The 72089-nt window shown below is 39.9% G+C and overlaps 1 pseudogene; it reads right to left on the reverse strand.

Annotated features, from left to right (window-relative positions):
• Positions 1-36371: 36371 nt before the first annotated feature.
• LOC103016415 (39S ribosomal protein L45, mitochondrial-like) lies at positions 36372-59880 on the reverse strand (annotated as a pseudogene).
• Between the last annotated feature and the right edge of the window lie 12209 nt (positions 59881-72089).

Consider the following 72089-nt stretch of genomic DNA (forward strand, 5'->3'; position numbering starts at 1 on the left):
AAATATCTACCTCATCAACTTCGGCCCCCAAATAAGTCATTGCTTATGGTCATTAAAAGCATCACACAAAACTAGATAAATTTATTAACTTAGATTAAATCACAACCATTTGTTTTGTTGATTTTTATCAATAAATTCAGTTTTGGAAGGCTTAGTTCTACTCAGTAGGATACAGTTTTAATTGGAGAGGGACACATGGCTAAGAAGTAGCTGACCGAAATTGGTAATTCTTGATTTAACAGAACTGTGCATTATTGTGATTTATCATCCTCAGAAGGCTGTTCATAATAGGGAAGTCCTTATGCAGGAAAATTTACCTTTAACATCGACTCATTTTCTTCCCGAAATGAGGTTGAGAGTTGAGAAAGACAAGCGGATATACTATCGTTATGTCATTGCCTGCCAAGTTTTTCCATTATTGAGAAAATTAGTCCTGTGAGTGGCCCCGAAGCCAGGTCTAATAACAAGAACTATGGACTCAAAATCAGCCAGCTAATTCTGTGCCTCTGTGTGGGTTGGGCTGCCTGTCAGACTGCTCTTCCCTTGGGACAAAGCACAGTCAGGTTCTGCCAAGTTGCCCACTGGTATCCCAGGACCGTTCTACTAAAACAGCTAGGCTTCGTTTTCTACTTCAAAGCCTCACACGTGGCATGGTACACTGGGCATCTGGGGCTGCAGTAGCTTTGTTAATTATCCCAGAGTCAACCTCTCAGCATGGAGGAATCAGAGTTAATAGGACAAGGAAAACCAGCACGTGGTGCAGAGCCCCATCAGGTCACACGGAATGGTCAGAGCACCTTGACAATTCCTCTTGCTTCCATGGGACTTGATTACCTCAGCCAGAAGCAAATTCTTAACCTCGGGAGGAAAAAGACCCTTTTTTGTCAATAAGAATTCTTAGGGTTTACTCTCTTAACAACTTCCAATATCAATTGATACACTCTTTCGGAGCTAGGATTTTAGCCTCCAATTAAGGACTGTTCTATTTTTGTTGTTTTTGTTGGGGTTTTTTTAACATCTTTATTGGAGTATAATTGCTCTACAATGGTGTATCAGCTTCTGCCCTACAACAAAGCGAATCAGCTACACATACACACACGTCCCCACACCTCTTCCCTCTTGCGTCCCCCCCACCATCCCACCCCTCCAGGTGGTCACAAAGTACCGAGCTGACCTCCCTGTGCTACGCGGCCGCCTCCCACCAGCTGCCCATCCTACGTCCGGTAGTGTATATATGTTAAGGACTGTTTTTAAAACTACTGGCCCATTCTTGGTGGGGAGCTGAAATTGTTTCCTGCATAAACCAAGGAGCCAAAAAAGAATCATCCCTCCCCAGACTGGAACTAAAGCAACCTGTTCACTGGTTCAAGGTCTTAACTTAGAAGTGGAGCTTCCTGAGATTTTGATGAAAAGTCAATCTTAAGACAACAGAACACTAAATTTGCCCTGTGTGCAGGTGCGGAGCCCAAATTCTCACCACCTCTTCACTGCCTACAATGTATGAAAACCCAGGTGGAGAAACTAATGTAAAAATTATCTCTATCATCCAAAGTACCCTTTAGACTCTCACAAAAGAAAATTCCCACTGAAGATGAGCCCATAAACAAAATTAAAAAGAGCAGGAGGAAACCCACCAGCACAAAAGACAGCCAACCATACAATAAACGAGAGAATTCACACCTAATGTGGTGAATACAGAACAATCCCAAGAAGCGAAGGAACATATCCAAAAGTTAAAAGCATGACATTATGAAAAGAAAAAAAAAAAAAAAAAAGTGGATTTGGTGGGAGGGGGAAAGAAATTCTAGAAATGGAAAAAGAGTCATTGAATGTTTTTCTAAGTTAATATAATCATTAAATAGTGGGCTAGACAGTTTTTAAGAGAGAACGAATGCTTGTGGAAGATAGCACCAAAGTAACTATCCAGAAAGCCACACAGAGAATGGAGCAGCAATATAGGGATAGAGTGGGGATGTTTCAAGTCTAAATATTGTTGGTAAAATGTAGGGCAATCTAACCTTAATGAATATCGTGACACTAAGAGACAGGCTGGCTGCTTTATAATAAACTGTTCATCCAAACAGCCTGAAGAGGAAGCAATGCTAAGTGCAAACTGGTCCCTGGGGGCTCCACCTCAAGTTGAACTTGGTGATGTCACTGTAAAAAAATTAATAAAACAGAAACCTCAATTAACTAGAGTAGGGGAAGCTCTCACATCCTACAGCGATAGCAGAACCCAACAAGAAGACTCCTTTCTTGACAAGGACGCAGCCAATGAACAGCCATGGACTCTGTCTGCTACAGACCTCCCAACATCCCTTTCCTCTCTATACAAGTGTCCTCCTTTCCTTGTCATGTGGGAACTTGCACATGGTTCTCCAAGGTTTGCAGACTCCACATTGTCATTTTCTGCTCATCCCGAATAAACCCATCTTTGCTAGAGAAATATCTGGCTGTCTATTTATTTCAGGTCGACATCACCAACCTGCCTCATTCTCCAAGCTTCAGAAACCTCTCCCAACTCCTTCCCCTTTTCTCTTCTTGGCTGTGCTATTAGTTCTTATCGTGCTACTTCTTTTTAATGTTTTAGATTTCAAATCCATGGGCTTGAATGCCAACCTCAGAGCCATAACTTAACCTCCCATTAAATTTGCTTAAAAAGGTAGACTTCCCCTAAATGTGTCCATGAACACTGGGTCTCAGGGCTGGATTCGATGGAACGCGGGTTTTGGTCCACTGTAGCAGTTCTCAGTTTGATCTAACATAAAGAGACTTTTAATGTCTTACTTAAAATGGGAACCAGCTACCACAGTTTCTATCTTTCTCACATTTTTACTCTATTCAGTGAGACTCAAATTTTCCATCTATGTTCACTTCTTTCAGAAAGAAGTTCTGTGCCCAAGACCCCTATTTAAGAAGTCTCTGCTTTTTCGCAAGACTGGCACAATATAAATAAAGTTTCCCAAAACTTTAGACTCACACAGTCACATAAGGAAGGACAGGGCCATATAACTTGAAAATCAATGAGGCATCATCTAGCAACCATCAGTCTGCTTGCCAGGAGGAGGCAAGGAGCCCACAAAGATGCTGTTATACAGGATGCTCTACATTAGGACCAAGAAGACTAAATTCTTCTGCTTTGGAGCCACTCAGAAGATGTTAGAACGGCACTGGGGTACTTAGAGTGCCTATGTGGCCCTGAAATCTCCTTACACATAAACGCATGACCTGAGCCACTCTCTGTAAAATAACAATAAAAAGTTACAGCAAGGACTAAATGATATCTTTCCTGTGAAAGGATTTTGAAAACCAAAAAAGATTACTTAACACCAATAAAATTTGTGTTTATTCATTTGGAATCAGAGTATGTACATTTTATCAGTTACTTGGATTTATGGTAGAAAGCGAGGTGGATTTAATTCAAGGGAGGGAAACAACAAATTAGAAGAACTTAGACTTAAACATTTTTTATTCCGACATCTTTTTTTTTTCCATTAAAAAGAGCCAAACACCCTCATGTCATTATCAAAAAGAAGATCATTTTCAGGAGGATTCAGAGGCTCTCTCTCCAGATGCCTGAGTTCAACTGCGACCTCTCAGAGGTCCCTCCACCCAGGATTCCCCTACCTCAAAACCATGTTACAGAACAACCTAGAAAGTGCCTGTTCCCTGGCTTCTGAAACGCTCAATTCCAAGGGAGCCCCTTTAAAAGATATCAAGGCAGATATTAAGTCATCACGGTCTCCTTTTAATGGTGGGGGAAAAAAGGTTTAGGGGCATGGTTTCTACACAGTTAGCAGCTCTTGGTTAGAAAGAACCTCTCTCTTGTGAGGCCAAGATGAAACAAGAAATGTCCCCTAACTCTTAAGAAAGTAGGGACTTTGTATATACATACAGTCAACAGCTGCAGCCTTGGAATCAGCAGCCAGTCATGCAGAGCGATGAGTCAAGAAACTGACTTCATTTATTTTATGTGCTCTGCCCTTCTGAACAGAAGACAGGCAAGTGAAAAATAAATAGGTCATCAGATGTTACTCTCTTATGTAACAGATTGCATATATGTGTTGGTGTTCATTGTTTTAGAATTTAAGCTCTAAAGAGTGGTTTGTTTGTTTCCAAAATAATCTCTAGCTTTTTTCATAAACATATAAACATAAAATATGTCTTATTTATATATAGTAGCTTTTTGAAAACAAGGATTGTTTTGTACTTTCTTTTACAAATTATGTATGGAAGAGGTCTTCAGAGTGCAACTAAAGTAAGCAATTGTGTCGGTCAAAATCCTAACAATCATCAGCATGACGGCTGCCATTTGTCTACCAGGCAGGCCCTCTGTCTGTGCATTACAGGCCTCATCACATTTAATCCCTACAAAATGTCTATGAGGTTGGTACTATTATTATACCCATTGTGCTGAACAAGACAGACTTAACATCCCCTCAGACTGAGTAAACCTGAGACAGGCTTGACCTGACCTCTTTTCTTAAAGCATTTATTTTAGAAAACTTGTCATTATAAAGTCTTTCTCTACCCTCTGAGATGTAAATTGTCTCTCAAGAACCTGGGAGCCATCCCTCTGAAATGTAATCTTAGCACCCTTATCTCCCAGTCTCTGTGGGAGGGTAGGAGCCTAACTTTTATAAGCCCCAATTAGCAAACACAAATGAGATGGCCTGGTCACCTTGACCGACCTCCCCTTAACATCCCCCAGTCCTTTTCCACTGGCTCATCCTGCACTTTGTCTCAGCAGAGTTGAGTTCTCCCCTATTGCCAGAGCCTCAAACCAAGTCTTTCTGGCCTGTTTAACTCTGTTCGGTGTGTTTTTTCTTGACAGTTCAGATGAAGAGACTGAGCTGTATAAAGCTTCCTTAACTTGCCTGATATCACCCCTTTAGCTGTGGGGCTAGAAACCAATCCTTATTCAATAGGGTTAAAGGGGATGCCCAGAGGGAGCTTTCTGAGCCCTCCATCCTCCACAAGAGAAACTGATGAAAACGAAGGAAATGCTGCAAGGGAAAGCTCAGACTCGGTTTCTATCCCGATTCCCCAGAATGGTCTTTGAGGCATGATGAATAACTGCGGTTTCCTCTGTCCCTCTGACCGCCAGCTGTGTCATGTGCAGACCCAGGGAGAACATAGGCCAGGACACATTCTTGTATGTAGCGTCCTTGCTGGGTCTTCCCGGAGCCTTCAAGGTGGCAGCCTCCTCCTATGACTCTGCTCCCAGAGCATCAGTCCCAGGAGAGGCCCAAAGTGACCCTTCAAGAACAAGCTACCCCCTCAAAGCTAAAAACACGTAAGGGGGTAGCCCTTCCCGCAGAGCTGGACCAGCTCTCCACTCTTATTCCTGCTACCCCTGGAGTCATGAGGAAACCTCTCCTTCTCTCTCTCTCTCTCTCTCTCTCTCTCTCTCTCTTTTTCACACACACACACACACACACACACACACACACACACACACACACACAATTTAACTCCCAAAACCTCAAGGGGAAAAGCTGGCTTCCTCCACCCTTAATATATTTTCACCCACATACCTGCAACCTTCTGACCATCTGCCTCTAGTATCTGAATTCTTAGTTAAAGATCTCTTGTCCTCAGCCTCAACAGAGAGAATAAGATATTTTGTAAATATGATGAACTTAAATAAAACTTTTCAGACTCTTCTCCCAAATGCCAAAGCCTCTACCCAGACACCCCTCAGCTGTGCACACAGCCCCTACATGGAGCCTGAGCCCCCAGATGCTTCTCCCACCCCACCCACCCCTGACTCCCCAAACCCCCCAACTTCCCCCAATGTAATTCTACATTCTTAAACAGCAGAAATTTCAGTGTTTCTCTTAGAGAATCCAGAACGTTTCCAGTTTATTTTTTCTAAGCTATACGTTGTCCCCCTAAAAAATATATGTTTAAAAATTTTACTGAAATTCAGTCTTCTCAGTCAGCTTTAGTTCAGGCTCCATAAAGGTTTCAGTGTAAATGACTGCAAAATCTGTGCCCCATTAAAAAAAAAATTACAAAAAAAAAAAAAAAAGACAGGCCAGACAAAACCTTGCATGGTCCCAGAGTGCCATCTAGGGTCTAAAAGTTGAAACAACAGCCTCCAGATCTCCCACTGACGTTTTTTCTGCAAAAAGCTAGGCAGGACGCCGGGACACACTTGTTCATTCTCTTCCCAAAGTGGTGGAATCAGCTGTTCACAACATCCACATGTTGAACTAAGAGGGATAGGAAGCCCTTAGGAGTTTTAGGATAAAATAATAAAATGATTTAACTGCATATTAAAAGGATCTCTCTGGAGACTGTGGAAAACAACCCTAACGAAACAAAACAAAAGGGAAGATGGGAGAGCAGTTGAGAAGATATTGGAACAATTCAAGCAAGAGCCAACCATGGCTTGCAGTAAATTAGAGGTGGTGAGATTCTGGATATATTTTGAAGAAAACCTAACAGAATTTACTAAGGGCTTGACATAAGGTGAGAGAAAGAGGGGGGGGCAAGGACAACTCCAAAGTTTTTAACCTGAACAATTTAAAGAATTGTATTGTCAGTTACTAAGTTGGGACAACCTGGGTGAATATCAGTCTAATGAAAGCCTGTAACTGTATAAATAAATTCTATTCCCATAGGCTTGGATTGCACCATTAACCTAAGGCACCTCTCACTACAATAAGGGCTGATGGTTGTGGGGGAAACAGGTCAGACTGTGCAGATGGATCCATGGCAACCCATCAGTACCATCAAATATGCTCAAGAGCTTAGAAGATTTTTCTACAGCAACAATAGTCCACTGCTGAGAAAAACATACATGAGCCCTTTTACAGAGGAGTGCCCAGAAAAATCAGCCTAGACCACAGCCCGATAGGTTAGCCCCAGTTCTCTAGACTGTAAAGGATTAAAAGAAAACTCAATTCAACAAACATGCAAATCCCGATAATCTAACTTTCCACAGCCTCTAGATGAACTACAGACAGCATGCATGAAGCTGGTCGGTGGCCTCGTGGACAATGGGTCAGTTTTTGTCAGATTCTCATCCAGGACACTCTCAGTAACACCTGGGTGCTCCAGATAATTTCAGGGCAGCTGAGTCCCCCTCTTCTCCATCTGACCTGTGATTATGATCTCCATGCCACAGAGGCAGCTCTAGCAATGACAGGCCAGATCAAAAGATGCTCTCCTTCTAAGGATTATCATTCTGTCTGAAGCTTAGCAGCTCCTACTAACACAGGTGCCCCCAGAAGTGGGTCAACCGTGTTTCTCCCGGTGGAGGGGGGGTGCTGCCTGAATAACTCACTCACCCCTGTGTGTTCCAGGGGCGACTAGAGCACACAGTGTATTTGCAAAGGGTATAACTTCAGATGTTCATTTGTTGTGATATTTCTTAAGGACATATCATGTGCCTGACACTGTGCTAGATTCTCAGGCTGAGTGGTTAAGACAGTCCCTCTTTCAGGGAATCTGATGGCCTTCCAGCCAAAAGGAGAGAAAAACAGATCTTTAACCTGTGTGATAAGATTTTTTGTGAGATTAAATTAAATAATATGTGCTTCATACCCTGCTTAGCATATAAACACTCATTAAATATTAGCTTCCTCCAAAATCTCAATTCAACATATTTTACCAAAATTAAAAAGAGGAGGAAAGGGAGGGCCCCTACTCCTTCCATCTCCATTTCCCTCAGGATAAATCATTCTCCCAGTAACCCAGGGTTTTGAATCCTCCTCTCCTGTCTCTCCTACATCCCATCTGCTGCCTGGTCCTTTCATCTATCTCTACAGTGTCTCTTGCATCTCTTCCCACCTGCCTTTGCTTACTCCCCATCACCCTCTAAATCAGATAAAATCATCACCCTGACATTCCAGGCCATAGTCCAGCTGCAAATTTTTCAGTCTCATTGCCCACAACTCCCCTAACCATCCTCTGCCTCCTCAGTCAAACTGGGTTCTCACTGGTCCCAAAGCTACCTCCTGCTTTACTCTCACTTTGCAATGGCCAGGAATCCTTTTTCTGACATCTTGACCAGTAGAGGTTCTATTCCCTTTTAAAGACCTATCTCCTCCATGAAAACTTCTTATTTCCCAAATCGAATGTGTTACTTTTCTCCTTTGAACTTGCCTAGAATTTTCTTCATATGCTATTTTGTTATATCATGTTCTACAGTTATCTATTTCTTCTTCATCTCCTCCCCACCAACTTGTACATTTTCCAAGAGTCTGTTCTGTGCCTCATTTATGAGAAGAGGTAGAGCAGTGATCAACAGCATTGGCTTCAGACTCAAATTGTCTGGGTTTAAATTTTGGCTCTGCTACTTGCTAGCTTGGTGAAATTTGGCAGATTACTTAACTTCCTTGTACCTCATTTCTTCATCTGTAGATTTTCTGTATTTGAAAGAATTAATGCATGTAAATCTGAGGTCAGCACCTGGCACATAGAATAACAGCCTATTAAAATGGGATTTCCCTTTCTCAGTTTTGGTTGATACATAAAGACAACAGACGCCATGTTCCAAAGTAAAAACACCACCCAGGACTTACAAAAAAGGAGATGGAAGAAAGTCAGTACCAGAAACACTTAGCTGAACATCCACCTCCAGCTATTAAGATGTCTGGAGAAATTAAAAGGAAGAATATGAGTACAGAGAGTTTGGGGAATGGATAGTTGGTATGTCAAGGGAGAGAAATAGGATGCCTGCCTTTTTTCTTCAGGTCTACTGTGGAAGGCTTCAGGAAGCCCATGCAGAGAGCCCCTGTGTCCCCCACATTTGGAGAACACAGTAGACAGCATAAGTCGCTCATCTGAGAACTCTGAGGCCCAGCATTTGGACTTGCCAGGAGCTGAATCAAAGGAGAGGAGGCTGCATCTGTCAGTTGTAGTCTCAGAGTTTGTGAGGGCATAGCAGGGAGTTTCCTTGAATGAGAAGTGGGGGGAAAGAGAGAGAGAGCACACCAGAGAGCCAACCAACATTGGATTGTCTTAGATGCCACCTGAGAGGGTCACCTGGAGGGGTAAACAGACCTCAGCAGAGAGAAGCTGAAAGTACCACTGGATGGTCAGGGGCTAGGAAGGGTTAGCAACAAGCTGAAAAGAACACATCACCCACAACAAGAGAACTATAGGCATGAGGTCCCAGTTATTGGAGGTGGTCAAGGAGCAAGAGGTTTGCGGGGAATAAGTCTACAAAGAACCTACAAAAGAAAGAATCAGTGTAAACGCATGCCTTACCCAGAGAGCACAACTCCTGCTAATGATCGCTCTGGCCAGGTAACAACTTTCTTGTTCCCTTTTCTCTTCTGGACATGCCAACATTGGAGGTTCAGAAACTATGGCTAGTAAGAAGGAGAAGGAGAAGGAGAAGGAGAAAGAGAAGCATTAGGTGAGGAATGAGAGGCAGCCACCCAAACTCCCTCCTCTAACCTCTCTGTCAGGCCTGAGCTGGGGGAAGACGAGAAGCCTCAGTGTTAAATCAAGTTCAACATTTTTATGATAATATAGGAATGGACATTTTAATTACTTGTCTTACCTGGACATAACAAATGACTTAGAGGAACAGAGAGAAGCAAAAGTCAAGGTGCTTTATAATTGCCTCCCATGAGTCATGCTTGTTCAAGGTTACAGCTCAATAAGTACTCAGGGACGGTTAGCTATTTGTATCAATTTTGTTCCCCCTTATGCTTTATAGTGTCTTGCACTAGGAGGTACTCATTTATTTACTTAGCCATTCAAACAGTTTATGGAGCAACTGCCATGTGCCCGCATAATGGCCAGAAACCAGGGATGAAGCAACAATGAAACGGCCCCTATCACATAAAGATAATGAATCACTAATGGATAACTTTTAAAAATGAGAATAGAGAGCATGAAGCGCTCTGTAGAGATGTACAAAGTGCCACTGAAAGAGAAAAAGAAGTGAATAATGTCTGGGAAGTAGGGGAGCTGACACAGTAAAAGAAACGTTTGAGCTCCTCAAGACATATTTGCTAACTTTGAACTATTTGCCTTTTGCTACCTTGAAAATACTCAGATTTAGAGGAGGCAGGACATTCAGATGGTGCCCAGGTGAAGATCAAGGGAATGCTGGTGGGAAAAACACTCAGTTTCTCCCTTCTAATGTGCCAAGGGTAGGGCTATTGCTCTGAGATGCAGGGCCACAGAGAACTGTTGGTTCCTACAGAGGAAGCAGCCTCACCACCAGGAGACCACCTGTGTGACGGCATTTCAGAGGCACATGGGTGGTGCCTCCTTTCAGGCACCCAGAAATATTCCCCCACTCAATTGCCGGAAATTCCACACAGAGACAGTTATTGCTTTGTCCTAAGGGTCTCGCACCCATTAAAATGAAGAAGGAGTAGATCATTACATTTACATTTACATTTTAGCATGAAGGAATTATTGGACTGTTTTCTAAGGGCAAATTTTGATACAGAAAAAAAACAGCAATGCGTCACATCTCAGGGTACCAAAGGAAAGCAAAAGACTTATCCCAGGTTCTCCAGAAAACAGCCTCTTCGACTCTGAGATAGACATGCAAGAGGTTTATAAGGGATTGCCTTGGGGAACAGGCTGAGAGAGGCAAGACTGGACAGGGGTAGCGCTGAACTGCAATGCAGTTGCAACAGAAGCATTAGCCTTGCAACTGAGGATAGGGGGCCAGGCTTTTGTATTCAGCTTTAACCAGTCACTGGATGAGGCTGCTTCTAGGGGTGGGGGGTTACGAGCTTGGCAAGGCAGCTTTCTTCAGCCAAGGGCAACTCCTAGGGAAGGACTCAGCTATGAGCCATCAGCAAGTGGTAGGCATGAATGCCTCTGTCATAAAGGGGGTTCTGGAGGTACACCTCAATGTTCACTACAGGCACCACTGAGGCTAGTAGAACACAGAAAACAGAGATCAAACCTGAACACAAGCTTCCCCTCCTCTCCCATGTAGCCCCACTCTAATAACGTGTTTCTCTACTCATGACGTCCTCTCAGTATTAACGGTCAATAGTTTCTCCTAGCTCCTGAATATTCAAGCCTCTCCTCAAAAAAACAAGCAAGGAATGTTACTAACATTTTTTAGAAGTGGCCGTACTGCCTCAGTTTCCCCAACAAGGTCAGGAGAACAAAGAGAAAAATGAGTCAGAGATTAAAGTAAGCATGAGGTTTACTGGTCCCTCTGTTCAGAAGTTCCCTCTGAGGTCAGATCCATGACATGCCAGGGAATAGCTGGCGTTCAAACATACCTTCATGTACATCACCAGCATGTCCTGAGTTATTATTTCTAATCCTATAGGTCTCTGGATGTCATTAAGGAGCTTTCTGGACCAGAAATTCCCATTGTACATTTTATAGCTCTCTACTGCCAGGAAATTTGCAGCTGTCCATGGGCCAACTCCATTGGACTTGAAGGAAGCTGATATCCAAAGCCCCCTTTCATGGGCAAATAATGCCTACATCCATATATTCGCCAAACAAACATTTTCTCAGTGCCAGGTAATGTGGTTGGCACTGGGGATAAGGAGATAACCAAGACATACAGCAGCCTTCTAGGGCCTCAACTCACTCTTATAGAAAAGGCATGGGTGGGACTTAATGCTATCAGGCAGGGCACTACCAACTTGTTGGCCAGGAAACCATTCACCAGGCCAAGGCAATCTGTTCTTCCAACAATTCACAGAACTCTGCCAACATCCCTCACCAAAATCTCAACAGGAAACACTATAGCCAAGCGGCGATGTGATTCCTCTGGAGTAGGGCAATATTTAAACACCTCTGTATTAGCAAGGAGTTCTTTGTGAATCCTACAACTGGCTTTATGATGGTGGGTTTCCATTCTCCAGACTATCAAGTAATTGTACCTTCATGCCAGGCCCTTTCTTCTAAGGCAAAGTCAAGCCGTTGGAGTCTGCTCCAGTTTAAACAAAAGTGCAGAGATTTGGCATTGTCAGACCAGGAATACTGCTGTGTCTCAAACTCTGGCTCCCCAGAAGAAGGAATTAAAATTTATAACTACCTGTTCACCTTCCCAAATTTTCAGTCAATAATTAATCTGTAGTTCCAAACAATGTAGGTCACAGAAAATGTAATTTTGCACTATTCAAATCACCAAAATTGGAAATTGAAATTGTTTAAATCCCTCATTCTCTATGAAGGAGAATTTTTTAAAGTTGTTTTTATTTCCAGATGTGTCATTAAAGAAATTACTGAGTAGCTTTTCTAAGTTAGGCTTATCAATTACTCAATTCTACAAGTGTTTATTGAGGGCCACACTGTGTGATGCAATGTGCTAGGCTCACATTGGGCAATAAAACCAGATGGCTCAGATGAAGCCAGACAAGGGAAGGCCTCGTAAGCCAGGATACATGATTTGTACTGGATTCTCTAGGAGGTGAAGAGCTAATGAGGCTTTCTGAGCAAGCAAGAGCCTTGATAAAGATGAATTTTAGAAAGAGCAAAACATAGAAGGGGGTACGGGGTGAACTAAAGTGGAGTCTGGGCAAGGAGTCCAGATTGTGACCTGTTTCCAGCAGACAAAGATGGTGGCATGAAAGAGGGACAGGAAGGAAAGGTAAAATAAAAGAAGGAATTCGGGGCTTCCCTGGTGGCGCAGTGGTTGAGAATCCGCCTGCCAATGCAGGGGACACGGGTTCGAGCCCTGGTCCAGGAAGATCCCACATGCCGCGGAGCAACTGGGCCCGTGAGCCACAACTACTGAGCCTGCGTGTCTGGAGCCTGTGCTCCGCAACAAGAGAGGCCGCGATAGTGAGAGGCCCGCGCACCGCGATGAAGAGTGACCCCCACTTGCCGCAACTAGAGAAAGCCCTCACACAGAAACGAAGACCCAACACAGCCATAAATAAATAAAAATATATAAATTTAAAAAATAATCTGTTAAAAAAAAAAAGAAGGAATTCAAAGGAAAAAATTCAATGTATTTAGATTCTGATTTTTTTCCTAAAACTTTCTTACCTACACTATCACTTCTTAGCTGAGCCACTTTAAGGAAGTTAATTAGCTTCTCTAGCCTTCAGTTTCTTTATCTGTAAAATGGGGATGCTAATGGTACCTACTACATAGGTACTATTTTTATTTTTATGGTTTTAAATGAGGTAATATATGGATAGAGAGTGAGGGAAAAGCAGAATGACTGCCACCTAGCAGGTGCTTGGTAAAGTACAGTCAATATAATTTGTAGTCAAAATACAAATGAGATAGACCTAACTTTTTCATTTTGGATAATATGTAGCCTTTAGTATTCACCACATTTTTCAAAGTTCCAGATGCATTTAAACAAATATATTTCTATACATAGAACATCTCTGGAAGGTGCACAAGAAATGGTAACAGTTATTATCTGGTGGGGTGGGGGTGGAGGGAGCGGGGGAGAGAGAATGGAAACAAGGATGGGAAGGAAAGAGTGCTTTTACTCTTTTACTCTACATTCTTTAGCACTGATGGAATATTTTTTACTATGTGCATGTATTATTCAAGAAAATATTTACAAAGAGCAATCTGTGACCACACAAGAGAAGAATATATTAACTTTGTTTACATAGATGTTTACATAGGATGAGAATAATAACCATAAAAATAACATGTACCGAGCACTTATCATGGGCTTGGCACTGTTTCAAGCTCTTTGGCGTGAACTCACTTGATCAATTCCCACAATATCATATGAGGTTAATAGGATTGCTGTCCTCAAATACAGATGGTGTATTATTAATATCCCCAAGTTACAGATAAGGCACAAGTTTTAATAACTTGCCAAAAATTACCCTGCTAATTAGTAGCAGAACCTTGCTGGAACCCAAGCAGTCTGGCTTCACAAATATACAGATTTACATATACATCATCTGAAAAACCTATTTTTAATTATCTGTATGGACTAAGGAGACATGATGACCAAATGTAGTGTGGGATCTTGGATTAGATCTCAGAGCAGAAACGGAACAGTCATGGAAAACTGAGGAGATCCAAATAAAGTCTATAATTAGTTATAAGTATTGTACCCATGCTAATTTCTTAGTTTTGACAAATGTAGCATGGTTATGTAAGATGCTCACATTAGGAGAAACTGGTGAAGGGGAACACTCTGCACTATCTTTACAACTTTTCTCAAAATAAATTTTAAAAAAACAGTCTCTGAATGATATCAGCTGCCAAGCGTGAGTGCAATTTCAGTAAGATGCTTCTTCAAGGGGAAGTGCTCACGTGTTTTCAAATTCTGGTCTGTCAGCCCAACTCCATGGCCCAGTGGCTGGCCACATCTGAACAACTTATTGATAGCCCTGGTATTTTAGAGAAATGTACAGATTGAAACAATTTTGCAGGAGAAGGAATAAACATCTAATTCATCTTTTTAAAAATAATAATAAATATTTCTGGTGCTAGAATATGCTGGAACTATTGATCCTCCTTGGATCCAATGTAAATGTCAGGATCCAAGAGAAAGTAAACAGTATGTATTTTCCTCATTCTTCCAAGATGTTGCAATTCCTTTTTAGATGTGTCTACTGTGCCCCCGCCAACTGAATTATTGAATACATAAGGATGAAGCTAAGCCAGAGCCACTGATCAGTGAAATTGGGTGCAACTGGGTGGAAGAGCTGCACTGCTGAGAACTCCAGCAAATGGCAACATCGCTCAAAGTGTGGAGGATTCTCCACAGTGTGAAAACACTACATTACTTGGATGCCTGGATGCATAAGGCTCAGGGGAAAGGTTATTTTAGGAGCCTCATGAAACTTCATTATGCTGGGTCCATTGCTCTTCAAAGAAATGTGCGGAGAGTTTGGAAGAGTGCCCTAACTCTGGAACTGAACTTTTTTTTTTTTTAACATCTTTATTGGAGTATAATTGCTTTACAATGGTGTGTTAGTTTCTGCTTTATAACAAAGTGAATCAGCTATACATATACATATATCCCCATATCTCCCCCCTCTTGCATCTCCCTCCCACCCTCCCTATCCCACCCCTCTAGGTGGTCACAAAGCACCGAGCTGATCTCCCTGTGCTATGCGGCTGCTTCCCGCTAGCTATCTATTTTACATTTGGTAGTGTATATATGTCCATGCCACTCTCTCACTTCGTCCCAGCTTACCCTTCCTCCTCCCCGTCCATTCTCTACATCTGCATCTTTATTCCTGTCCTGCCCCTAAGTTCTTCAGAACCATTTGGAATTGAACTTTGTTTGCCAAGATGTTGTTCTATCAAAACTCACTTGCTAGAAAATAAAACCTTGAAATATTTTTTAACTTGCCTTTAGAGAACCATCAAATTTCACAGTCTTATATTTAACCAACATCATAAGCAGACACTCAAGGCTAAGCAAATGTCGCAAATGTGTGCATAACCCTAAAGGGGCAAATTACTCTATAACATTCAACTGGGGCTGATGAAGCATTGAATGCCTAGGATTTATGCTCAGCTTTGTATAGCCTGAGGTGCACGTTAGAGATCATAAGCCCCAAGGAAAAAAATACTGATCCACTTACTAATCATTTTGCTTTTTAAATCGAGACAGCTAAAGGCATATGTTACAGGTAGATAGATATCTGTGAGAACTTCTATAGCAAAGAACAAGTTTTTATTTTTATGGGAAATCACAGGCCACTTGCTTGTAACCTGCTAGGTCAGTTATGAAAAGGTCTTCAATCAGGTTCCCTCGAAGCAGACCCTGCATTGAGAAGAAGTCAAGAGGAAAAGATTCATTTAGGAAGTGCTTCCAACAGTGACCAATAAGGGAATGAGAGAAGCAGGACAGGAAAGCAGAAGCCAAGCAAGGAAGGGATCTCAGACAAAGTCCCCCAGAAGGTAACTTCAGCCTGATGCTGTGCGGAACTCAGAACTATAAGCTATGCCCCAGAATTTGTCCTAATTCGAGGCAAGGTTGCTGGGCTTTGGGACTGACTGGGCACCAGTCAGTTGTTGGCTAAAGGTCACCACGTGTGCGTGTAAATTCCCAGGCATTTCTGCAAGCACAGGCACAGCAGCTCCAGTACCCAAAGGCAGGTCTCCAAAGAGAATCACAGGTGTGGGCAAGAGAAGCAAAAGCACACAGAAGCCAGGGAAGGGATGCACAAAGGATAAGAGGATACGAGAGGTTCTGGGCAGAGCTGGCAGAGCACCACCAGGTCTGTTGCCATTACAGAGTTTGGTATTCCAATGCCACCTGTTAACAAAAATTTACTGAAAACCATAACTCCGTAAAGCAAGTCTCTCACTAGGCACCTGAGTGTAGCTTGAACTCCAAAGTTTCTTACCAGAACATAATGACCATTGTGTTGTTTTTCATTGTTTTCAGTTGTTGCCACTTTCATTTTTAATTATAAATTACTGTTAACAATACTATATTATATACTTGAAATTTGCTAAGAGAGTAGATATTAAATGTTTTCACTACCAAAAAAAAAAGGTAAATAACTCTGTGAGGTGTTAATTAATCTTATTGTGCTAATTATTTCACAATATATATGTATATCAAATCATTGCATTGTATACCTTAAGTTTATACAATGTTATTTTTCAAATACAATCAGTAAAGCTGGAAAAAAATTTATTAAATAAATTATAAATTACTATTAGTTTTGTATCATCATTATCAATTTAGTTGTAGTGAGTTGTTTGGTTAACCCTATGGTATATAGTAAAGTGTATTTGCATCAAGAGTACTTTTGCCCTATAATTTTCCAATATCTAGACTTCTATGAATTATGTATGTATCGGAAAGAAGTGCATGAATTATCACATGCCTGTTGCTAAAGCACACATATGTATGTATAATCTCCCAAAATATATTTGTTCAGTGGCGTACCATATCATCTTTTTCAAAAAATGGGGCTGGGTGAGGTTGGGGGAGCCCAGGGTCTCTTGCTCCTTGAATATTTGACGTCCATTCTTGAAAGAGACAATCTGGAACCCCTGGGCATAAACCTACCAGTTTATACCATCACTCTCTGTATGAGGGGAAAGGCCATCCACTCTGTCAAGAAAGCCATGCTTGGGACTTCCCTGGTGGCACAGTGGTTAAGACTCCGTGCTCCCAATGCAGGGGGCCCAGGTTCAATCCCTAGTCAGGGAACTAGATCCCACATGCATGCTGCAACGAAGAGCTCGTATGCCACAACTAAGGAGCCCGCGTGCTGCAACTAAGGAGCTGGCGAGCCGCAACTAAGGAGCCCACGAGCCGCAACTAAAAAGTCTACCTGCTGCAACTAAGACCCGGCACAACCAAATAAATAAATAAGTTTTTTTTTTTAAAAGCCATGCTTTTGAAAGGAAAGGACTGAATTTTGATAGACTACTAAAGGACACCCATTCCCCAAAGAAGAATCATAGATAGTTCTGGTTTCCTCTATAAACTTTTGCCTGCTCAAACTAAATAAAAAATATACCTCTGAAAAATTCCTGAACTAACAGAAAACATCATCCCCCACTCCAACAAAAACATTTGAAGCTACTATTTCCTATACCAACAATTTATAAAATCTTAAAATGGAAGGAATTTTAGGCATTATCTGTTATGACATCTCTTCATTTAGCAGTAGGAAAACTGAGGCTCTGGACAGTTGTGACCTGTCTTGAATATGGTTCTATGTATTTCCAAGCCAGTGATTCCTACAATAACTACAACCAAAATTAAGCAAGTAATTGCACCTTGCCCAATTCACAATTAATAATCAAAAAGAAACAGATAACATTTAGCAAGTCAACTGAAATATCTTGGCTGTATCTCCACAAAATAAATTTATTACATGAGAGCTGGGGTTAAAGAACTCTACGCACAAGTCCTTAGCATTGTAACTCAACTAAGTGCTTACCAAATAGGAAGTTTTCCAGTGTAATTTTCCACTTGCATTCTCACCATTAGGCTAAATTTACCAACTGCACCTGCTGTGCCATGCCCTGCTGGCACTTCTTTTAAATTGGAATTACTCCTCATCACTTAGTACCCAGGATTTTTTTTAATGGAACAGGAAGCGAAAAGTACAACACAATAAACCCAGAAATTCAATTTTTAAAATCACGTGTTTTGGGTTTTTTTTTTTCAATATCTCTCCCTGAGGAAATATAAGTTAGAATTTATAAGTTTCTGGTGTGTTCCAGGCCGTGGCAATGTATTCAAACAACTTTTGTCCATCTGCTACCAACACAGGGCCTCTTGATCACCAGGTCAACCCTGGAGCCCCAAGTTTACTAATGACAGTGCCAGTCTTTAAGTTTATCCCATTCTGATATACACGCTACTATATATAAAATAAATAACTGATAAGAACCTACTGTATAGCACAGGGAACTCTACTCAATACTCTGTAATGACCTATATGGGAAAAGAATCTAAAAAAGAGTAGGTGTATGCATATGTGCAACTGATTCACTTTGCTGTACAGCAGAAACTAACACAACATTGTAAATCAAACTACACTCAAATAAAAATTTTTTAAAAATAAAAAGTCAGTTTTCAATCTCAAGCCTGTACTCCTGAAGACCCTAGGTTTGCCCACCTCATTGCATTATGGAGTCTTGGAAATGCCCAATTAAATGACCAGAACCAACATGAGATGCTGATGTCTTGTGGTCAGGCATTTCTTTGTTCAAATCCCAAATCTGCCAATGACTTTCCATGTAACTCCTCTCATCATCAGTTTCTTCATATGTAAAATGGGAGTAAAATTAGCTATTTCACAAGATTATGGTGAAGATTTGAAATAATGATGGAAGTTGCCTTATAAATGTCCAGTATGTAGTAGACACTGAGTAGATGGAGGCTAACAGCAGTGATTTAAATGGTGGTGAGCTAGAGAAAGGGAGAGTGGTCAAGGGCTATTGGGATGCCTCCCTCCACGTATTTTGGGTACCTTTGACTGGAAGCAACCATGGTGGAGATGCTAGTAGTTCCTAGCACATCCATCCACCACTTTGCTTTGACTTATTTGTTGTATCTTGATAGACTTTGCCCACCAATGACCGTGCTCTGTGCTCAGAAATATCACCCACTTCAATCCCACAAATGGGTTCTGTTTGGCCCAAGTGAAACAAAGCCAAAGACTGTAAGATCCTGCTATAAATCAATGACCACAACCTGGACCATCTCAATACCCACATTTTTATCTTCAGCACTTAGCAAATTACCCCTGTAATAAGTGCTCGGAAATATTTCTTAGTGAATGACAGAGGAGCCCTGCACTACACTGTGGGGGACGGGGGGGGGGGGGGGGGCGGGTGCGTGGAGAAAAGCCCTACAGAGGGATCCTGGGCTTTGGAATCAAACAGAGTTTTATCCAGACCTGATTCTACAACTTAGCAACTCTCAACTTAGTTCAGCATTGCTGGCTTGTTTTATGTATACCATACTGGCCTGTTATTTAACCAAGTTATTTAGGTAGCAGTACTTCTTTAATACCTAGTTACTTATCCTCTCTTACCCTCTATGTCCTCATCTATAAAATGGAGATATCTGCACCACCCCCCCCCCGAGGCTTGTTGTTAGGGTTAAATGGGATTATGTATATGCATAATCAATATGGTATTGCCCTTATATTGATAAATAACTATAATTTTATTGTCTTTATTCACTGTTACAACTCTATCTTTTCTCATATTTTGGAATACTCATTTTTCTCTTGTTTCTAAATTATTTTCATTAAAAGGGTGAGTACACCACCTCTCATACCTCTGAGGCAGAACCTCTGCTGTTGCCGCTCTCTTGGGCAGTCTCAGCAACATAGACTCCTCATAGGGCCAGAAATCAGGGATGCTGATGTTACAAGCATTTGCCTATGATATGCCACAGCCAGAAAATGATGCCAACCCATTTCTTGGGTCACCTATAGGTCAGTATTCCACTAATTCCATCCAACATGCACCATTAAGTCCATTTAACTGACAACTTCAGCATAGACTTAAGTGTATATTTGCACTGATATACCTCAGAGATTTACTAAGGCTGTCCATTTTCCTCAGCATATATATAGAGAGATGGCATATGCCAATGTAACCTCCATATTCATTTCACATTAAGTACTAAAGATGAGTATTTTCTTAAGTGTTTTTCCAGGCTCAAGATGGCCCCTTAAAAATGATTGACTTTCAGCTATGTCAAGACTGGGAATGAATTGGTTATGCTGAATTCACACTTGTCAACTGACAGTATTAATTGAATTGGGTATGGTGAATTCACACTTGTTAACTGACAATATTAATAATGGACATTTATGTTCTATGCTTTACTTACATTTATATTTATACTTTAAATCCTCACAACAATCCTAGGTAGTAGACACTACTATCATCTCCATTTACTGACAAGAGAACTGAAACAAAGACAGGTTAAGCAACTCACCCAAGGTCACACAGCTGGGATTTGAACCTTGTCCTCTGTGACATCATACTGCCTCTGAAAGATCACAGGAAAAAAACATGAAAAATCAGCTAAAGTGTATGACGATGCCATTGACTCCTCCTGGTAATTGTCATGGACTATTTACTGAGCACATCCACTCTGCCAGGTGCTGGTTGTTTACCATTATTTCTGGTTAATTTTGCATTAAATCCTGGCCCTGATCATTGAGTAGACTGAGTACTGTGCAGAACTACACAATGCAACACCTGTGTCAGTGCATCCTTCCATGAGATCCCTCTGCTGGTAGTTTCATGGAATTTTGCTTTTGCTAAACTATGCTGAACACTATCACATCCCCACCCCTGGCCCCCACCAACCTGCCCAGAATTCCTGAGAGTATATAAGCTCTGGGTCAGACATGCCTGTCCAAATCTCTGATTTCTTACAAAATTATTGGAACAGTGTTGGGAAAAATTTTAATTAACAGAAAATTATAATACATAGTAATTCATTATAGCCAGTCTATAATGGGAACATTATGATGAGGCTTGGAGAATCATTCCTTCCTAACTAAAGATTACTTCTTTAATGTGAATAGAAAATTAGATCCACAGAATTCAGTGTCTCTCTCCCCTGAACACTGAATTAAACACCTTCTGAATTACACCACCTTCTGTATCTTTGAAAACATCTCCATTCTGTGAAGGCCTTTACTGGCCTCACAATGTCTTAAGGTAGGGGAGTCTTCTCAGTTGTGTTGCATCCTCTCTGACATAGCCACATGGAAATTTCCATTCATTCGTTCAGTCAGCAATTACTGAGAACCTGCCAGGACCTGCGCTAGTGCTGGTGGTGGTCTCTGCCCTTGAGGAGCTTACAGTCTATTGGATGATAAAGACTTTAAACATTATGAAGAAGTATAAAATGTGGTCACTGCTTTCAGTAATTCGAGGAGCCACAGCAAATCCTATCCTTGTTGTTACTGTCACTTTTCTTGACTTCAGGGATTATTTTAAGCTCCTCTATCCTCCCCCTATGTCTCATATTTTCTTTTTCTAGAACTACTGCAAATTTTCAATTTGCACTCAGACCCACTTAGGAAGCATAGAGTATACCAGAAGGCTCCCTTGTCCTTGACTTCCTGTTGGGTTTAGCCAAAGGGGAGCACTAACCAGATTTTGAAAAAGAAGGAGAAAGTGAGATTTGGATATTTTTCACCAACTCTCTCCCTCAGCATCATTGTGGGGGGGCAAAACCTCTCAACTGAAGACCACAGCTTCTGTCAGGCAACCCTCTCCACACAGGTCTCTTTCCCTAACTGCCTCCACTTTTTCTCCCTCACCCCATTCCGGATTCTGGTAACACTACAGGGCCCCAGGTATTATACTATCTCCACACCTCTGTAACTAGTCCTTTAATGAACTCCCCTCAAATTACCCACTATGAATGTGCCACCTTTTTTTGCAAGGACTCTGACTGATACAGCTGCTATGAATGTCTCCTTCAGTATGGCTTTTTCCTGTGCAGAGAATTATTTTTGACATTTCCTGAAGTATTTTGGCCCAAGCAGTTCAGTAAACCTTTATGCTTCACTATTCAAAATGCTGAAGATAAAAAGATAACTAGGACAATGGTTTTGCCCTGAAGGAGGAAGCTTGTCTAATGATACAAACAGATGCATAAATAGGGTGCCCCAAACTTTATTCTCTAAGCTAAAACAATTTTTTTAAAAAAAGGAGTTGCTATAAATAATTACCCGAGGACAATAAACATAAACTGTAACAGTCCCAGGTTCATCCTACACATAAAGAGATCATCGCCTTATACTATAATGAGCATATGCAGAGTGTGAACAAGCTACCACAAGTGAATAAAGCCGAGTCACCTAACTCAAGATTTGAAGAGGGGTCAACAGGAGGCATCTTGAAGGAGTCTTGAATCTGATCTGCCCCCCGAGACCCCACCTCTCTGTAGCAACCCTGTGTCACATCATCTCCTTTGCTAGAGACTCACCTTGGCCACAGCTGACGGGTTGAGAAATCAGGGCTAAGTACATCCTTACCTCAGCAAGAAATAAAAGATTCACTCTCTGACCTCAGAAATAAAAACTGGGACTTCCCTGGTGGCACAGTGGTTAGAATCCGCCTGCCAATGCAGGGGACATGGGTTTGATCCCTGGTCCAGGAAGATACCACACACCCCAGAGCAACTAAGCCCGTGCACCACAACTACTGAGCCTGTGCTCTAGAGCCCACAAGCCACGACTACTGAGCCCACGTGCCACAATTATTGAAGCCCATGTGCCTAGAGCCTGTGCTCTGCAACAAGAGAAGCCACTGCAATGAGAACCCGGATCACTGCAACGAAGAGTAGCCCCTGCCCACCACAACCAGAGAAAGCCTGTGCGCAGCAAAAAAGACCCAATGCAGAAAAAAAAAAATTAAAATTAAAAGAAAAAAGAGCTACCCACCAGAGCAACAGCCAGCTCTACCCACCATCACTCCCTCCGATCAGAAAACCTGCAAAAGCCTCTTAGATAGCCTCATCTACCAGAGGGCAGACAGCAGAAGCAAGAAGAACTACAATCCTGCAGCCTGTGGAACAAAAACCACATTCACAGAAAGATAGACAAGATGAAAAGGCAGAGGGCTATGTACCAGATGAAGGAACAAGATAAAACCCCAGAAAAACAACTAAATGAAGTGGAGATAGGCAACATTCCAGAAAAAGAATTCAGAATAATGATAGTGAAGATGATCCAGGACCTCGGAAAAAGATTGGAGGCAAAGATTGAGAAGATGCAAGAAATGTTTAAAAAACATCTAGAAGAATTAAAGAACAAATAAACAGAGATGAACTATACAATAACTGAAATGAAAAATACACTAGAAGGAATCAATAGTAGAATAACTGAGGCAGAAGAACGAATAAGTGACCTGGAAGACAGAATGGTGGAATTCACTGCTGCACAACAGAATAAAGAAAAAAGAATGAAAAGAAATGAAGACAGCCTAAGAGACCTCTGGGACAACATTAAACGTAACAACATTCGCATTATAGGGGTCTCAGAAGCAGAAGAGAGAGAGAAAGGACCCGAGAAAATATTTGAAGAGATTATAGTCGAAAACTTCCCTAACATGCGAAAAGAAGTAGCCACCCAAGTCCAGGAAGTGCAGAGAGTCCCATACAGGATAAACCGAAGGAGAAACACGCCGAGACACATAGTAATCAAATTGGCAAAAATTAAAGACAAAGAAAAATTATTGAAAGCAGCAAGGGAAAAATGACAAATAATATACAAGGGAACTCCCGTGAGGTTAACAGCTGATTTCTCAGCAGAAACTCTACAAGCCAGAAGGGAGTGGCATGACATACTTAAAGTGATGAAATGGAAGAACCCACAACCAAGATTACTCTACCCAACAAGGATCTCATTCAGATTCGATGGAGAAATCAAAAGCTTTAAAGACAAGCGAAAGCGAAGAGAATTCAGCACCACCAAACCAGCTCTACAACAAATGCTACAGGAACTTCTCTAAGTGGGAAACACAAGAGAATAAAAGGACCTACAAAAACAAACCCAAAACAATTAAGAAAATGGTCATAGGAATATACATATCGATAATTACCTTAAACGTGAATGGATTAAATTCTCCAAACAAAAGACACAGGCTTGCTGAATGGATACAAAAACAAGACCCATATATATATATGCTGTCTACAAGAGACCCACTTCAGATCTAGGGACACATACAGACTGAAAGTGAGGGGATGGAAAAAGATATTCCAAATGGAAATCAAAAGAAAGCTGGAGTAGCAATACTCATATCAGATAAAATAGACTTTAAAATAAAGAATTTTACAAGAGACAAGGAAGGATACTACATAATGATCAAGGGATCAATCCAAGAAGAAGATATAACAATTATAAATATATTGCACCTAACATAGGAGCACCTCAATACATAAGGCAACTGATAACAGCTATAAAAGAGGAAGTTGACAGTAACACAGTAATAGTGGGGGACTTTAACACCTCACTTACACCAATGGACAGATCAACCAAACAGGAAATTAATAAGGAAACACAAGCTTTAAATGACACAATAGACCAGATAGATTTAATTGATATTTATAGGACATTCCATCCAAAAACAGCAGATTACACTTTCTTCTCAAGTGTGCATGGAACATTCTCCAGGAGAGATCACACCTTGGGTCACAAATCAAGCCTCAGTAAATTTAAGAAAATTGAAATCATATCAAGCACCTTTTCTGACCACAACGCTATGAGATTAGAAATCAATTACAGGGAAAAAAACGTAAAAAACACAAACACATGGAGGCTAAACAATACGTTACTAAATAACCAAGAGATCACTGAAGAAATCAAAGAGGAAATCAAAAAATACCTAGAGACAAATGACAATGAAAATACGATGATCCAAAACCTATGGGATGCAGCAAAAGCAGTTCTAGGAGGGAAGTTTATAGCTATACAAGCCTACCTCAAGAAACAAGAAAAGACTCAAATAAACAATCTAACCGGGCTTCCCTGGTGGCGCAGTGGTTGAGAATCTGCCTGCCAATGCAGGGGACATGGGTTCAAGCCCTGGACTGGGAAGATCCCACATGCCACGGAGCAACTAAGCCCGTGTGCCACAACTACTGAGCCTGCGCGTCTGGAGCCTGTGCTCCGCAACAAGAGAGGCTGCGATAGTGAGAGGCCCGCGCACCGCGATGAAGAGCGGCCCCCGCTCACCGCAACTAGAGAAAGCCCTCGCACAGAAACGAAGACCCAACACAGCCAAAAATAAATAAATAAATAAATTTAAAAAAATAAAAATAAAGAGAGACTGGTCAATAAAAAATAAAAAAAAAAAACAATCTAACCTTACACCTAAAGGAACTAGAGAAAGAAGAACAAACAAAACCCAAAGTTAGGAGAAGAAGAGAAATCATAAAGACCAGAGCAGAAATAAATGAAATAGAAACAAAGAAAACAATAGCAAAGATCAATAAAACTAAACGCTGGTTCTTTGAGAAGATAAACAAAATTGATAAACCATTAGCCAGACTCATCAAGAAAAAGAGGGAGAGGACTCAAATCAATAAAATTAGAAATGAAAAAGGAGAAGTTACAACAGACACTGCAGAAATACAAAGCATCCTAAGAGACTACTACAAGCAACACTATGCCAATAAAATGGACAACCTGGAAGAAATGGACAAATTCTTAGAAAGGTATAACCTTCCAAGACTGAACCAGGAAGAAATAGAAAATATGAACAGACAAATTACAAGTAATGAAATTGAAACTGTGATTTAAAATCTTCCAACAAACAAAAGTCCAGGACCAGATGGCTTCACAGGTGAATTCTATCAAACATTTAGAGAAGAGCTAATACCCATCCTTCTCAAACTCTTCCAAAACATTGCACAGGAAGGAACACTCCCAAACTCATTCTATGAGGCCACCATCACCCTGATACCAAAACCAGACAAAGATACTACAAAAAAAGAAAATTACAGACCAATATCACTGATTAATATGGATGCAAAACTCCTCAACAAAATACTAACAAACAGAATCCAACAACACATTAAAAGGATCATACACCGTGATCAAGTGGAATTTATCCCAGGGATGCAAGGATTCTTCAATATATGCAAATCAATCAGTGTGATACACCATATTAACAAATTGAAGAATAAAAACCATATGATCACCTCAGTAGATGCAGAAAAAGCTTCTGACAAAATTCAACACCCATTTATGATAAAAACTCTCCAGAAAGTGGGCATAGAGGCAACCTACCTCAACATAATAAAGGCTATATATGACAAACCCACAGCAAACATCATTCTCAATGGTGAAAAACTGAAAGCATTTCCTCTAAGATCAGGAATGAGACAAGGATGTCCACTCTCACCACTATTATTCAACATAGTTTTGGAATTTTTAGCCACAGCAATCAGAGAAGAAAAAGAAATAAAAGGAAAACAAATTGGAAAAAAAGAAGTAAAACTGTCACTGTTTGCAGATGACATGATACTATACATAGAGAATCCTAAAGATGCCACCAGAAAACTACTAGAGCTAATCAATGAATTTGGTAAAGTTGCAGGATACAAAATTAATGCACAGAAATCTCTTGCATTCCTATACACTAATGATGAAAAATCTGAAAGAGAAATTAAGGAAACACTCCCATTTACCACTGCAACAAACAGGATAAAATACCTAGGAATAAACCTACCTAGGGAGACAAAAGACGTCTATGCAGAAAGCTATTAGACACTGATGAAAGACATTAAAGATGATACCAACAGATGGAGAGATATACTATGTTCTTATATTGGAAGAATCAATATTGTGAAAATGGCTGTACTACCCAAAGCAATCTATAGATTCAATGCAATCCCTATCAAATTACTAAAGGCATTTTTTACAGAACTAGGACAAAAAATCTTAAAATTTGTATGGAGACACAGAAGACCCCGAATAGCCAAAGCAGTCTTGAGGGAAAAAAACGGAGCTGGAGGAATCAGACTCCCTGACTTCAGACTATACTACAAAGCTACAGTAATCAAGACAATATGGTACTGGCACAAAAACAGAAATATAGATCAATGGAACAAGATAGAAAGCCCAGAGATAAACCCACGCACCTATGGACAACTAATCTATGACAAAGGAGGCAAGGATATACAATGGAGAAAAGATGGTCTCTTCAATAAGTGGTGCTGGGAAAACTGGACAGCTACATGTAAAAGAATGAAATTAGAACACCCCCTAATACCATACACAAAAATAAACTCAAAATGGATTCGAGACCTAAATGTAAGACCAGACACTATAAAACTCTTACAGGAAAACATAGGAAGAACACTCTTTGACATAAATCACAGCAAGATCTTTTTTGATCCACATCCTAGAGTAATGGAAATAAAAACAAAAATAAACAAATGGGACCTAATGAAACTTCAAAGCTTTTGCACAGCAAAGGAAACCATAAACAAGACGAAAAGACAACCCTCAGAATGGGAGAAAATATTTGCAAAGGAATCAATGGACAAAGGATTAATCTCCAAAATATATAAACAGTTCATGCGGCTCAATATTAAAAAAAAAAAAAAACAACCCAATCCAAAAATGGGCAGAAGACCTAAATAGACATTTCTCCAAAGAAGACATATAGATGGCCAAGAAGCACATGAAAAGCTCTTCAACATCACTAAGTATTAGAGAAATGCAAATCAAAACTACAATGAGGTATCACCTCACACCAGTTAGAATGGGCATCATCAGAAAATCTACAAACAACAAATGCTGGAGAGGGTGTGGAGAAAAGGGAACCCTCTTGCACTGTTGGTGGGAATGTAAATTGATACAGCCACTATGGAGAACAGTATGGATGTTCCTTAAAAAACTAAAAATAGAATTACCATATGACCCAGCAATCCCACTACTGGGCATATACCCAGAGAAAACCATAATTCAAAAAGACACATGCACCTGAATGTTCATTGCAGCACTATTTACAATAGCCAGGTCATGGAAGCAACCTAAATGCCCATCAACAGACGAATGGATAAAGAAGTTGAGGTACATATATACAGTGGAATATTACTCAGCCATAAAAAGGAACGAAATTGGGTCATTGTAGAGACATGGATGGATCTAGAGGCTGTCATACAGAGTGAAGTCAGTCAGAAAGAGAAAAACAAATATCGTATATTAACACATATATGTGGAACCTAGAAAAATGGTACAGATGAACCGGTTTGCAGGGCAGATACTGAGACACTGATGTAGAGAACAAACGTATGGACACAAAGGGGGGAGAGCGGCAGTGTGTGGGGGTGGTGGGATGAATTGGGAGATTGGGATTGACATGTATACACTGATGTGTATAAAATGGATGACTAATAAGAACCTGCTCTATTAAAAAAAAAAGGAAAGAAAAATAAATAAATAAATAAGAAAGAAATAAAAACTTTTTTTAAAGTATGCAGGTAAATGTTCACACCATGACAGACATTTGTAGCTTGTAAATATACCTTAGTCCCCAAATTATAGAGTGAAAGAATTATTACTTTTAAATTTTTCTTAATTCCACTGGATGGTGGGTATATTATTTGAATCAACTCGGGACCCCCAACCCAAGATTTTGAGGTGTGTGTCCGTGGGTACTGGGGTGAAGCTCCATAGTACTAAGGGTACAGAGATATCTGGTCCTTGATGCTGTCACCCATCCATTGTTGAGTGGTGTTTGGGCCCCAAAAGTCACCCCTAATTTCTCTTCATTCCTACCCGCAAAACCTCGTCACGTCCTCTCTCTCAATCTCTGAACTATGTTTCCTCCCCTCTGTGATATGTGAGGATTATCTGGGGCTGGACAAGGGGAGGACAGGCAAGGCACAAGCCTCCTTCTCTGGATGTCTCTGGCTTTGAGGTACTGGCAACTCCTATCACAACCAGGGGAATCTTCATCACACCTGGTGCGCTCTTACTTCCTTTGTATTCTTCCAAATCTCTGTCTTCTGCATCTGGGCCTATGATATGGAATCTCAAGACTCAAGGTTTTTTCCCTTGTTTTCATGATCTGCTTCGTCATTCTTCAATGAGCAAATCAAGACAGACTGTTCAGCTGTCCAAAGGAAGAGAGGGTAGCAGTCACAGGTAATAACTAGTGGGGAAAAGAGGTGAGGCATCCATTAATATTTATAACATTTTCCCACCCCAGATTTGTTAAGTGTGATTCCATATGCCCAAGAACTGGAGATACAGAGATGAATATGAGAAAGTGCTTGCCCTCTGGAAGTTCAGAGCCTATCAGGAATTGTAGAATCAAACAAACTATCAACATAATAAGTAATGTTGGAGAAACGAACTTTCCAGAAGACTGAAAAACTGGATGAAAAAAATATATATTATTCATGGATACATGGACATTAACTCTGCTTTCTCCCTGCTGTTCTGTTCAAGGATCAGGAATGTTATAGACATTCCTTGAAACTAAAGCATATGGATTGCCAGAGTAAGTCTTGTCCTAAACAGTTCAAAAATTGCTGAGTGCCCATCACATGCTTGGTCAATTATTGGTGTAGCAGTAATTGAGGTTTCTGGATTTGATAAGACTCTGTCATGAATGGTGTCACCAGCAGTTCTCACACTTGGTGATTTACAGTCTTGTTGGCCTGGAATAAGCATGTTCTAGATGAGGTGCATCCTGACATTTGTTGAGGAGCAGGGATTCTGAATAATCACTTCAGGATATACGCTCTACTCCCAAAATCTTCAAACAGTAGTTCACTTACAAAAGAATAGAGCTGGGAAGGCAACCTGAAGATCTCTGCTGAATTTATTAATAATGAAACTACCGTCAATACACATAGGCAATGTTCCTCAGTCGACTGGTACGGAGGTATCTTAACTCATACCTAGCTCCCTGTGAGGTCCACTTCTTTTAGGAGTTCATTTCTAAACGACACAAAAGGAAAAGTTGCTGATATACAGTCATTTTCCTTTCTCTCAGGAAAATTATTAGGGACTGATATTTTTATGACAGGTTTGGAAGATTTCAACATACTCCAGGCTGTAGCAATTTGACACGAAACCTCAGAAGTGCACAAGTGGAGATTTGGTTACATTTTCAGATAGAAAACTTCTATTACCCAAGCAATCTTTAGGATTAAGTGCCGTATAGTCACCTGTTTATATACATAGATAGAATCTGCTCTCAGTCATAAAATGACATCGGCAGCTTATCACCCACATAATCCCACTGTATCAGTGAACTAGCAGTCTGAGAAACTTCTGCCCTTCAGATCAAAATATCTGAACATAAACTCTAAGGAGACAGTACCTTAGATTTAGAGTTCCGGTTTGATTTAACCTTAATTGTTTTTATAAAAGAAAATCGATCTTTTTCCCCCCAAAGAGCTTCACTAGGTATTTTGCTAACTAAGAAATCTTACTGACAGTTATAGAACAACCAATGGGAGAGTAGCCGTGAAGGAACTCACACAATTGAATCCCTTTTATCTTTGCTGACAAACAAAATTGTAGAAAGGATGCCCTTGCCTTTGAAAGGTTACAATTAATCTGCAAGCCTCCAGGGTGGAGGAACTGAAAGGTATTTGCAACTATTGCAAAGAAACAGAAAATAACTGGCTGTCCCCTTATTCCCCCTCTGGCTCACTCTGTAAATTTTCACTACCTAAGTAAAAGTGGTATTCTGAATATTGAGAGGCTTTATCTCATGGGGATGAGTTAAAACTTTCTGATACTGTTATGAAAATATCTACTATTGAATTGTCGTAAGTTTGAAATAAATAGGATCAGCCTAAACATACTGTTCTGTTTTCTGAGTTGGTCCCTAGCATTCTTATCAGCCAAAAACTTGGTGGGGTACTTGGATTTTATCCACATACATAAACAGATTTTTAAATATAGGACACAAAAAGAATCAGAGTCCTAAAAAAAGGTCTGTGGTCATCAAACCATTGAGGCATCTGCTTATTAGTAAAAGTACGATACACAGCTGGAAACATTCTCTGGAAGTCAACCCCAGGATAATGGAAAGATAAAAGCAAATGATAGGTAGCAGAAGCTTTGGAAGACATGTAAAAGTTAGAGAATTTTTTTTCATGTGAAATATTGGTGGAATAAACTCAGCATCAACCTTTGATAGTAAAAACTCTTAGCAAAGTATAAAGACACAGGGAATTCCTTTACGTGGCAAAGGTACCCATCTACTAAACACCTACTACAAACCGAACAGTAATATGTAGAGGAATCCTTTTTGAGTCAGTAAGAAGGTAAGAAGCCTGCTATCCTGCTTAACAAATTCAAATGGAAGGTGCTGGGTAGTGCAGAAAGAAGAAAGGAAGGGAAGAGGGAAAGAAGATTGGGAAAAAAGAAAGCAAGGGAGAGAAAGAGAGGTCAAGGGAAGGAGGAAGGAAAGAAGGAAAGAAAGAATACAAGGATTGGAGGAAAATAACAGCATTATTTTTTGCAAACAGTGTGTAATTTTCTATGCATAAAATTCAGGAGACTCTGCAGACCAAAAATTAGAGACAAAGAGCAAGTTCAGAATGTTTGCTGAACATAAAATCAATACAAAAAAGTCAATTACATTCCTGCATACAAATCACAAGCAATTAGAAAATGCAATTTTTTAAAAGATACCATTTAAATGACAAAGTAATCTATAAGATATTTGAAATAAATCTAGCAAAAGATGTCAGAATTTTACTGAGAAAAGTACAAAATTCTAAGGAAGGACTTAAAATTTAAGTATTTATGGATGGTAAGAATCAATATCTTAAAGATGTCACGTATTACCAGATTAATCTATAAATTGAATGTAATTTCAGACAAAATCTAACAGGCTTTTTCATGCAACTTGACAAGGTGCTTCTAAAATTTATATGGAGGCAACCAGACAATCATAAGCAAAAAGACAATTCTGAGGGAAAAGGACAATGTAGGTGACTTACTATATCATATATAAAGATGTTATGCAGGGATAGTAATTAAGAAATTATAGTATTTGCCAAGAACAGACAATCAGAAGAGTAGAACAAAATAGAGAGCCCAGAAACTAATTCTTGCTTAAATGGACCTAAATTTACATAATATAACAGAGATGAGGTCATGAATCAAGGGGTAGGTGGATGGACTCTTCAATAAATGATGCTGGAACAGGGAGTTAACCAGGTGGACACTAAGTGCTCAACAATGTCCAATTTTCCTCTCCTACTAGACAGACTGAAGTCAACACTTCCACACTACCTTGCTGCTGGTCAGGCCATGTGACAGGCTATGACAACGACCTATGTGCAGAAATGATATGAACAGGAGTGGGAGCTCCCTGCACTCCTTTCCTACAACGTTAACAGAGGAAGCTGTATATTCTGAAAAAATGGCAGTGCTACTTCCGCCTGGGTCTTTGAGAGACCTGTGGAGCAAAGAACCAACTGTGCTCACCCCATCCCAGAATGGCCACCAATGTTGCACACTTATAAGAAAGCAACAAATCTTTGTTGTGTTAAGCCATTAAGATTTAGAGCTTAGTTTCTTACAGCAACATAACTAGCTTATCCTGATAGTGCAGTTATCCTATGTGCCAACTAAAGAACGTCGCTCGCCATCCAGCTCTACAAGGATTAGGTCATTAGCCACCACAGTATCTGACTTTAACACACCCGAAAGGAGTTCAGCTGGAGATCAGGACTGAGGCATTCTATGCTCTGGGAGAAACTGGCAAAACAAGCCTTCAGATAGATATTTTCAGGAGAAAATTTTACGAACCCTAATTTCTTGCATCTTCTCATACCCAAAAAAAGCACTAAAACCTTTAATGGAGACATCTGCTCCTCATGAGTAGCAGCAACCCTCTACCAAGATGCGTGCTGGAGTGCACGTACCCCTTCACCAAAATCATTTGTGTGCTGACCTTCACCCCTACCTCTTTGGAGCAGTTCCTCAGAGCTATCTGAGAGGCTGTCTCCCAGGCTACAGTCCACAGTAAGTCCCCAAATAAAGTTGAACTCACAGTTCTCTCATTGTGCAGTTATTTTCAGTCAACGTATGGAAAAAAATAAATAAAACTAGACCCCTACCTCAGGCCACAAGTGGATTTTAATTTAATTTAGACCTAAATATGAAAAAAAAAACTTTAAAAATATTTAGAAGAAAATATAAAAGGATACCCTTCTGACCATAGGGCATAGAAGAGTTCTTAAATAAAATACAACAAAACTCAAACCATAACAAAAAAATTGATAAATTTGAGTACATTAAAATTTTAAAACTTCGCTACAACAAAAGACACTATAAACAGAGTAAAAAAACAAATTCAATTTGGAGAAGCTATTTGCGACCACATAACCAAAAAAGATTAGTATCTAGTTTACATAGAAATCTATAAAATGATAATATATCACACCCTGATTAAAGAATAGAGGGCTTCTCTGGTGGCGCAGTGGTTGAGAATCTGCCTGCCAATGCAGGGCACACGGGTTCGAGCCCTGGTCTAGGAAGATCCCACATGCCGCGGAGCAACTAGGCCCGTGAGCCACAATTACTGAGCGTGCACGTCTGGAGCCTGTGCTCCGCAACAAGAGAGGCCGCGATAATGAGAGGCCCGTGCACCGCAATGAAGAGTGGCCCCCACTTGCCACAACTAGAGAAAGCCCTCGCACAGAAACGAAGAACCAACACAGGCATAAATAAATAAATAAATAAATAAATAAAATAAACCCAAAGTTAAAAAAAAAAAAAAGTAAGCTGAAATATTTTTTTAAAAAATAAATTAAAAAAGAATAGAAATAACTATTCATATCCTAATAAATATAATTTAAAAGTACACACATTATATATAAATTATGTATAGTATATATTATAATAAAAAGAAATATAATACAATAATATTTAACTAAATAAAGTAGATGCAGATGATTGTGATCAGAGAAACAACTTAATAGCTATGACTTGTGGCCTGATAATCTGCTCTGCCCCTTAGTGCTTCTCAGTGCTGGAAATCTATGTACCAATTTTTTTCAAGTCTGGTCCTTTATGTTTCTCTTAGGAATTTTTTCCCCTAATGAGATTATAAACTGTCAAGGATGGGGTTGAATTCTGCAACCCACATGCCTATTCTGCCTGCAGGTGTTTTTGGCTTACCTGGCATGACGCTTTTTCAAAGATTTAATTTGAATATCTCTAAGTAAAGCTGTGAATTTCCTCCATTCACAATAGGCCCCACTATTCTCTACAGTCTTATTTTCAGCACAAGTCCACATATTTCTTAGCTTCCTGATCTCTATATGCATTAGAGTTATGACTTCTGCCTATGGGCAGTGATTAGCCTTCATTTTTTTAATGGATAAATCTATAAAGTCACTAATGGCCAGACAGTGTGCTATTTGCTGGAGCAATGCAAATAAAACACAGTCCCTGCCTTTGTTGGAGCTCAAAGCCTATTAGAGACAGACATAAGTAAAGAAATTGTAACACTAGTGAGTGCAATTAGAGCTATACACAAGGTAGCTCCAATAGCTAGGAGAGACTGAAAAGCAAAGGTAGGAGGGTGGAGGGGTGAGTAGAGGCTGTGTATAAAGGCTCCTTAGAGGAGATGATACCAGAATTACATTCTGAAAAAATAAACTCCCAGGCAATCAAAAGGCAAATGAGCATTCCTGGCAGAGGGAACCTCATATCTAAAATCACAGGTAATCTGTATGGGGAGCACATCAAGTATGAGAAGGTAATGGGAGATGAGGCAGCAGCTCAATTATAAAGGGTCTTGTATGACTTCAGTTAAAACTGTGGCTCTACTGCTTGTTAAATGACTGACTTTAGACAATTTGTTTAACCTCTGTGTGTCTCAGTTTCCTCAAGAATCAAGTACAGATAATATTTTCTTCCAGTGTTCCAATGAGGGTTTAATGTGATAATGTTTGGTTAAATTCTTAGCATAGTACCTAGTACAATGAGATGCTATCAGGAAATGTTAGTTTAATCTAACGCATAGGGCAGTTCTCCAGGCCTTCTGGTCACTTTGATAGCCTTTTTATGGGGACCCATTACAGCATTTCTTCTTAATGTTTGCCTGTAGTCTCTAATTTTTCAATGATAAACACATATGACTTTCATAATAGAATTAAATAAAGCTTTATTTATAATGATGACTTTTTGGTAGGCATAGACAAGCTTATTTTAAAATTTATACAGAAAGGCAAAGAACTTAAAGTTGGTAAAACAATTTTGGAAAATAACAGTAAAGTTGGAAGAATCACTCTATTTAGGCTAGAATGTCAAGGCTTACTCCACAGCTACAATTATTAACAGAGTGTGATATCTGGCAGAGGGCTAGACACATAGATCAGTGGAACAGAACAGAAAACCCAGAAATAGACCTACAGCTAGAGAAAGAGAGATTGACTGATTAATTTTTAAAATTGGTTCACAAAGTTGTGAGGGGCTAGAAAATTCAAAATCTTGCAGAGCAGGCCAAGCCAGGCTGGAGAACCAGTGAAGAGTTGATTTTGCGGTCTTGAATATGAAAGCAGTAAATCTAGAGGCAGAATTCCTTCCTCCCTGGGGAAATCTCAGACGTTTCTCTTAAGACTTTCAACTGATTGAATGAAGCCCATCCACATTATGGAGGGAAATCTGCTTTACTCAAAGTCTACTGTGTAAATATTAATTGCATCTAGAAAAATACCTTCACAGCAATATCAGACTGGTGTTTGGTGGAGGGAGGGGGAGTGGGGTTTGTTTTTTGTTTTGTTTTTTGAGGGATAAATGATTTCTTTGGATTTACATTCCCCTATGAAATACAAATGATGATTCAGTGAGTCAATGTATGAGAAAAGACCCTCTTAATGACACCATCTTTTATAAACACTAATTATTTTTCCCAAGTCTGGATTTACTGGAAGTCACATCACTCACAATGAAGCTTATCTTTCGTTTCTGCCATTTTAAAGGCAGGCCTACTTCTAGCCTGAACCAGGAGAAATACAGAACCCACAATTTGTCCAACACCCTGACAGTGTTTTATTTCAAACTCTGATCCCTGTGATTAGAAAGAAAATTCTGCCAGTTTGCTCCTGACAGTCTCTGCTGTGGGAAAAACTGGTATCAGATGTTCTCTGAAACATACTGTCTTTCATCTAGACTCAGAAGCTAGATGTGCAATTAGTAGAAGGAGGAAGAGGTGGTGGTAGAGGAGGGGGAGGAAGAGGAAAAGGAGGAAGGGAAGGGGGAGGAGGAGGAGGAGGAGGAGGAGGAGGAGGAGGAGGAGGAGGAGAAGGAGGCACATGGCTGTGCATACCAGCCACCCACCTGAGCCCAGCCATCAGCCATGGTTGTTGAGGATGAGACGGCTAAAAAGACCTAAGCAGGATGGGAGAGAACCAAGGTGGTTCCTTCTACAGCATCATGGAGATGGGTGACTTCACAGCTCCCCAATTCATAAACTTCTTAGCTTCCAGCCACCTCACCCATGCTTCGTCTCAGGAGTCATTTTTGCCATCAGGTTAGCTGAGGCTTATGGGCTTCTCCTTGTGGTTCTTCCCACAGTTTCAGCTGGGGGCCAGGGATCATTCCTGTCTTAAGGTGGGGCTGCTTAGGAAGTATCCATGGGGGTACTGTTGCATAATCCAGCTCCCAAAGGGATTTATCAGGTGCTTTTCAAATACAACATACTCCAGGACATCATTGGCCACATCTTCCTGTCCATACATCAAACAGCCAAATTGGTCACAGACAGTCAGAGTCTGCTGGATGTGCATGAGGACAGCGACCTGGCCATACATGTTGCCCTGGTTTCGCAGACTTCAGCAGTGAATCTGAGCCACTGGAGTGGCTCTAAAGATTCTACAAAGTTCTGGCAGATGGGCTTATGTTTGATGTCCCAGACCACATCCAGAAAACAGTGATCAGTCACCAAGGTGTGAAGCCAGTCGTGATCTAAGTTGTTTAGATAAATGTGAGCGTCAATGAAGATATCCTTAGCTTTTTCAGGGAAGTCCTTCGTTTTAAAATTAGCATCATATTCTTTTATCTTCCGAATGGAGAGTTGTGAGGCAACATTCTTCTTCCATTGCTCAGTGCTCTGTGTCAGGCTTCCTTTGAAAGAAATGACATGAGAGCATCACCCTCCGGAGGAACACAGGCATCAAAGACACCAGCTGTACAGGTCAGATGTGTGAGATGCTCCAAACGTTCCAGAGGCATGACCAGTCCCACTTTCTGGGCATTCTATAAACTCCTTTTCTGATTCATATTTGGGTTCACAAGTAGGGGGTATGAAACGTTTTTTAGTTCTCACTAGAACTACAGCTATGTACTGAGTCACCAGGACTGGCTGCAGAGACCCCCATTCTAATGGTCTGAATAAGCAAGACAACCTCTCCCGGCATGGGGGCTGCCATTTTTTTCATGCAAGGGTCTCTGGAATGGGGACTAAGAATGAAGAGCCTGGGACAGGTGAGAAGGCGCATAGGGTGGAGCTAGCTCCATATGGAATCCAACTGCATACCATAACCTAGCCAAATTGACACATAAAATTAAACGTGACAGTAGCTTTTTCTGATAGCCAAAAAATAGAAACGGATTAGTGACTAAACAAACTTGTACATCAATACCATGGAATACCACTCAGCAATTAAAAAAAAAAAAAGAGCAAACCATTGTTGCAAGCAACAACTTGGATGGACCTGAAAGGCATGCTAAGTAAAATAAGCTAGTCTCAAAAGGTACTGTATGATTCCATTTTGTTATTTAATTTTAAAATAACAAAATTATGCAGATGGAGAACCACTTGGGTTTGGGAATGGGGACAGGGGATAGGTATGGCTATAAAAGGATTGTAAGCAAGACTGATGGAACAGTTCTATATCCTGGCTGTGGTGGTGACTACACAAATCTACAAATGTGATGAAATTGCATAGAACTATACACACACACACACACACACACAATTGGTAAAATCTGTGTAACCTCAGTAGATTCTACAAATGCCATTTGCCTGGTTGTAATATTATACTATGGTTGCCCTTAAGGAACTGGGTGAAGGATACATGAGACCTCTTTCTATATTATTTTTGCAAATTCCTGTGAATCTACAATTATTTCAAATTAGAAGTTTTAAAAAGTGCGGGGGTTTAATTTGGTTAGGTTGTACCCAACCAAATTAATTATTCACAACTATCTGCGACCTGCTCACTGTACATCAACTATATTATATAGACTTTCTATTGGTAATTTTGTGCTCCATTTTTAAAATCCATGAGCCTCTGAATGTTTCTCCAAAACCTGTAAAAGATTAATCATGGTCAGCCCTATTGGCAGACACCAAAAGAAGCTTGTAACCATCGATCTCTGTTACACAATTTACTTATTTATGGATGCTTCTCTTCTTTTACCTATAATTTCCTACTCGTGGAGGGAGGGAGGCAGGGAGTTTTCTTTGGCTGACTTGGTGTTTGGCAGCCACTTCATAGTTAAACTGGTCTGTGCTGGGCAACTGAGATGCAAACCAGCAGGTACAGAGAGAGAACGACAGATCTGGAAGACAAAGATTCCTGTCCAGATCTACACCTTGCACACAACGAAACCGCAGAAATGACTACTAATATAGTGCAAGGTGGGGAGGGGCAAAGTTTTTCCATCAGTAAAACTTTGATGCCAAGGGGGCCATGTGCCCAATGCAGAAGGCAGAGGGATGGTGATAAAAGGAGCCATCTAAAATTAAATTGTGATTAAGCACCAGGATCAAATTACAAGATAAATTTCAAACAGTAATAAAAGTTTGCAAAGTCCTAGGTGAGTTTTCTGAAAATGTAAATTGATATGCATTTACATATCTTACATGTATCTATATGATTCCCCAATCAGATTGTAAGTTCCTCAGAAGTTGAACCCTAGAGTGGCTGGTCTAGTTTGCAGCAAGTACTAGCATTCAATAAATTACAGAAGGCTACTCACATGTGCTTAGTACCTAGTCTTGGCGTTCTTTTGCGCATGCAAATTCATTCTGTTTAATCCTCACAACTATGCCATTAGCACATCTTATTGCCTGCATTTTGCAGACGTGGAAAAGCATTCAGAAAGTTTTAGTGACATGCTCAAGGATTTATATAGGCAATAAGTGGGAGGACTGACAGTCAAATAGAGGTCTGTGTGTCTGGCCCTAAGACCGTGTTCTCTCAATAGCAATCAATAGTTCATGATTATAGTTCTAATGACACAAAAAGTTCCTTAAGTTGCTTTCTGAATCAAGCAATAGTAAGTTATGTTCTATATCATTTTAGTGTTAATTGAAATTGGGAAGTCTGGATATAGTAACTCTTTATAGAGAATATAATTGGTCTATAGTGCTTCCCAACATAAAAAATGATATTAGTTAGAGGGAGAGAAGGGAAAGGAAAAAAACTGAAAAGAGGAAAGAAAGGAAGGTTGACTCTGTGCTGGCTTTAGAAAGGAGCTTTATCCAAGTTTCAGAGCACTGTGAGGTTATTGCAAATTCTGAATTATAGCAGTTTCCAATTACAAAACTATTTTGGTGACATCTTAAAACTTGCAGGTAGTATTAGGAACTTGTGTTGAAGGACAACACAGATTGTTTGTGACAGCAATAGAAGGTACAAGCCCTGCCCCATGCAAAATTTTTACTTCTACCAAGTAATTCCAGAGGCATTTTTTTTAATTAAGGGGTAATATAAAACAAAACAAAAATATCTGATACAGCCTCTCAAATAGAGCACAGGATTAGAGCTGAAGTCTAATGTAAAATATGGAGTGAACTGCATTAGCTGCTGAAAATGTAGAACTTTACCTGAGTCCTGTACTCCTGGAAAACAGGGATGATCAATACATCCTTTTGTATTTCAGAAAACAGCTTACTGCAAAGAATCACCCTTTCACATGTAACTTATATATAAGATGTTACAGAAAAACCCAAAGAAACCTTTTGGCCAACCCAATAAAACCCACAGATGACCCCACTGTTTATCTATGACAAGGCCAGACACAGACCCTTGAAATTTCCATTCTTTGTCTTATAAAATATTGGTTGAACTGTTTGTCCCCACTGAACAATCTAGACACTAACATGACTTGACCAAACTTTCATCAGGCTTCTCTCCTTCTCCCGGGACCCTGAACTGTGGCCCACCCTTGAGCTTGAGCAAGCACTGGGACACAGAACAAAACCCCTTAACAGCCTCTCCTGAGAATCAGCTGACCACAGAAAAAAAGACATTTTCTGCTGAACTGACCAATCAATCCCCTGCTCCCCCGACTCCCCACACTCAGATCTTTCTAGCCTTGTTTACTCCTCCCTTTAAAAGAAACCCCTTTCTGCCTGGCATTGGCAACATTTGTAGATACTATGGTCAGAGTCTTCTGTTGCAGTAGTTCCTTTCCTCTTACTGTAACAGTCCCCCCCTCCTCTCAGCTGCAATAGTCTTTTCAAATAGAGTCCCTCCTTACCTAAATCTGGATTTGTTTTTTATTTGACACTGCCTAAAGATGGAGTTTCTAATATTTTAGGAAGTATTTTTCTCCTCTGTCAAAGTTTGCTTTTATTTATGATTTCTCTTTTATGGATTTTAAGTATTCATGCCTGGTTCAGAAGTCACACAGGCAGAGGGATCAAACCCTCTAAGGGTATTAACAAGCTTCCCACATACCTCTTAGGTTAAAATAGAAATGAATAGGTAGGAGGGCTGCTTCCATATGCAAACACCTCCAGATAATCAATTCTATTCTAATATCTTGCTGGCTGCAGAATTACAGCTTCTGGGCCATTTAATTCACTTCCAGCTAATGCCTGAGGTGCCAATGCATACCAAAGAAAAAAGAAAAAGTAGATCAAACTAAAATATTTCCTTAGCTCACAGCAAGTTAAAAGCCTGGCCAACTCCAAGTTTCACAGAACATCTTTGTCATCTTATCCCCGAACTGGCCCAAATAAAAAGTTTGCTAGTGTTTACAAACTATCAAGTCTGCACCTTGAAAATATTTATGTTATCACAGAAGGTTCAATGGCATTATTCTCAAAAACAAAAGTGAGGATACCATAGACTGGCAAAGGGTATTTTTGGCTAGTGCATTTAATAATAGGTAAAGTCATAAGTAAGTTAAAAATTGTAGATCACATTTAATTATGCATATTTAATGAATTACTTACTGAAATCATAGCTAACTTTAAACATCCAGAGTATGTAGTATCTATAGTCATAGGGTGCTTTTGCTGATTCTTGCTCAGAAGTTTCTGGTACACACTGTCATGGTCACCAGGATCTGCAGTGTGCTGCGAAATGTTTAAAAACTGGCTCTGGGGGAGAGAGTAGGCCCTGATGGGTTGCACTTGCCAATTTCCATGGTGTAAATACTCCCACCATGGCTCATTTGAAGCTATCAATGTGACTGCACTTGGAGTTGAGAAAGAGATGCTCAGCAACACACCATAAAGATACAATAGAAGTAAATAACCTCAAGAGAGCATAATAATAAAATGAAGTAAGATAATTAGGAAGTGATGAGTTTTGAGTATATATAATTTTGGGTTTTAATATAACATTTAACTGTAAGTTTGTGTAATTTAACTTTTAATAATGGCTGTGTGAAACAGCAGGCTTGCAAAATCCCTGGAAATTTAGTAGTTTCTGTAGTGCCCACTAGTGAGTCCAGGATGCATCCTTCACTTTGGCTACAACCCCTAGAGGACTAGGTAACATTATTTAAGACAGAAATGATTTGGCTCACAGAAGCTTAAAGGATTTTACTGGCCAAAAGGCATATACTACCTGTGGTGGGTTGAACTGTGGCTCGCAAAATATATGTCCAACTGGATCCTGTGAATGTGAGCTTATTTGGAAAAAGGTCTTTGTTGATGGAATTAAGTATCTCAAGATGCGATCATCCTGGATTATCTGGGTGGGCCCTAAATCCAATGACCCATGTCCTGATGAGAGCAGACAGACAGAAGAAGAGAACACACAGAGACACAGGGAGGACGTCCACGTAAAGAAGGAAGCAGAGACTGGAGTGATCCATTTACAAGCCAAAGAATGCCAAGCACTGCCAGCAGCCACCAGAAGCTAGGAGAGAGGCATGGAACAATTCTCCCTCCTAGTCTCCAGAAGGAGCCAACCCTGCTGACATCTTGATTTTGGCTGGCTAGCCTCCAGAACTGTGAGAAAATTAATTTCTGTTCTTTTAAGCCACCAAGTTTGTGGCAACTTATTATGACAGCCTTAGGAAACTCATACATTACCCCATGACAATTAGTCTTGGTCAAACTGGGCTCAGAGAAAGAGGCTTTGGAGACTTTAAAAGCTATAAATTAATAACTTGGAAAATTATGCAGCACTGTAATCATGTACAGTCATAGTGGAGGAGACAGGTAAAGTTTCAAGGGAAAGACAGCTTACTGGTGGTATTCTTCTCTGCCGTAAAATGTCATCTCAATACTCCTTATAGATCAGGCATGGCTTGACTCCCTGGTGACCCAGACATAACCTCAAACGTACCAACAGCCAAGGCTAATTTACCAGGTGGGGGGAACAGATGTTCTTAAATTTCTCAGCCATAGCCTTCTTTTTTACCTCCAGAGGTTCTACTCCTGTTTTACAGAATATTCTAGTTCTATTAACTGGGAAACAAAAGGGTAAGAAAAAAAAAAAAAACTGTGATATGTAAACATCCAAGAGACCTTGAAAAGAGTAGGAGATTTGAAATTTTACCATGGATTATGATTATTAATCTGACTACATAATTTGTGGGGCCCAGTGCAAAATCTCAAGATAGTTCCAGCAGAGCATTAAACCAAGTGAGGGCCCCTCTACACACGGGCCTTGTGAGACTGTATAAGTCACATGCCCATGAATCCAGCCCTATTAATGGAATATCAGACCTAGCTACTACAGATTGGAAATTGTGATAGTTGCACTTAATATACTATTCTCAAAATTTTTTTCAGCATTCTTACTTCCATTTAGAAATGACCAGCCATATATTTGTTGCAAATAAATGCTGATATGCACTGAATTTTTTTACATAAACGTTCATAGAAGCTTTATTCACAATCACCGGAAAAAATGGAAACAACCCATATCTTTCATCTGGTGAATGTAAAACAAACCGGTATATCCACACCATGGAACACCACCAAAAAGCAGCAACATGGATGAATCTCCAAGACATCATGCCCAGGGAAAGAAGCCAGCCTCCAGAGGTCATATCATGCAGGACTACACTTAGTGACACCTTAGAAAAGGCAAATCCACAGGGATGGAAAACAGATCACTGTTTGCCAGAGGTTGGGGTGGTGTGAGGGCTTAACTACAAAGGGGAAGCATGAGAGAATATTTAGGAGTAAGGGAACTGCTCTGTGTTCTGATTGGTGATGGGTACATAAAACCATACATGTGTCAAACCCTTAGAACTTGTACATCCAAAAAATTTTAATTTTATGGTATGTTAACTTGGAATTTTTTCAAACGAAAATAACATTTGGCTATATATACAAATAAATTTCTCTTAAAAAGTACTTTAAATTTTCCATCTGAGTTTCTGCCAGAGAGGCTGCTTTGGGGGGCTCTGCCACATCAGCCCTGATATTCTGTGGGACTGTTTTTCCATCTGTAAAACAAGATCAGTCCAGAGCAGTGATTTTTCATTCATCTTTCTCCCCAGTTTCATCCCTGGGCACTTCTTTGTGAGGTAGGGGCACATTTGAAGAGAAAGAATGTTCAGCCTCCACTGGGCTCCAGACCCACAGCTCTGCATCAGTCAGAGCAGTTGTGCTTTGGTTTATTTCATATATTGTCTGCAGAACTTTCATTTAGAATAGTTGGTCCCAAGCCACATGGTTAGGTACCTGAGGAGTTTAAACAATCCCACATTCCAGGGCCTAGTGGTAGGGCCAACTTGATTGTCCCTTGGGCAAGTGCCCCCGTAGAGCTTAGTGGTTAGCCAGACTGAAGCACTGGTTTAAATGGCCAATGATTCTAAACAAGATGTTTGAGGAATAGCTGGAATCATGCTCCTTGCTTCACAACCTTTGGATATACAATGGGACTCTGAAAAGGCTGCTAAGTCTAGGCTTCCCCTGACATACTGTCTGAAAGGAACTTAAACTTCCCCCTCCCCCCCACAGGATGGATGATTTTGGGGAACATCACTTTGCAAACAGTGAAGGGCTGTGCATAGATGGGGGAAATGCTGTTATGAGGATGAAGGCGTGGACCAAGGACCAGCAGGGCCTGAGAGTAGCATTAATACTAAGAGCCGCCCTTTACTCTAAGCAAGTACCCTGTGCCAGTCATACTGCTAGCAATCCTTTAATCCTCACAACAACTCTGGGAGAGAAGGGCTGTCACTGGCCTCTGCCTCCCTGGCCCGGCACTGCTTGGGCCCCGGCCCACCCGGTTACCCATCCACGATCGCGACAGGCCTCACAGCTACCCCTGTCGAGAAGTCTGCATTGAATTTTGTTGAGCATTATAAATAAGTAGGTGATTCCTCCAAATTTCTTGAGTTTGGAATGCAGTTCACTATCTCTTCTAAGCACAAAGAGAAGAAAACCCATTTAGTCTCCCGTATGAGATATTAAATCCAGAACAAAAACTATTGAGAATGGGAGCGCTTAGCATTGGAATGGATCTTTAGGAAAAAAGTCCTCCCTGGAAAACTTTAGGATGGGACAGACACCAGTTACCTGGGTCATTTCTGTAAGGTCATCTAAACGGCTCTGAGAGCTGGGCCCCAAAAGCCAAATGAAGGACTCCCAAAAAACAATCCAGAAGCAAGAGAAAATAATGTCCTCAACTACCTAGAATATTTTACTGATTTTCCTAGAGATATCTGTGTCTCCATAAAAGCAAATACTCACATTGGCTACTTTTTCTCAAGTACCTGGACACTTCCCCACTGGCTGTTGCTGTTACTGACGTTATTTAGGATTCATGATTCACCAGACTGTAGCTTAGAGGCTCTGGAGGGACACTGACCCTGCCAACACCTTGATTTTGGACTTCTGGCCTCCAGAACTGTGAGAGAATAAATTTCTGTTGTTTTAAGCCACCCAGTTTGTGATATTTTGTTACAACAGCCCTGGGAAACCAATACACCTCTGTAGTCTTTTACTCATGAACATGTACCTTAATGCAAGCAAATGAGAGGGCCAATCTTATAGAAACAGCCTTGAATTCACTCTTTTTTTAAAAAAAGTATTTCCCAAACCTCACTATTTTAAATGTAATCTGTAAAAAACAACCTATGACACATTTTGCAACCAATCACAGCACACCCAAGCAACCAACCCACTGCCTGTACTAGGAATTGCCAATCCCACCCAACAGTTTAATTTTACTGAGGAAATGGAGCTCCTAAGAGGCCAAATGGCTCACCAGCTTAACTATGTATTTATCCTCATACCCACCATGTTCTAGCAAGTTCCTTGAGCACAGGTAGAAAAAGACAACTTGAGGAATGTAGAGGATACCTCATCATTGCTCACATCAGTCCCCAAATTTTGCCCTCTGACTCCAGTTTAAGTCATTTTGTGCACGATGGCTGAATGCTGAAATTTCCATAAGCAATTAGGATCATAACTCTGACTTTGAAGGCTGATAAAGTGATGTATTCAGGCTGCTGTACAAACCAAGAAATGGCTCAGTGTACTGGGATTAGGATGTGACACAACATCCTGTGTCAGGGCATAGATCTCATGCAGGAGAGGAAGAGTGTCTGTGCTTTGATATTGCCATCAAGAGACTCAGATTTATTGTTAAATCCTCATTGGGTAGAAAGACCAATGGTGAATTTATCAAGAAGCCTGCAGTATAATTTTGAAGAGAGTGATTTCTCTGCACCTCAAATAAAAGTCTAATACAGGCCTCGAGTATAGCCAAGATAAAATGTCAGAGATTTGAACGTAAGAAATTTATGAGTGTAATTAACTAATATCTTTAGCCTGAAAATTTTCCTCTTGGTTAGGATGCCCTTCCAACAAGATGACTCTTGCTGACCTAGATTTCTCACCGTAATAGTCCTATTTGCATCCTGCCTAAATGCTAATTTAGTTGTCATCCATGTTTTGGAAAATAATGTATCTCCTATTTTTGAGACATAACCAAAAAAGTTATAAGAAACTAATTGCTCTGCCAGTAAATCTAGTCTTCTTAGAAAGAAATTGAAGAATCACATAAGTAACCGAAACATTCAAACAACACCTCCAACTCACCAAATAATCTAGTACTAGTGTTTGGGTCTAAAAACCTGAGTTAAAGCAGGATAACCTCCCTAAGGCACTAGAAGAGGAAAGAGTCAAGGGCAGTGCTGGGAAATACCAAGGGTCCAGAAAAGCCAGCAGATCTGCCTTCTAGCCAAAGGGATTGCAGTGGTATCTATATGAGAGAAAAGGTTAGGGCCAGGAGCCAGGCAGAAAGCAAGCCAAGAATACAATTGGGAGAAAGCAATTGGGGTCCTTGACAATGGTTTTTAATAAAACTGAAAGGGCCTAAAATGCCAGTGAGTCAAAGTAGATTAAAGACATGATGAGGTATTTTTCTTAATACCCACTGCTGACTTTATTTATAAATTAAACAAGAAGGGAGGGACTTCCCTGGTGGTCTAGCGGTTAAGACTCTGTGCCCCCAATGCACGGCGCCCGGGTTCCATCCCTGGTCAGGGAACTAGATCCCACATGCATGCCGCAACTGAGAGTCCACATGCTGCAACCAAGACCCCAACTGCCGCAACTAAGACACGGCACAGCCAAATAAATAAATAAGTAAAATATTTTTTTAAAAAAAACAAAAAAACAAGAAGGGTAACTTGGTCTATTAAAAAAAATAGGTTTTCTCAAAACCACTTAACTCCTGAGCCAGTCACAGTTCCTATTACCTCTTATAGTCTGTAAATGTGCCTGCCCTGCTCTCAACCCTGAAGGAGTCTAAAGTATACATGTTACCCATTGTAGGATCACTATGATTGATTGGATCAATACTAGACACAGGATTCAAGACCAGGCAATTCATTGTCTAGCCAGCACCCAATTAAAGTACTTCCTCAAGAATTTAAACTAAGAGGTATACAACTGTACTCAGTGGGTAGAATGTAATTGAACCAAAGGGACATGTGACTCTGACTTAGCTCACCATTTTGGTGGAGACAGATGTGCAAATAGATGATACCAATCCGCAGAAAAAGAGATTGGAGCAACATAAAGAAAGAGGCACCTGAGAGCGTGTGGTCCAAGAAAGAGTGAGAGGGAGAGATGGGAAAATTAGCTGCCTTGGTAACTGATGGCAGAGCAGTCCTAAGTCACAATTTGTATGAAATATCTATAAGGACTTTGTCTCAGTGAAGTTTCTGTATCCATTTGACAAATGTCTCAAGTTTTGTCAAATTCTCAAAGTTAAGTGATTTTGGCTAGAGCAGCACAATAAGTTTTTCCTCAAATATACTCCTACTATTATCAGATGGCCCTTGGGTGGGCAGAACTGTCTTCCAGAGAAAAGACAACTCCGGGAAAAGAGCAGATGCTATGAACAAATTATAAAAGTGTACTCTAAAAAAAAAATTGGGGACTTCCCTGGTGGTCCAGTGGTTAAGACTCCATGCTCCCAGTGCAGGGGGCCCAGGTTCGATACCTGGTCAGGGAACTAGATCCCGCGTGCAGCAACTAAGAGCCCACATGCCACAACTAAAGATCCCGTGTTCCACAACTAAAGATCCCATGTGCCGCAACTAAGACCCAGTCCAGCCAAATAAATATTTTTTAATAAAATAAAAAAATAAAAATAAAATTCATGTACATATATACCTCTGCATGTAAAGCAGTATAAAATGTTATAGATTCGTTGGTGTTAAATGGGACAAACTTAACTCCTGTTTTTGGGAAAGCTACAATAAGCTTCACCCAGAGGTAACAGTTGTTCATAATGATCTCAAATTCCACTGATATACATATCCCTTTTTATTTCTCTTCCTTATCCCTCAAGATAATGAAGACTACTCTGAATGTTACCTGAGGGAAAAGCAGTGATACCTAGATGTTTCTACAAGATGAATTCTAGGTGAGAAAAGTTGAACAAAGTTAAAAAAGAAAAAAAAAGGCAATTTCATCATTTTTACAAATTTTGCCTTCAGTGGAAGGCAAAATTCAAAAGGGAAAATATGCTGTGAAAAGAATATTTTTGATGCTTTTTGCCCAAAATATGCAGGGTTACATAAAAAGAAGGGGGAGGGGAATAACAAGAAGACCTAGATTATCAGACAGGCACGGCTAGTTCCAACATGAAGACCCAAACATAGTCACTCTAATAAAATCGTATTTAAATGACACATTCAAACCCATACTCAAAATACAATCATGCCAACAAAACCAATAGAAAGAATTCACTGTTTTTTATTCAGAGGAGGAAAGAAATCTCTAAAAGAAAATGATGATAAAAAAGCTAGCAACAGCATTCTACACAGAACACAACAGTCTGGCAGGCTGTCATTTCTGAAGAACCCTGCTCTCAAGATGGTTTAATACAAGGCAGTTCTTTCCAGAGAACCTGGAACACTGTAATGATGATTCAAACCAGGTAAAAAAGAAACAGTAAAAAGAAAGTGTTGAAGGTTTTCAATGTATTCTCATCTTAAAAGACATTTTGTACTACTTCAACAGAAGAGATGCCTTTGTGGTTGATTTTATATGCTTGCTTTAATAGTTTCTTTTGTGAATGGAAAAAGGCTTCAAATTATTGCAGTAAAGACTATAATAGCAGCATGTCCAGAAAGAACTAAGACTTACAAACAGACCATTCTATAAAAGATGCTGTTTGTATCAACTCTGGTTACCAGAATTTTTACGGCAATGGGTAGAAAGTGTCCATTCGTTATGGGTATCTATACATAAATATATCTGGATGGCATATTTAACTCTGAAACAGAAGATGACAAAAGATTTTTGGGGAAGGATAAGTCCAAATGGTGAAATGGAAGTCATGTATACAGTATTTAATGGGTAAGTCCATGTACTATGATGATTAAGATCTCAAAGCAGAACAATTTAGTTGAGTAATGGCTCCACTGCATACCAGTTATGTAATCTTGGGCAAAGTAGTTAACCTCTCCAGGTTCTCATCTATAAAATCAACATAAGAAGACCTATCTCATAGAGTTCTTTGGAAAATTTCATAAACAAACACATAAATCACTTAACACAGAGCCTGAGTCACAGTAAGTCTGGAATAAGTCAATGTGATGATGATTATGATGATGATGACAATGACAACATCAGTTTCAAGTGCCTCCTCATTATGGATCCAATAATGATCTATGTGACTTGTGTGTCTGCTCAGGTCCAGTCCAAGCATTTTTTGTCCCCATGTTCTCATTATCCTACTTATCATTCTCTGTGTTTCCCTAGTCTTTTCCAATGATTTTAGATGTGGGGAGGCCATTTTCTTATTTCAGATTCCCAGTAGTTCTTCTGAGTCTTTGAAACTACAAATACATAAAGTTCTCTTTAGAATCCTTACAAATAGTTTTTCTTCCTTTATTATTACCTGTAAATGTGACCTGCTCACTTTATTTACTAGTATAGGAACGGCATGTGTTTGTCTCTCTGAGGCTGCAGTTCTTTAAACTCAACACCACTCTCTCGTGTTCTTTGGCATGTCAGTACTTTAGCAGGCAGTCACATTCCAGTTGGATTCCAACTGAAAACAAATTCCCTAAGTGTGCCAAAAAAAAAAAAAGATACTTCCTTTATAACACCATTAAACATTACTCCTGACTATTAAATTATATCATGTCTACTATTGCTCATCCTACACTAGCCAAGTATTGGACTCAAACAGTGAACAAGAAATGCTTGTTAAACTAAATAGGATTATAATGATACCATGTAACAGCAATGTTTCTGGGAGCCTTTGGGCAATCTGTTTCAGCCTACTGAGGCCATGGCCATTGCTGTATGATGAAGCTTCCTTCATCTGGGAACACCTAGACATGAAAAACACTCAGTAGGAGATGATGATGCCACTGGTTTAGGATGGTCTATTCCCACAAGTTATGGGAAATGGAGGAAACAAAAACATGAGGAATTCTTCAGTCTTACATCTTATTCTACCTAATATCACATGAATTTTTGCATGTTTGCTGCCCTGTAATTATTCTATTCATGAAAAAAATTAAGCCTGTCTCTCTGCCCAAATAAGAAAGTAAATGTTTTCATGTAGTGTCAGCATTTCACATCATCTTGGTTTAAAAAGAGGGGGGCAGGTCAATTGGCCACCAAGGTAATAATCTTGAGGTCATGCCCATGAAGCTTAACCATGAGTGAACCATGAATGTGGTCCCCAATATTCTGATATATAAATTATTCAAGGAAAAAGAAGTCACCAGCTAATGGCTGAAAAACCAGTGTGGGTAAGACTCAGTGATTCCTTAATATTATATTCTAGGCAGAAAATAAAACAGAATTTGTTGGGAAAAGAAAAACTACCTATTTTGTCAATATTTGTGATTCTTGTTTTATACACAGCTTAGTCATTTGCCTCTGCTCAGAGAGTTTGGAAGCCACCCTTATAAAGGACCTAGAAAACTACAATGCATACCCTTAACCTGATCTTTGACAAAGATGGCAGAAGGAGACCAGGACAGTGGACCCATGCCAGAAGGTCAACAGTTCTCAGGACATCTTATCTGACTGAACAGGTGAGGTAGGCCCAGTCAGAGCACCTCATGTTCCATACCATGAGCAAACTGAGTACAACAACATTTCTGATCTGACCTAGTAAGTAGACAACACCCCAGATAATAGGTTGTTGAACAGTTAAGAAAGAAAACACTAACCAGTGTCCATGAAAATAATAAAAGAGTTAAATTCAGTAAGGAAAAAAAAAAAAATACTACTACAAATCTGTGTTGCATCCATAGCCTAGATAACCAGGGGGAAAGCTGCTATGTTCAAATCCAAACCACTGCCTAAACATACTTCCAAGTGCATAAGTAGTTTGGTTGTCCCTTACCAGTCTTTACAGGTCACTGTACTCAGTTTTATTGTCTATAAAGTGAGTTAGACTAGATGATATATTTTATATATATATATATATATATATATATATATATATATATATATATACACACACACACATATATGTATGTGTATATGTAATTATATATATATATACACACATATATATGTAATTATATTATATTATATGCCTGGAGAATTACAATTGGTTAGTTTCTCAGAATTTACAAAAAGACTGCTATAATCTTTCAGGAAACTTCTTTTATTGGCTGGCTATTGCTACAAAATTGCTGTATGTCAATCAACTACAAAGTCTTAACGACATACAGCAAATATTTTTCATACTTCTGAGGGGTTCTGCTGATCTAGGCTAAACGTAGCTGATCTTGGCTGGACCACTCACTCATTCATGTTGTTTGGCCAGCTCATACATGTGTTTATAGGTTGGCTCTGCACCATGTGACTTCATCCTTCTCATGGGACCACTGAACTAACCTGGGCATGACCTCCTCATGGTGATGGCAGAAATAAAAGTGAAAGTGCATTAAGCAAAATCTTTAAAGGGCTAAGCTCAGAAGTGGCACTCTGGCATTTCAACCACATTTATTGTTAAAGAAAGTCACATGACAAAGCCCAGAGTCAGAGCAGAAGGGTACTGCAAATTTACATGACAAAGAGGAGTGAAGGATTGGAGTCACTATTTAATCTACCACAAATCCACCACTAGGCAAGAATTATTCATGATCCTCCTATCCCCCCACCTGGGATGGTGGGGGTCCACCATCCCAAGACCCCCAAAAGTTTTATCTAACACAACATCAGGTTTGAATAACTTATAATAGATGTGCATGCAAGTCCTCCTGATCCAGAAACCTATGAATGAAGAAGGCAATATAGCTGCCTCAAAAACACACAGCACACAATGGTGGAACAAGGACAGGATGATCACAATAAACATTCCAATTCAAGGAGGAGGAAAATGAAAGGCAAATAACAGTCACTGGTATTTAACAAGTCTGAAAGTCTGCTGGGAAAACGTTTCCAGGTCCCTCCACTTTAGGAGTCATAAATAGTCCTTGATTTGACCCTGGTTATATTTCCCAAAAGTAACTCCCCAGTTCATTTTATTCATGGATCTTGGCTTCACTCTCTAGGATGTCCTTCCTTTCCATCATCCTCTTTGGCCACTTCTAAAGAGCTCACTAGAAAATATGTTCTTTGAGAAAAAAAATTTAGCCTGCTTTCTGGATACAGAACATTAAGGGCTCAGAAGTCTTTTAACATTTTGTACTGCTCAATCCCTACTAGTCCAGGCAGATGGCATTTCTGCTCCTACAGTCTTCTCAAAATTTTTGTGGGTTTCCAGTGTATTTCATTCATTTTACTCCCTGTGCCCCAAGCCATTCTTTGAGAACAATTCTTCTAGTTGTCTCACTATCTCTAGACTTTGAAGGAGCTGCTGTATCAGACTGTTGTGGACCTTGACCTTAAGATTCCTACAAACACTTGTGTACAGCAGAGAGCACATATTAGGTTTCATCCTGATTCTTTCAGAAGTCAACAAAAAGTCATACAGCCACTTCTTTGACTTGGACTTTACTCTGAGACCATCACTTACTAGCAGCACCCCAAGTTTGACCTTTACCCCAGCCCAGACTTTACCTTACTCTGAGAATCTGTTACTGACTATAGAAGCTGGAGAAGAGAAACAATTTTATGTTCCAATTCATTAAGTCCTGGGGTTTCGATTTTTCTGATAAATTCTGCTTGCAAATGGCCAGTTCTTCTGAGTTCTTCCTTTCTTGTACTACCTTATATGCAGCTAAAGAGAAGCAGCTGATGTTTTCAAATTTTCACTGGGAGATCTCCTTGCCCAAATCCAAAGTTTGTTTAAGTACATTTTCTGTCTTCCAAGAAACCACAAGTGACCATTTCACCAAATGGGTTACCATTTTTTCAGTCTCCTATAATAGTTTCTTCACCATTTTTCCAAACTCCCACCATCAACTAGCCCTAAAAATAATGCTATGTATTTCAGGTGTTTATTAAAACAACATCCCATTTCTGCATACCAATTTTTGTTTCAATTCTCTTTGGTTGTATATCAAATGACCAAAAAATATAGTAGTTTCATATATGACAAAATAACATTTAAAGATGTATTTGAAAAGATCATAATTGAAAACTTTCCAAAACTGATGAAAGGTATCAATCTACAGAACTTTTAAGCTCCATGATCCCCAAGGCAGGATAAACACAAACATCATACCTTTTCAAACACAATAAAAGACAAAGATAAGTAGTAAATTTTAAAATTAGATTTTCTGCTTTTAAGCAGAATGGAGGAAGAAGAAGAAGAAGAGGAAGGGGAAGAAGAGGAAGGGGAAGAAGGATGATAAGGTGGGGGGGGAAGAGGAGGGAGAGAGGGAGGAAGAGGAGGAAGGGGAGGAAGAGGAGGAGAAGAAGACTTTTTATACAGGGTAAAATCCATATAAATAATAACCAACATGTTACCTGAAACAAGGAAGAACATAGGGCAATGCAACAACATCTTTAAAGTGACAAATCAAAAAAAAACACTCAGCCTAGAATTCTATATCAGGAGAAAATATCCTTTAAAAAGAAGGTGAAATAAAGACATTTTCGGAGTGACTGCAGCAGCGAGAATTAGTCTCCTGTACTACAAGAAATGCTAAAAGTTATTTCAGGTTGAAAAGAAATTATAACCAGATATAACCTTAAACCTCAAGGAAAATGTAAAGGCCACAGCCAAGTGTGTGTGTATTTTTAATTTTTTTTAAATAAATTGCTTTAAAAAATATCAACCAAGTATTATAAAAATTATCACATATCTGGAAGTTAAATATAAGACAACAAAAACAAATGGGTGGGGGAAGACTTTTAAGGTTCTTATACTCTTCATAAGGTAGGATAATATTATTTAAAGGTAGGGCTTCCCTGGTGGCGCAGTGGTTGAGAGCCTGCCTGCTAATGCAGGGGACATGGGTTCGAGCCGTGGTCTGGGAGGATCCCACATGCCGCGGAGTGGCTGGGCCCGTGAGCCACAATTACTGAGCCTGCGCGTCTGGAGCCTGTGCTCCGCAACGAGAGGCCGTGATAGTGAGAGGCCCGCGCACTGCGATGAAGAGTGGCCCCCACTCGCCGCAACTGGAGAGAGCCCTCGCACAGAAACGAAGACCTAACACAGCTAAAAATAAAGTGATTAATTTTTTTAAAAAAATTCTAAAAAAAAAAAAAAGAAGCTACAGACCAATATGCATCATGACCACAAAAGTCCTGAGCAAAATACTAGTAAATTGAATCCAGAAATACTAAAAAATAATAATAAACCATGACCAAGTGATATTTTTTCCCAGGAATACAAAGTTGATTTGACATTCAAAAATCAATGGACTGGGGCTTCCCTGGTGGCGCAGTGGTTGAGAATCTGCCTGCTGATGCAGGGGACATGGGTTCGAGCCCTGGTCTGGGAAGATCCCACATGCCACGGAGCAACTGAAGCCCGTGCGCCACAACTACTGAGCCTGCGCATCTGGAGCCTGTGCTCTGCAACAAGAGAGGCCACGATAGTGAGAGGCCCGCGAACCACGATGAAGAGTGGCCCCCACTTGCCGCAACTGGAGAGAGCCCTCGCACAGAAACGAAGACCCAACACAGCCAAAAATAAATAAATAAATAATTTTTTTAAAAAAAGCTGCTGTTTCAACTTCTTTAAAAATCAATGGACTGAATTTCTGATTTTAGCTCCAACACATAAAGAGCTTGAAAGTCATCTCTCCAGTTCGTCTAAAAGAAAAAAAGCTGAATGAATTAAAAATCAACATCTCTTCTTGGATCCATCAGAGAATTGAGGTCACAGGGCAGATCACTGCCCTGAAAACTGGCAAGACATGTGAAAACAGAGGATCACAGTTCACCACAATCAGAATCCACTGGAGCTATAAAGTTATAAAGTGAAAGGAACACTTAAACAGTAATTGAAATTGCTGAAGACTGAGTATGAACTCACTTGAGAGTTAAAAAAAAAATCCTAAAAAAAAAATTCCTAAAGATACAGTCTTAGGGGGGACTCCTACACTTCTGTGAGTTTTACATCTAGGCACCCCACCAGGTTTTCCCAGTGAAGACTTGAGAAAAATAGCCTCTTCTCCCAGGTGGGTGTGGGCAGGGAGTGAAGGGAGGGGGAAGAAGTAACCATTTTGAAATAAGCCTGGAGCATTCTGTTCTCGATAACGAAGGGTAGCCCTCAAGGAAAGCTATTTTACCAGAACCTGACCTGACCTATCAGAAGGGCAGTTAGACAGCTCCGGTCCCCTCTAGCCTTCCTGTCTCACCTAAGGGCAGGAAAATAAAGAGCTAAGAAACCTTCCTGATAGTCATACTTCAGGGACTCGGGCCCACTAAAATACTGAGATTTAATCATAAGATTATAGAATGGTTTCCCTCCCCTCTACCTTACTACCACATTAACAAGACTCCAGTATAATAACAGTGGATTACCACTGAGAGAGGTACAAGGCAGAGACTCAATTTAAGAAAGAGTTTCTAGGGAAACACAAAGACAGTAGGGAAGACAAAAGCAAGGATACTAGAGGAAACTGAACCTCTGCCACGCACAGCTATAGGAAACATTAAACATAGCCTAACTCCTAGCCAGATAAAACATAAAATCTCACACTAAACTTATGTTTACCTCAGTTCCTATTACCCAATACATCATGTCAAGCTTTCAAAAAAAAAGTACAAAGCATGCTAAAAGGCAAGAAAAAAACTCAGTCTGAAGAGACAAAGCAGGTGTCAGAACCTGACTCAGATATGGTAGAGATTCTGGAATTATTGGACCAGAAATTTTAAATAACTATGATTAATAAGCTAAGGGCTCTAATGGAAAAAGTGGACAACATGCATGAACAGATAGGTAATGTAATTAGAAAGATGAATAAGAAAGAATCAAAACAAAAGGCTAGAAACCAAAACCACTGTAATAGAAATTAAGAATGCCTTCCATGGTGTCAACAGTAGACTGGACACAGCTGAGGAAAGAGTCGGTGAACTTAAAGAAATACCAATAGAAATTCCCAAACTTAAATGAAAAGAGAAAAAAAATTTTTAATGTGGAACAGAATGTCCAAGAACTATGGGTCAATTACCAAAGGTATAGCATATACATACTGGGAAGAAGGAAAAGAAAGAGAGATGGAGCAGAAGAAATATGCTCGGGGACCGTTATCCAGCCAACCACAGGGACCAGTGGAGACTTACCTCCTTCAGAGGCAAGCACTAAGCACATTCCTATTCAGAGATGGTGTGGGGAGGGTTAGAATAAAGTTGATTTATTTTTCTAGTCATGGTTAAGATAATGCTACCAGCTAAGGCATTTCAAACATTTTAGAGAATATCATCCTGTTCTTTGTTTTCCACAAAAGAATTGTTTGTTAAAATTTACCATCTAATTTTCAACAGCCTCTTTCACTCAAGTAGCTTTTCCATCTCCAGTTGATGCACAGAGCCAGGGAAATATCATAGAAATGAAAATGGTTGGTGAAAACTAAACATATTTTCCCTTAAAATGCAGTTTGAAATATTGGCCCATGGAGTTTCACCCAAAGAAACAATTATTTTAAGCATGAAATTGAATGTGAACATTCTGAATATGAACAAACTCTCTCTGTCTCCCTTGGTCTTTGTCTTCAGGGAGGTGGGGGAAGGTACCACAAAAGCACAGGAATATGCAATTTTTTTAGTTGTTCCTAATTTTTATTATTGTTTTATTTTATTTATATTTTATTTTAGAAAGTTTCAAATTAATACAAAAGCAGAAAAAATAATATAACTCCATGTATCCATCACCAGCTTCCACAGTTTCCAACACTCTGACACTACCATTCCATATATTTCCCACCAATTTTTTTTCTGGATTATTTTCAAGCATATCCCAGACATCATAAAAATTTCTCCTTAAATGTTAGCTTTTATCACTAAAAATTAGACCTTTCTAAAAATATATATAACCACTACATCAATAACACATTCAGCAGAATTCACAATAATTTATTGATAGTTTTCAATACCACTCAGTCTTCAGTTACCACCACCTGTTTCACAAATACATTTTAACAGGTGGCTTTTTCAAACCAGAATCCAAATAAGGTTATTATTGTTTTTAAAATCTCTATTGTAGGGCTTCCCTGGTGGCGCAGTGGTTGAGAGTCTGCCTGCCAATGCAGGCGACACGGCTTCGATCCCTGGTCTGGGAAGATCCCACATGCCGCGGAGCAACTGGGCCCGTGAGCCATAATTACTGAGCCTGCGCGTCTGGAGCCTGTGCTCCGCAACAAGAAAGGCCGCGATAGTGAGAGGCCCGCGCACCGCGATGAAGAGTGGCCCCCGCTTGCCACAACTAGAGAAAGCCCTCGCACAGAAACGAAGACCCAACACAGCCATAAAAAAAAAAAAAAAATCTCTATTGTATCTACAGTTATTTTTCCTTTATAATTCTGTTATTTTTTCCTATTTTTTTGATTGGCCTTGCCAAAGGTCTACCAGCTTTGGTTTTGTTAATCTTCACTATTATTTTTTGTGGCTGTAGTCCTTTTTTTTAACTGTGGTAAAATCTACTATCTTAACCATTTTAAGTGTACAATTCCATGATATTAAGTACATTCACAGTGTTGTGCAACCATTACCACTATCCATTTCCAGAACTTAGAAATGAGCAATTTTATAAGGAGACCCAAGAGAGTGACTTTAGCTCTTCATGACAACTTCTATCCTGAAGAATAGGTTAAATGCAGAGTTCAGAAGAGATACTTACAAATTCATTAGCAGTTTCCAATTTCATGCCAATTTTTAAAGCTCTGACCTAGATCACAGTTAGGTAGCTTTAACTTGCACTTAATAAATGTCATTTATAGGAAGGATATATAACTGCATTAAATCCTCATCCAAATAAACTGTCAGGGTCCCACCTACTAGGTATTGATCTTTTATATTCAACACCCCATCAAACAGCATCACATAGTAAATGAAACTGCTGATTTCATCCCAGGGTTCATAGAATTATAAAACTGTTTCTAAAGTCTAACTTACTAATGAATGGCATCTCAATTTATAAGCTCTGGTTTACTCTTTGAAATGTTTGCACCCCATCAACAGTCACAACCTCACTGAGCCACTTTCCTTCCTATTAATTAGAAGAGATACAAACAATTCTTAGGAGAATAACTAGCAAGCTGTTGGCAAGCTTCTTTGAAAATGTATCGGGATTAAAGCAATTAGCAAAAGTGTAACCTGATTAAAACAATTGGTAAATTGAAGAGAACCTCAGTGATACAATTTGCTCCTCTATTCTACTGGCAAGACATTGAAATAAAATGTGATATATGTATTTTTAACTAAGTATTCATTCAGGAAAATCCAAAGGATAAGAAAGCAGACATCCTGAACATTGCATGGGATATGCCACATGAGATTTGGTTTATGGCATCACAACTCACCATCTTAGAAAATGTGAGAGATCCAGTCAGTGATGGACAGGCCACTAAGTACTCTGAGGCATGGGTCTCCATTATAATGAGATTCATTTCTGATTGAAAAAATTCATAGAATTGAAGAAGTGAGGAAAGGGGAAGAAGTAATCCTATTTTTATGTCTCATCCAAATATGTAGATAACACTGGAAAACCTGCATGGGGAATAAGGTATGAAATTACTTTCACAGTATATGAACATCATGGTCACTGCTAGACTGTCATAATATTCTTTAAGGGATGCTTTATTCCAGGACTTTAGATTTCAGCCCTTGGCTGATAGCAGCCTACAAAACATCAGCATGAATTAAACATGGAAGGTTCGCAAAACTCTAAATGAAACAAGGGAAGGTTGCTAAAGTTTGGCTTCTTAGAGGTACAATTAAAATAAGACATGATAGAAAATCCTTCTCAGAGATAAAGGAAGCAGTTTTACAGAGGAGTAAACAAAGATGCCTCAAATGTAATTATCTTAACTAAATAGGAATTAGCGAAAATGGATGGCTGAGCAATTTTACTTCTGCAACTGATTTTCTTGATTTGTAGAAGGAACAAGAAAACCAGCTCCAGAGCCAATGCTTTAAGCATTCATTCATGGAAGATGTTGAGTGTCTACCATGCTCTGGCAGTAGGCTAGATGATAGGGATACAACGGGGGAAAAAAAACATGTTCCCATCTTCATGAAGCTTGCATCCTGGTAGAAGAGATGATAAATAGATACTTTTTTAAAATAGTAAGTTGGACACAAGCACATAAAACAAATAATTATAGCAGTTTTAGCAGAAACAAGAACATGCAAGAGGAGACATGAGTGGTGACTCTCTGGTCACTAATTATTATGTATGTGTCTTCACTTACTGGGTGGCGGTTTTTCACAAGAGTCAGCCAGACCCCCACAGACTCATTTCATTAATGATGCTGGTTATGGTTGCAAATTAAAATGAGACAATAATCGTGTGTGTCAAGCACTCAGGAAGCTGAGCTATTCTGGAAGCCTCCCTAGCTATGACAAAGGGTGAGATCCAAACAATCTATTTTTACAAAAACACATATATGTAGACACATTCAGAGAAGACAAGGAAGTGCAATATATGCAACGTAACTCTGCATCGTGCTACAAGACAGAAATGGCTCTAGAAAATGTGTCCCAAACACAGCAATTTTTATTCCTTACTTGGCCAGTTGCACTCTCCTGTGCTCTTCATCTCATTACAGAGAAAAAAGCAGTCGACGTCGAGCTCCAGCCTCCCCACCACACTCCTACCTGATCAAGCCCTGATTGGTGTGGGTTAAGGAAGCCTCCATTCTCCGCCCCAGCCCATTCCCTCAGCCTATAAATGCTTATCCTGAAGACTGAAAGTCCCGCCCAACATCCTTCTTTGGAGTTAGACATTGAGAGCCTCAGTTCATATTCAAACGTGCTATACAGGTCCACCTGAGCCATTACCTGACTGCGTATGAGAATCACCTGAAAGGCTTATAGAATTTTTTTTTTTTTTTTTGGTGTCACAGATTATGATTTAATTGGTTGGGACAGAGCTCAGCATGGATACATTTGAAAAGCTACCCAGGTGTTTCTCATGTTGCAGCCAGGGTTAGAAACCACTGTGCTAATGCTTTAGTATAAATTAGTTTGTCCCTTTAAATAACAGAGGCCGAAGAGAAGAGAACCCATTTCACCAGGAAGGGACAGATAGGCAGGGAATAAGCAGAGTACCAACCTCTGGAGTGGGTGCAAAAATGGAGAGCCTAGAGGAGCCAGGGGTCATGAAAAGACACAGGGAATATTGGAGGAAGCACAAAATATCTGCGCCTCTGAACAAGACCCCAATGAGATAATATGTTCTTCATCTCTGGAGCATGGGTTGCGGGATTAAAGAGGGCTGATCCAGGGGAGGAGCTGTGTAATGGAAAAACTCAGTTCTCCTGTGTTCCTCCTTTACTCTTCCCATTACTACTACACAACACTTCTGACACCAGGGGTGTGGGGGGTTTTCCCACACCAAGCAATTCTCTGTGACACCAACTGAGTGTCCTACGGTTTAACTCAATTCTGACGCTACCTACCTGGAGACAACGTAAGATTCCACAGTTAAGGGCTCAGTCAGGACTACCACCCACTTCAGATGCCAATCACAAGTAGTAAGCCCCCAGGTTACCCACAGTTTCTGTCCCACTTGGCTACAAATCCAAGGTTCCCATGACCTCCTCTACCTTGGATTCAATTATTTGCCAGAACTGTCTACAGAACTCAAGGAAACACTTACTTACGTTTACCAGTTTATTGTATAATAAAGGATATGAGGAAGAATACAGATGAACAGCCAGATGAAGATCAAGTACACAGGGCGAGGTCTGAAAAGGTCCCAAGTGCGGAGCTTCCGCCTCCACAGAGCTGGGGTGTCTCACCCTCCTGGTACGTGGATATGTTCAACCTGGAAACTCTCTGAACCCTGTACACAAACATTTGATATTTTAGACATATTATTCTTAAAGGGAAACTTCAAAGCAGAAAAGGCATTAATTGCCCTATCCAATAGTTTTGATCTTTGTTTTGTAACAAATATTTCAAAGAAAAATTGTTGTTCATTGCACATTGATACTGTCGAAGAGTGCATCCCAAAACATCTTTCTATTGTTAGTATACACGTTGCTTCTGATAAGCTCATTTTCATTCATGCTTTGATTTTGGGTTTGACATTGAAATTGATATTGCTTTTGCTAATACAGATCTTAGATCATTTGTGATTGTATGTCAGAGTATTCCACATAAATATACACATCTTTTCTATTAAAGTGTTTATAATTTTAGATACCAGAAAACACCAGCAAACATTTTTGGGTATATTCTAATAGCCTGAAATTCAGATCTTCTAGAAGAGTTAGCAGCACTACCAGAAATCATGTGTCAAAACTGCCAATTTAAGAACTATTTTACCTACAAAACTTATTTCTTGGAACACCACTCATATAATTTGCACATAGTATATAATGCATGTAAACTTATTAATATTAATATCTCTTTTATTTATAAAATGACTCACTATGAAAAGCAGACAAGGCCGCAAACACCCAGTTAGGTCATCAGCTCTAAGACTGAATGATTATATCAGGACCACTTCCCTCCTATGTGCTCCTGTACCAGCTCCCAGAAATGTCAAACTTAACTTTTGACTTCACATGTCAGGTTTCCTGTTCTTGCTTTTAACTTGACTTCAGTGAATTCCTTCAAACCAGTAATATCTCCATATTGATTGTTAAGCTTTAATTCCTTCAGGATCTGGAATTTTAAAGAACATACAAGTCCCAAGAGCTACAAGGAAGGATTCCTGCATGGAAATACTAAGGCTGATCAATAACTGATTAATAAATACAGTCAATAAATAAAATGTAAAAGTGTTCAAGGTCCCCCAACTGTGGAACCATGTTCTAGTAAAGCACTTACTTTAGGTCCACATGTATGAATTAAAATAGAGTTTACCATCCCTAGCTTCTGGGATTTATCTAAGGGCAGGAGCTTCCCACCATATTAAGGGACTCCTCAAGATCCTCAAGAATCCAAGGAGATAACTCAGAGGGATATGAAGGAAAGGTAGGGGAAACTTTCATCCTGGGCATCTCCACTTATTTCTGTTACCTTCAGCATAAGACTTCCTGCTTTGGGGGTGGGGGTGGAGGGAGGTCTTTGAAAATGTGAAACAATTGATATGGGAAACACTCAGCACAGTACTAGGAACGTAGTCGACTCTTCTGGTTTGTTTAAATAAAATCCTTCAAAAGTAATATCTTGGCCTTGTCCCTTCTCCCTGAAAATCCATTTAGAGGGTCATTCATTTTCACTAGATGTTAACCGTCTTGGGTTGATCTGCATCCCCTCGCCTCATCTCCTATGATACACACTGGCATTGAATTCCTTCCTTTGGCAATCCTGCTCCACTGTTAATAGAAGCTTGTGAGCAGTCAGCCTGATTTCATTATGACACTTCTAATCATTCTGCAGGGCCCAACTCAGCAGCCACAGAGTCCACAGGTCAAGGAAGAGGAAGGGATCATGATGCCAGTTTAGTTCTAGCACTCCACAGGCTTTGTTGTGTCAGTAAAATTTGGCCAATGACCCAGAACACACTAACCAGGAATTCACAGCCAAGAAACATGAAAACTGAAGAAACCCCATAAATGAACCTTCTTTCTACCAGCCTTCTTCTAGCCGTTCATTTTGTCATCCTTTAATTTCACCTGCTTGCTTCCTTTTTACCTCCTTTCTTCTCCTCTCCTCCTGTGTCATCTCTCTCTCTTCTCTTCTTCATTTGCTCCTCTGCTTACTTTTCCCCCCCACAAAAAAAAATTTGATATAGACAAATAAAAAGAGCATAAACGTGGAAGTCAGGTGAAAGGAAATAAAGGTTGAAAAGTGGAAAGTACATACACATTAAATCATTTCTTGCTGTGTGTCCTTGGCAACATGTTTAACTTCTCTGAGTTTTATTTCCACTATGAAGAAATAACATGTTATGAGAATTAAATGGGAATAATGTATATATATATATATATATATATATATATATATATATATATATATAAAATCTCTATTATATGTAACTAAAAATACTCAATAAATGGTAACTACTATTATTTATTATCAGCAGCAACATAATTTGCTATCTTTTGTAGGCTCGCTCTTTGTCCGCATACTGTGCTCCTTTAAACCCTCTTTGCCTCCCACCATCTTGCATCCTTCAGAGATGATGTTCATGATTATGATAATGATGGGGGAGAGGGAGGGGAGTGATTTGCAATTCATTTTGTGTTCACGATGTGCTATATCCTGTGCTAGATGTTTAACACACATTATCTGATTTAATTCTTACAATAATGCTACTAGGTAGTCACAGTATTAGCATTATCCTCATTCTACAGATGAGAAATGGGGCTTAGAGAGTTTAATTAACTGGACCAAATTTCACACAACTAATAAGTTGCAGTTGAGGATTTTGAAACTAGTGTCGGTGTCCTTAACCACTACAAAACTTGCCTGAATGAGATACTTCTCCACAATCAAAGGCAAACACGTCAGCAGTGGCATGCCTCATTTTATATTAAGAGTTAAGGGGTTTTTATATAAATACAGGGATAGAAATGCTTACAAAGTAAAGCACTATGGAGAGAGAGAGACTGTCAAGCGGCAGTGCAGGTGCCTGACTGAGCTTCCCCATGAATCCCTAAATTTTTAGTGTTGGATGGGCTCAGGATCTATGTTGTGCTCTGAGGTTTAACTGGGGAGAGTTCATGGCTCCATTCTATTCCCTTCAAGTACCTCTTACTTCACCCCAAAGACTAAGGAATATTGTTATAGATTGGTCAAGTTCCTGGACTACAGTTCTAAGAGGTAGAGCTTCCAAAGGGATTGAAGTTCAAGCACACATGATCATGGTTTCTCTTTAAATATACTTTATTCCTAGGGGCTCAAGAGAGCAGAGGTGGAATTGGCTCAAAGAAGGTCTGACTAAATCTTCCACTTTATTTTGGACTGAGAGAAAGCAAGGTGACCTCTAGCAACTGGTTTGGAAAAATGAACAGGGTTGTACATAAAAGGAACCCCCCACCAACACCACCACACACACACACACAGACACACACACAAAACCAACAAGGGTAGTGCTTAAGCTAGAGAAAATAGGAGAAGAAAGTAAAGCAACAGAAATATCTTAAGGGATCTCCTCCTTCATGATAAAATCCTCACAGACCTAAGGAATTCCAGATGAAAAGGTACTATGGCATAATAACAGTACAAGGCCCAGAAAGACTTAGAATCATGCTAGACAAAAAAATACAGAGATCATGGAACTATTCTCAGGAGTGTGCCTGTTATAAATGTAGGGTATCTTGCTGCAAGAGGGAATGAGTGCTAAATCCCTAAAGAAACCCACACTGTATGGACTGAATTGTGTCCCCCCAAAATTCATACCCTGAAGCCCTAACCCCCAATGCAGCTACATTTGGAGATAGAGCATTTAAGGAGGTAATTAAGGTTAAGTGAGGTCATAAGGGTGGGGCCCTAATTGGATAAGACTGGTGTTCTTAGAAGAAGAAGAGATATCAGAGAGCTCTCTCTCTCTCTCCACGTGCACACAGAGGAAAGGCCATGTAAGGACACAGCAAGAAGGCAGCTCTCTCTCTGCAAGCCAAAAAGAGAGCTCTCACCAGAAGCTGAATCTTCCAGCCCCTTGATCTAGGACTTCAAGCCTCCAGTACTATGAGAAAATAAATTTCTGTTGTTTAGGACACCCAGTCTGTGGTATCTTCTTACGGCAGCCTGAACTGACTAATACACTCACTAAAATTCAACAATGGAACCCAAGGAAGTAGGAAATCAAGAAGAAGATGGAAAGAAAATTTAGGAGTTTTAAACAAGAAAATGGACACCCAAAGGAAGAAGGAGACTTCAGAAAAAACCTGAGGATGGGCAATGCCACTCTAGCAGGTTGCTAAATTTTGCAAAAAGACAGGAGCCCCCTGTGGAGAAAAGACAATTTGTAACAGGGGCGGATTTCCCCCCAGAGTGTAAGAGCTGTTGTGTCACAATTAACATTCTGATGGGAGATTCCTCCCAATGGAGTTGTAAGTTCACGTGTCCTCCACTCTAGAAAACTGGCATAGATTGATTACCACCTGGCAATGCTGGAAACAAGAAATCTCTGTATTTTGCTCTCCTGTTGACTCTATCCATCAACTTCTCCCATATGACTCTCTTAGTCTATGGTTCATATCAACAATGTAGATCTAGAATACAATATATGTTAATTTCCAACTCATACTTTGTTGGAGGACATGTTACTATATAAGGAAACTACTGCTGTGATTGAGAGTGGCTGAAGCATGAATATTTGTTGCTGCAATTTTAGGTGTTATCTGTATTGTTGGAACTGCAGAACCGTAAGACACATGTGGAAGCTGGAATTAAATTACCTCAAATTTTGAGATGTTTGGTGGTGTTGAAGAAGCAACCTCAGTTCCAGAGGAAGGCAGCTGCTATAGGAGAAACCCAGATTCCAAATAGGCCACCACTGACAGCAAACGAGTCCACCAAGAAAAAATGGTTGTTATACATACTTAGGGACTTTAATCTTTTTATGGCAACAAGAAGAAAGGAGATCCATTTTATTATACTAGTTTCTCGGGTGAAACAAGGGATTGACTTACTAGGGAAATTCATACTGGTCAACTTTAGGTTAATTATGTTATAGCATTATAAAGCTATATCCTATATAGCTAAATCCTATATCCATCGTTTATTAGCATGTTGTTTTAGCAAATTACTTGATGTCTCTGATCCTCAGGTTTCTCACCTGTAAAATGAGATAGATAATAATACTAACCACCTCAGAAAGTTAACGTGAGAATTGAGTTAAACAGTGCCTGAAAAGTGCCTAGCCCATAATAATTGCTCAATAAATGTTAGATGCTCTTATTATAATAATCTTTTTTTTTTCCTCTGGACTGTACTCTGGGGCAAATAGTACAACACTGTCTGGTCACTGGGTTGGAGAAGTAGGGGAGGAGGAGGAACATCTAGCACTGAATGAGCACTTAACTCTGTGCTAGACACTGTACTGAGTGCCAAGACATAGATTATTTTTTTTAATTTTAGTTATTATTCAATTATTATGTATTTGTATTTTTATTTATTATTTATTACTCAGCACAACCTTATGGAGTAGGTACCATTACTTTAAAGAAGATGAAACTGAGGTTCAGAAAGACTAAGCATTTTACTAAGGTCAACACAGGTAGTAATTAGTGACTCTAGGAGCGGAAACTCCAGTGATAAGACTCCAGTGACCATCATCGTGACAAGGATCAAATAAAACATATTTCAACAAAATTAAAGTCAAAAATAAAAAGAGTATGACTTCTCAGGTACTGTACAGAGTGGTATTGGAGCTAACCTCAAAAAGGCTCCTTGGGCAATGTCAGAGACCTTCATAAAAGCCTTGAAAGACCAAGCTGCCCATCTCATGGCCACAGGTGCACAGGCAGAGACTGAGCCAGTGATCTCAGTGGGATCAGGACCCTGATATTTTCCTGACCTTCACATCTCATTCTACTCTGGGATGAAAAGTTTGTCTCTGGATTGACCTCTGTCCTTGAATGTGCACTTTCGAGGGACTTAAAGATCATGTGCATACATGTATGCTCTTTCCTTGTATTTCTTTGATTCCTTGAAGCTGGAGAAGGAAGACAAGAACAGGACCTGCTCTGTCCTGGGGAAAAATATGTCCATCTCTGCTTCACTTTGGCTCCCTTCTCCCTTTTTAGACCTACATCATCCCAACTGGTGAGAAAAGATGAGTCTGGAGATGACTCCTTCCTAAGGGCTTCTAGAGCTTCTTATTCTTTTATTCACTGCTGGATGCTCTGGCCTTTGCCGTTGAAGCAGAAAGATCTGAGACTCAGGGGTGCACTTAATGGAAAGGAAGCAGAATAGATTATTCTGGTTATAATGGTTATTATCCTTGACTACACATTAGAATCCACCTTGTTAGGTTTTTTAAATTCTATTGGCCAAACCACATATTATACCAAATCAGCCAGTATCTCTGGTAGCAGAAAAGAGGAGAACCAAAAAAACAGTGTTATTTTTTTTTTTTAATCTCAGATCACTCCAATGGACAACTAGTGAAATAGATCACATAACCTGTTTTGGTTCCAAATCTCAGAACCACCCTCGGGAAGGAAAAAAATGTTTTCTGTACGACCCGATATAGACCATTAAAGTTCTACAACAGGGTTAAGGGTCAGAGCCAGAGTATAATAAAGAATGCTCCTGGGTTCCACCATTTTATCCTATTAATATATATTCCCTTTGGGGACTTTGAATGATTAAACCAGAATAGTATTTATTCCAAGGTTTTGGGTCATATACAACCCTCTTACCCCATGATATTTCTCACAAATTGCAGAGGCCACATTTCTCTCTAATTACAATTGTGCTCTTTCCCTTTCCCTTTTCCCTCTTCAGCAACACTTGAGCTGGAAATTAGGTTCTATATAATCATGATATTGTTCCATGAAATATCAGGAATGATTTTTTTTTAAGTATCATAAAAACATTTCCAAGAGGAGGAAATGCTTATATCTGACAGAAATGTAATAGGTCAACCAAAATTTCTATTTATGCATCATGAAACAAAAATAAAGTTCTGTTTGCCCTAGAACTATGACAAAAATCACAAATTAACTTCACCAAGGAAGAAAAATTTTAACTAATAATATCAAAGTATGCACAGAGAAGTTAAACAGCAGTATCAGACTGAAACAACACGGCCATAGAAACGTGGCTCTCACCTTAGTTCACACGTTAACACATTACAGCCTCCTAGTGAGCATTTTAAAGATGAGTTAAACCAGAATCCGTAGAGATGAGACCCATGCATGAGGTTGGTGGGGTGTTTTTTTTTTTTTTTTTTTTCCTTCAAGCTCCCCAGAGGACTCCAATATTCAGCCAAAATTAAGAACCAATGCTCGGGACTTCCCTGGTAGAGAAGTGGTTAAGAATCTGCCTGCCAATGCAGGGGACACGGGTTCAATCCCTGGGCCGGGAAGATCCCACATACCACAGAACAACTAAGCCTGTGCACCACAACTACTGAGCCTGGGCTCTAGAGTCCATGAGCCACAACTACGGAGCCCGTGTGCCACAACTACTGAAGCCCCTGCACCTAGAGCCCATGCTCCACAACCAAGAGCCGCCCCCACTCGCCACAACTAGAGAAAGCCCACACACAGCAATGAAGACCCAATGTGGCCAAAAAAAAAACCAAACAAAAACAAAAACAAAAAAGAACCAATGCTCAAGCAGTGTTTCAGAACCTTGGACAGCTAGATACAGAATAGGCAGTAGTAAGACAAAATAATAATAAATTGAGACATTGTTCACTTTTTACTAAAGACATGATCACTTTTTACTAAAGAGACAGAAAAGTAGGAGAAAACAGGAAGGGGAAAAAAAAGCACACCCACTGACTGGAAGAAAATATTTGCAAATGATGTGACCGACAAGGGAATAGTCTCCAAAATTTACAAACAGCTCATGCGGCTTAATATCATCAAAACAAACAACCCAGTCAAAAAATAGGCAGAAGACCTAAATAGACATTTTTCCAAGGAAGACATATGGATGGCCAAGAGGCACATGAAAAGATGTTCAACATCGCTAATGATTAGAGAAATGCAAATCAAAACTACAATAAGGATTTTTGGTAAAGGAGGCAAGAATATACAATGGAGAAAAGACAGCTTCTTCAATAAGTGGTGCTGGGAAAACTGGACAGCTACATATAAAGCAATGAAAGTAGAACACTCCCTAACACCATACACAAAAATAAACTCAAAATGGATTAAAGACCTAAATGTAAAGCCAGATACTATAAAACTCTTAAAAGAAAACTTAGGCAGAACACTTTATGACATAAATCATAGCAAGATCCTTTTTGACCCACCTCCTAGAGAAATGGAAATAAAAACAAAAATAAACAAATGGGACCTAATGAAACTTCAAAGCTTTTGCACAGCAAAGGAAACCATAAACAAGACAAAAAGACAACCCTCAGAATGGGAGAAAACATTTGCTAATGAAGCAATTGACAAAGGATTAATCTCCAAAATTTATAAGCAGCTCATGCAGCTCAATGTCAAAAAAACAAACAACCCAATCCAAAAATGGGCAGAAGACCTAAACAGACATTTCTCCAAAGAAGATATACAGATTGCCAACAAACACATGAAAAGATGCTCAATATCACTAATCATTAGAGAAATGCAAATCAAAACTACAATGAGGTATCACCTCACACCAGTCAGAATGGCCATCATCAAAAAATCTACAAACAATAAATGCTGGAGAGGGTGTGAAGAAAAGGGAACCCTCTTGCACTGTTGGTGGGAATGTAAATTGATACAGCCACTATGGAGAACAGTATGGAGGTTCCTTAAAAAACTAAAAATAGAACTACCATACGACCCAGCAATCCCACTACTGGGCATATACCCTGAAAAAACCATAATTCAAAAAGAGCCATGTACCACAATGTTCAATGCAGCTCTATTTACAATAGCCAGGACATGGAAGCAACCTAAGTGTCCATTGACAGATGAATGGATAAAGATGTGGCACATATATACAATGGAATATTACTCAGACATAAAAAGAAACGAAATTGAGTTATTTGTAGTGAGGTGGATGGACCTAGAGACTGTCATACAGAGTGAAGTAAGTTAGAAAGAGAGAAACAAATACCATATGCTAACACATATATACGGAATCTAAAAAAAAAAAAAAGGTTCTGAAGAACCTAGGGGCAGGACAGGTATAAAGACGCAGACGTAGAGAATGGACTTGAGGACACGGGGAGGGGGAAGGGTAAGTTGGGAAGAAGTGAGAGAGTGGCATGGAGATATATACACTACCAAATGTAAAATAGATAGCTAGTGGGAAACAGCTGCATAGCACGGGGAGATCAGCTCGGTGCTTTGTGACCACCTAGAGGGGTGGGATAGGGAGGATGGGAGGGAGATGCAAGAGGGAGGAGATATGGGGATATATGTATATGTATAGCTGATTCACTTTGTTATACAGCAGAAACTAACACACCATTGTAAAGCAATTATACTCCAATAAACATGTTAAAAAAAACAAAAAAACTACAATGAGGGACTTCCCTGGTGGTGCAGTGGTTAAGAATCTGCCTGCCAATGCAGGGGACATGGGTTCAATCCCTGGTCCAGAAAGATCCCACATGCCACAGAGCAAATAAGCTCATGCGCCACAACTACTGAAGCCTGCGAGCCACAAGTACTGAGCCCACAAACCACAACTACTGAGCCTGAGCTCTAGAGCCCGCGAGCCACAACTACTGAAGCCCACACGCCTAGAGCCCCTGCTCCACAAAAGAGAAGCCACCACAATGAGAAGCCTGTGCACCACAACAAATAGTAGCCCCCACTTGCCGCAACTAGAGAAAACCTGCATGCAGCACAAAGACCCAATGCAGCTAAAAATAATAATGATACTAAATAAATAAATAAAAATTTTAAAATAGCTTTATAAAAAAAAAACTACAATGAGATATCACCTCACACCAGTCAAAATGGCTATCATCAAAAAATTCACAAACAACAAATGCTGGTGAGGGTGTAGAGAAAAGGGAACCTTCTTGTACTGTTGGTGGGAATGTAAATTGATACAGCCACTATGGAAAACAGTATGGAGGTTCCTTAAAAAACTACAAATAGGACTACCATATGACCCTGCAATCCCACTCCTGGACATACATCCAGAGAAAAACATGGTCTGAAAGGATACATGCACCCTAATGCTCATTGCAGCACTGTTTACAATAGCAAAGATATGGAAGCAACCTAAATGTCCATTGACAGAAGAACAGATAAAGACAATGTGATACATATATACAGTGGAATATTACTCAGCCATAAAAAAGAATGAAATAATGCCATTTGCAGCAACATGGATGGACCTAGAGATTGTCACACTGAGTGAAGTAAGTCGGACAAAGAGAAATATCATATGATATTGCTTATATGTGGACTCTAAAAAGAAATGATACAAATGAACATATTTACAAAACAGAAACAGACTCACAGACTTAGAGAATAAACTTATGGTTACTGGGGGGGTGGGGTGGAGGGTGGAGGGAAGGGATAGTTAGGGACTTTAGGATTGACATGTACACACTGCTATATTTTAAAAGGATAACCAACAAGGACCTACTGTATAGTACAGGGAACTCTGCTCAAAGTTATGGGGCTACCTGGATGGGAGGGGAGTCTGGGGGAGAATGGATACATGTATATGTACGGCTGAGTCACTTTGCTGTGCACCTGAAACTATCACAGCATTGTTAGTTGTTATACTCCAATATAAAATAAAAAGTTTAAAAAAAAATGCTCTGTTCATAAAATCCACTGTGATTAATACCTTCAGGCTTTCCTCTTTGTGCAATGGTAACTATACCTCAAATCAAAATAAAACAACAAAAGAATCCATGTAATTTGGAAAAAAAAGCACAGGATATCAAGAGAAAACCCCATTCTTGTTTAAAATAGTGTTCTCAAACCAAAATGACTTATAGGGTCCAGGTAGAAAATGTTAAGAAAAGAAACAGGGACTTCCCTGGTGGCACAGTGGTTAAGACTCCGCCTGTCAATGCAGGGGACACGGGTTCGAGCCCTGGTCCAGGAAGATCCCACATGCAGCAGAGCAACTAAGCCCGTGTGCCACAACTACTGAGCCTGCGCTCTAGAGCCCATGCTCCGCAACAAGAGAAGCCACCGCAATGAGAAGCCCATGCACCGCAACAAAGAATAGCCCCCACTTGCCACAGCTAGAGAAAGCCCATACAGAGCAACGAAGACCCAACACAGCCAATAATAAATAAATAAATAAATGAAACAGAGGCAAGGTTTGTTATGTAATGGTGGTTTAAGTTTACTCTTTTGACAAAGACCCCCTTTGCATATAGACTACTCTCCAGTTACACACATACACGCACACAATCATTCTTTGATCCTTCTAGGAAAGCCATGACCTTCTCGGTCTGGATTTTACTTTTCTACTTTTAATGGAAAAATATTCTT

This window comes from Balaenoptera acutorostrata, chromosome 16, assembly GCF_949987535.1.
Source record: "Balaenoptera acutorostrata chromosome 16, mBalAcu1.1, whole genome shotgun sequence".
Classification (NCBI taxonomy): domain Eukaryota; kingdom Metazoa; phylum Chordata; class Mammalia; order Artiodactyla; family Balaenopteridae; genus Balaenoptera; species Balaenoptera acutorostrata.